Source organism: Sminthopsis crassicaudata, chromosome 1 (genome assembly GCF_048593235.1).
Source record: "Sminthopsis crassicaudata isolate SCR6 chromosome 1, ASM4859323v1, whole genome shotgun sequence".
NCBI lineage: Eukaryota > Metazoa > Chordata > Mammalia > Dasyuromorphia > Dasyuridae > Sminthopsis > Sminthopsis crassicaudata.
Window position 1 is genome coordinate 691,582,372 of NC_133617.1, and position 60,948 is coordinate 691,643,319.

Genomic DNA, 60,948 nt, shown 5'->3' on the forward strand with positions numbered 1-60,948 from the left:
ATGAATATCCACCAACCTTGTTCCTTCATCTTCAACAATAATAGCTTAGACAAATTTCTCTCAATACTGGACACCAAAAATGTCTCCTCTGTTCAAGGTTTTCACTTGCTATCTTAAAGATGTAGGCTATGTTTTCTGGCTCTGAATGTGTCTGCCACTTCTTGGTAAACATGGAGATAGATGCTCATTTTTCATGCTTTGATGAGCAAGGAGCTGGTTCTATGGGAGAGTAATCAAAAGTGAAAATATGCCCCCAATCTCTGGCAAATGCTAACATGAAATTGGTGCCAGTAAGGAAAATCATATTTTATTGATGGCTGGATTAGGATTCAAAGTCAGGTTATAAGATCCTAGCTATAAAGCTTGAAGGAAACCCAGAAATCACCTCCTCCAACCACTTCATTTTATATTTTCTAAAATTGTGGCTGTTTTACAAATGACTTACACAAGTTCATCTAGATCTTAGAAGCAGAGCCAAAGGTTGGACTTTGGTCCTCTAACAACAAATTCAGGATGATTTACATTTGAGAATTAGTCCTGAAAAGTCACTCAAAATCTTTATATCTATAATTAGTTAGTTCTGGTTTTAAGTGTTGGTGGGAATGAAAACATGGCTAAATGGAGCTAAAAGGCAGCTTGCTGCCTTTTTGAAGCTGTGTATAGAACATTGGGTCTGGAATCAGGAAGACCCAAGTTCAAAGTCAACCTCAGACACTTATTGGCTATGTGACCTTGGGCAAATCTTTGATCTGGAGAAGGAAATGATAAACCACTTCAATATCTTTACCAAGAAAATCCCAAATGGAGTCAGAAGAGTTGGACACACATGAACAACAGCAAACTAATGAGCAGAAAAATTCATGGGTTGAATTCCACCTATTTCTTGAATCTACTCTGTGTATGTGTGAGTATTTATGTGTGTGCTGGGGAGAGGATTCTGCAAGGTTTGGAAAATTTCTAGAAAACTGTGATTCCCTTTCCACCTATATGCACACACTGAATTGCATGATAAATATATATCACATGTTAGATGATGACTGTCAAAGGCATTGGCTAAATCTGACATGGATAAATTGGAGATGTCTCCCCGCTCCTCAGAAGACAACTCCCCATACTAATGATTTAATGTATTAAAAGGACAAAGAGCTCACTCTGTATGGTAGCAGGATCCAGAGAGGTCATTACCCACTGGGGATATCTGGAAAGGTTACATGGGGGAAAAGAGGGAGGAAGGACATTCTAGATATAAAGCACAACATGGGTAAAGTCATAGAAGAGAGACAGCCAAATATACTGAGGAGTGCAGGGAACATGGAACAAGAACTAGTAATAGGGTCGTGGAGTTTAGTTAAAATTCATTTTGTTCTGTAATTTCACTTTATCAGAGTCCCAAGAGGCAGGATTTGTCTTGTAGCATATAAGTAATATGAAAGACTCAAAACTAGATTATATCCAACCATTCTAGAGAGCAATTTGGAACTATGCACAAAGGGCTATCAAACTGTGCATACCCTTTGATCCAGCAGTGTCTCTACTGAGTCTGTATCCCAAAGAAACCATAAAAAGGGGGAAAGGACCCAAATGTGCAAAAATGTTTGTGGGAGCCCTTTTTGTAGTGGCTAGAAACTGGAAACTGAGTGGATGCCCATCAGTTGGGTGATGGTATATGAACATTATGGAATATAATTGTTCTATAAGAAATGACCAGCAGCATGATTTCCAGAGGCCTGGAGAGACTTACATGAACTGATGCTGAGTGAAATGAGCAGGACCAGAAGATCATGGTACACATCAACAGTAAGACTATATGATGATCAATTCTGATAGATGTGGCTCTTTTCAACAATGAGATGATTCAACCTAGTTCTAATAATCTTGTGATGAAGAGAACTATCTATACCAGAGAGAGGATTGTGGGAACTTAGTATGGATCACAACATAGCATTTTCACTCTTTTTGTTGTTCCTTCCATTTTATTTTCTTTCTCATTTTTTTCTTTTTTGATCTGAGTTTTCTTGTACAGCAAGATAATTGTATAAATATGTATGCATATCTTTTACTATGTTTAACCATTGGGTTACTTATTATTTGGGGGAAGGGGTTGGGGGGGAAATTGGAACATGAGGTTTGCAAGGGGTAATGTTGAAAAATTATCCTTGTATATGTCTTGACAATAAAACGCTTTAATTTTAAAAATTGGCTCATAGGAACATATATTAAAACTAGAAGGGATAGACATTGAGTCCAACTTCTCATTTTACAAATAAAACTGAGGCACAAAATTTAAGTGACTTGTTCATAGTCTCACAGTTAGTAAATATCTGAGTTAGAATTGGAATTCAAGTCTTCCTAACTTCAGGCTCAGAACACTATTCACAATGCCACCTAGATTTCTGGAACTACAAAGGTCATCTACTTTCATTCTCATTTTATAGATGAGGAAACTGAGGCTGGAAACTCAAACCACTTGAGACTAAATAGCTTGGCTAATAACTTGACCAATTTCACACAGTAGAAATAGAAAAGTTAGAATTTGTGCTCTTTCTATTACCCTATAATGTTCTTCTATTCAGTTTTCCTCAATGTGAAATGTGAAGGAGAGATTATGTAACTGGAAATGTAAACTGGGGCTAGACTGTGTCAGTCAATGGAGTGTGACCTTTACTTAGTAGGCAATAGGGAGTTACTGAAAATCATTAACACAACCCTATATGAAAATAAGAATGATTGTGGTTTTCTGACTTTGTTTTCAGGTGCCTGAGGTTGCCTCTATATTATGGATATATGGCTTTAGTGAAGAAAGACTTGATCAAATAATATGCTAAAAATCCTTTCCATGCAGTGAAAATGAGAGTGGGTGAGCAAAAGGAATAAAAAACAATTACTTCACAGAAGGCTGTTTTGAATACATCTTTTCCCACAATTCCCTTTTTCTATCCTCCCCACATATTGGGTTTTTTCCAAATATCTTTAATTCAAGTGGGAATGGAATGTTCTTGTACCTTGTTCTTGTACTTCAAATAAAGGTGAGTTAGCCCTTTCATTTTCCTTTCTTCTTTTAGCCTTTTTTTGTTTCTGTCTATGGCAGGGTTTATTTATCATATCATAGAAAGAAAGAAAGACACAAAGATAAAAGCCAGGAAGGAGAGTAGCAAAAAAGAAAGAAAATGCCTGGAAACAAAAAGGAGAGGAGCAGGGCCCAGGGAAGAAAGATTATTGCAGTGACCCAGAGCTTGTGGAAAGGACAATTATCTTTTGCAAATGAACATAAGGTTATGAAAAAGGTAAGATAGTGGAAACTTCAAATGATGATGCTAATGATGCTTTACAAACCATTAGGGCTGGAAGATATTTTAAAGCTCATTGGGTCCAACCCCTCATTTTATAAATGGGGAAGCTGGGAGCCTGATAGGGCAAAGGACATGCTGGAGGACACACAGATAGTAAGTAGCAGAGCTAGGAGTCAATGACCTCTAAAGTTTTTTCCTAGCTCTAAATCCAGCCTATTCCAGTCTAACTGATCTTCTTACAGTTCATTACACAATTGGAGTCTATCTAGCCTTAAGCACTGAATGGGTGTTGCCTCAGTCAAACTGAGACCTGTTAAAGACCTTAGCTAAAAAGGGTCAAAGTCTCCCCCTGCCTCTAGGGTTATCTCCAATCATCTTGATCTACATCTGGCCACTAGACCATAATGGTTCTGGAGGAGAAAGTGAGACAGGTGACCTTGCCCAGCCCTATCTCCCTCAAATCCATTTCACTTGCATATCATGGCATCACCTCCCTGATGTCATGGTCATCTTTGACAATGTAGGAGAAACACCATTACCATCATTAGATCTATTTGTCCAGCCCCATTTGCTCTCCTTGCACATCTGCAACCACATCTCTGGTTTCTTTTTAGACTTCTCAAACTGGATATCTCATAGACATCTTAAATTCTACATGTCTAAAGGCTCGTTACGTTTCCCCCAACCTGCTCCTTTCGGATTTCCCTAAAAAGTTTCATACTTTTCTTCCTCCTTTATGTCTTCCTAGAAAGAGAAGCAATTTTATATAGGTTATATATGTGCAGATGTGTAAAATATATTTCCATATTACTCATCTTGTAAAAGAAAAAAGACAGAAAGGGAAAAACACATGGAAAAAAAGAAGTACATTTTGATCTATATTCATAGTCTGTTAGTGTTTCTCTGAATATGGATAGCACTTTCTTTCCATTATGAATCCTTTGGAATTGTCTTGAATCATTGCATTCCTAAGAAAATATAAGTCAATCATAGGTGATCATCACATAATGTTGCTGTTTCTATGTGCAACATTCTCTTGGTTCTGCTCATTTCACTTTACATAAGTTCATATGTTTTTCTATTTTTCTAAAATTCATCTGCTTATCATTTCTTATTAGGATCTGTGTTTTGGTAACCTCTGTTAAGTAATGAGTTCCCTTAGTCAAATGGCATGGAGATAGCATCATAAGCCTAGCACTGGAAAGACCCTGGTTGGACCATCAAGTTGAAGCCAGCCCCCCTGATATGTAGAGAAACTAAGGCCAAACAAGATAAATAATTTGCCCATGGTCACATGGGTAGCAAATGGCAGAGCTGTGATTCTGATTGGTCCTGGCATCTGGCTTCAGACTCTGCTACTCTGAGCATAATACTTTACTTTTTAAAAAAGTTTCTTTCTTTAAAAAAATTTTGTAAAAACAACTTTTTTCTTTGGTTATGCATTTACATATATACATATACATGTACATTTTTTTACATATTTCCTTATGAATCATTTTGGGAGAGGAAAATCAGAACAAAAGGGAAAATCATAAGAGAAAAAATAACAAGAAAAAGAAAAAAATGAACATAGCATGTGTTGATTTACATTCAGTCTCCATAATTCTCTCTCTGTACTTGGATGTCATTTTCAATTCAAAGTTTAGAATTGGAATTGTCTTGCATCATTGAATTGCTGAGAAAAAGCAAGTCTGTCATAGTTGATCATCACACAATCTTGCTTTTTCTGTGTACAGCGTATTCCTGGTTCATTTATTTTGCCCGGCATCAGTTCGTGTAAATCTTTTCAGGCCTTTCTAAAATCATCCTGTTCATCACTTTTTACAGAATAATAATATTCCATTACATTCATATACCATAACTTATTCAACCATTCCCCAACTGATGAGCATCTACTCAATTTCTAATTCCTTTCCATTACAAAAAGTAATGTTGCAAACATTTTCCCATACTTTACCTTCTTGATTTCAAGGCATTCCTAATATTTTTCACATCAGGCAGACAAAGTCACAATTCTACCAGCAGTGTTTGTTTTCTCATGGATTTCATTATCTAGAGGAGGAAACTGAGGTTGTCTCAGACACAAACCACTGTGAGACAATGGGCAACTCTGTAGGTCTATTATAATGTCAATGAAGCTTTCCTTGAGGAAGGATCCAGGAGAGTCACAGATCTGCACTGTGATTAGTTATCATTCCTACTGGAAAGTAGCCTGAAGGCAAAAGAAAAATAGAGTAAATGATAAACTCAAGGGAAATGTATAGAGCATCAGGTTTGGAGTCAGAAAGACCTGAGATCCTTCCTAGCTGGGTGACCTTGGACAACTGACTTAACCAACTTATTTTTTTTTCATTTTCAAAATATATTTTATTTCCTTAAATATTTTCCAATTATATGTAAATTTTTAAGAATAATCATTTCTCAAAATTTTGATTTCTAAATTCTTTCCCTTCATCCTTAAGAAAAAAAACAGTTTGGTATGAATTTTACACATGAAGTCATGCAAAATATATTTCCATATTAGGCATGTTCAAAAGAAAACAGAAATAAAAATCAAAATAAGAAAGAAAGAAAAAAATGCATGCTTCAATCTTCATTCAGAGTTCAGCAATCCTCTATCAGGAGGTAGGTATCATTTTTATGGTGAGTTCTTTGGAATTATCTTGAAACATTTTCTTGATCAGAGTAGTTACATCTTTCACAGTTGAACATCCTTAAATATTGCTATTATTGTATACAATCCAGTTCATGTAAATCTTCTCAAGCTTTTCTGAAACTACCCTGCTTGTCATTTTTTATAGCACAAAAGTGTTCACTTTTTAAAAATTAAAGCTTTTTATTTTCAAAACACATGTATAGATAATTTTCAACATTTACCTCTGCAAAACTTTGTGGTCTGAATTTTTTCCTCTCCCTTCTCCTAACCCTCTTTCCCTAGATGATAATTAATCCAATATATGTTGAGCGTGTGCAATTCTATATATATTTCCACAATTATCCTAGCTCACCAGAGAAATCAGATTAAAAAAAAGGAAAAAAAGAGAAAGAAAACAAGCAAGCAAAGAACACAAAAAAGGTAAAATACTAAGTTGTTATCTACATTTACTCCCCATAGTCCTCTTTCTGGATGCAGATAGCTCTCTCCTTCACAAGACCATTGGAACTGGCCTGAATCACCTCACTGTTGAAAAAAGCCACATCCATCAGAACTGATCATCATATAGTCTTGTTGTTGCTATGTATAAAGATCTCCTGGTTCTGCTCATTTTACTTAGTATCAGCTCATGTAAGTCTCTCCAGGTCTCTCTGAAATCATCCTCGTGATCGTTTCTTACAGAACAATAATATTCCATAACATTCATATATCATAACTTATTCAGCCATTCTCCAGCTGATGGGCATCTACTCAGTTTCCAATTCTTTGCCACTACAAAAAAAGCTGCTATAAACATTTTTGCATATATGGGGTTTTCCCTTTTTTTATGATCTCTTTGGGATACAGGCTCAGTAGAAATACTTCTGGATCAAAGGTGATAGCTCTTTGGGCATAGTCCCACTTAACTTAAACCTCAATTTCCTCATCTGTCAAATGAGCTGGAGAAGGAAATGGCAAATCCCCCTTGTATTTTTGCCAAGAAAATATTCAAAAGATGTCACAAAGAGTTGGATATGACTAAAACAACTGACTCCCCACCAAGTCTGTGATGTTGTGCAATATATCACCTTCATCCTCATTATTTTGGAGACTATTTTCCTATCTCTCCCAGGCTGGAAGCACAGCAGCCACTTGTGGGATAGCTCCCTCTGGCTGACTGGCATGAGAGCTTTGACCTGCTTTACTTCCAATCTAGGCAGATTCACTCCTCCATGGATAACTTCATGGTTCTACACTCCTGGGGGCTTACTATATAGGGACTGAACTTCATAGTGATGCCTCCTTAGCTTTAGCCATATTGCAGCTCAGAACTCCCTATGATCCAGTAACTTAGCTTTCCTAGTAGTAGGGATTATGGGTATGTGCCACCATACCTAATCATTTCAGGTCTCTACCAAACCCTAAAGGTTCCCTTCCCTGTCTCTAGCTTCCTAGGTTGTAGTCTGGTGCTGTATTTGGGATTGCCTGCTAGGTGTCATAGAAACAGAGACAGAAAAGGAAAGAGACGTTTGAAAACAATAAGAGCCTTGGAAATATACATAAGATAAGTAAGGGAAGGTAAAAGTTAAAGTGACAAGTGGGGAGAGGAGACAAGGGAAAGATGACAGGACCAAACTATCCAAACCTGAAAAAATTGAACTGGGTACTAAGAAAATGAGTTTGACTCTTCACTACTATTCAGTATCCACATAAATGTTCATCTTAAGCAACTACTCAAGATAAACTTTATTAATTGGTTGAAATAAGGGAAAAGGTGGATTTATGGACTGGTTGTTTGACTTCATAATAGAGAGATGGATCAATGCAATTTGCCTTATACTACTTGAGTGATCTTATTGCCCATGTGGTGTCGACAAATGATTTCACCTCCAGACTTCAGTCTGCTCATCTGCAAAGTGAGGGAGCTGGATTTAATGGCCCCTGAGGACTCTCCCAGGCCAAGATATAGCCAATCTTGAACCATGCTCCGTATCTAACTGTTGTTTATCCTTCCTTGTCAAAGAGGACTATCACATCAGAGAGATCATACCATGACATTCAAGAGAGGGAGGGCTGTGCAAACTCAAAAGTCTCACTTTACTCTCCAGAACCCTATGAGTCACCAGCCAATCCCCCAAAAGCCAAGGTCTATAGCACAGGTATCTTGCGCAGTCTACCTTCTTGCCAATATGAGATTGATTTATTTTCAATTTCTTGCCCCTACTTTGGAAACGATAACCAAATCAATATTGCTACTGCTATTGGAGAGTGTGTGATTATTCTCTGACTGCCCAGAATCCTTCTGACTGCCTAAACCAATGCTACCTTCCTTGCCATCACTCTCTTACATATGTCCGATCTCTTGTTTAGAATAGATATTTCTTAAAGACAGAAACTATCCTGTGTTTGTATTTATATCCCTAAAGCCTTGCAGAGGGCTTGGAACCCAGTATTTTTGTTTAATTGTCTGTTGTTGAATTGATGCCCCTATAAAGTCTACATTAGCAGAAAGAAGAAAATTCTTCTATTGCATTGTCAGAGAGAGGTAGATCAATTATTTTGTCACATCTGTCAACAATGAGTAAATAAACATTTATAAAGTATCTACTATGTGTTTTGCATTGTGCTAAGTGCTAGGGATACAAAAAAGAAAAAAGAAAAACAGTCTCTATGCTTGTGGAGGGAAGATAACACATAAGAAAAGGATGAGGTTGGAGGAGGAAGGAGAAGGTAGCCAACGTGGAAGTTTAATGAAGAAGTCAGAGAAATCCCAAAGTAGTGCAGCCAGAAAGGAATAGATAGGAATGAGATCTCAGGTGTCTTGGATTTGGGTCCTCCAATATCATCTTTATGGCTACATAGGAAACTGCATCATAGACCTAGGTTTCAAAGTATCAAAAGAACCTAGTTCAATACCATTATTTTATGTAATTGAGACCAAGAGAGGTTAAATCAATTATCTGCCCAAGTAGAACAGCTAGAGTTTGAACACAAGGCTTTCTTCCACTCCATGTATGCCATGAACTTATGACTTTACACCTGGACATTCAATCTTCAAGAAATTAATTCACCTCCAGAAACTCGGTTTTGTAATTTACTGGCCTGACCACTAAATAGTGGCAGATATTTGGCTTTATGGTCCAAACCACAAGGTCAATTCAGTTTAAGCCACTCATCCTGTTAGGAGATGGAAGTCCTTTATTCCACTTTTAAGGTTATTATCTTTCTACTAAAGATGAGAATTTAGTTGTCCGGTTTATGAAGAGACTCTGTGGCCATTAGTACAAAATTTCTCCTCTGCGCTATTGGGTGGAAGATCAAAACCTTGAGCTCTCAGAAAATAATAAAAAGGTTTGCAACAAAGTTGTGTACAGAACTTTAGGTCTCTATCCATTTGCAAAGATTTAAGAGTCACCACAGATGGAAAATGAAATGAGCCTAGATTTAAATAGGATTTAAAATGGAGCAGGTTGGATTGTACTTGGGAGAATGTACAGTGGCTTTCAATCACCCCAGGCTTCACACTGAAGTGAAAAACCTATATTTTTAAATACTAATATTATGCCAGTTATGCAAATCACGAATTATCACATCTCCAAGGAATTTAAATTGTTCCTGACCTAAAGGGCAATGGAGACACAAAGGGTGAATATGGAGGGAGGTGGAGTTAGAGTATATTACTTGCCAATGACAAACTCTATGCAAAAACTGTTATATATCATCCAAAGCAGGATTCCTTAACTTTTTTTTTTTTTAACATTTTTTTGGTTTCATGCTATTTTGTATCATATCTTTTTTTCTTTTTTTCTTTCTTTCTTTCTTTCTTTCTTTCTTTTCTTTTTTTTTCTTTCTTTCTTTTTTTTTTTGCTGAAGCAATAGGAGTTAAGTGACTTGCCCAAGGTCACACAGCTAGGATGTGATAAGTGTCTGAGTTCAGATTTGAACTCAGGTCCTCCTGACTTCAGAGATGATGGTCTCTCCACTGTGCCATCTAGCGTCCCCTGTTTCATGCTATTTTGGACAATCTGAGAAACATCTATGGATATTTCAGAATAAAGTTTTTAAATATATAAAGTAATATACATAGGATTATAAAAAACAAATTAAATTCAAATATAATTATAAAATTAGTAATTTTTTAAAAAAGCAATAACTAGGTTAAGAACCCGTGATCTATATATATATATTGGGGAAAGGAAGTGACTCACGAAGAAAGAAGGATAATGAATAGACAGAGTAATATGCTATACCAGTATTCATATCATCAAGAAGGCTCCAGAACACTACGTTGATCCCTAGCAGAGAATTTATGGGAGAAAATGGACCAGAGTCATGTGAGATGAAAATTCATGAAAACAGCAGCCTGTGCTCCTCACCACTGGAAGAAGGCTTTACACTGATAAGTTTGTGGAAGGAATCAAGCATTGAAGAATAAAAGATAATCACCAAATCCCAAATCTGGAAAGGTCCTCAGGGATGATTGAATCCAATCCATACCTGAGAGGGAGTACTCTCAAAAACAGACCTACCAAGAGATCATCTACCTTTTGGTGATGGAGAACTCACTATATTAGTTATAAAAGGTACTTGACTAACTTAAAGTGATTTATAAATGTGAGTTATAACTATTAATTACCTCTGGAGGCAGTTCAATTTACCTTTGGGAAGGCTTAATCTTTATTAGTAAGAATTCTCCTAATAACAAGTCTTTCTTTCTCTTCCTTCTCCTATTCTTCTTCCTTTCTCTCCTTCAACTCCGTCTTTTATGGCATAGTTTTGAATACCCCTACAGATCTTAGTTGGGAAACTCTGGACGCACTCCAGCTTTTCAATGTCCTTTCTAAAATGTAGGGTACAGAACAAGACCCCCAAACTGGAGATCAGAACAGAGCACATTCTGGTATGAGACAATTTCTGTCTACCAACAAAAAAGCAAATACATGGCATCTCTAAGAAAGTCTTTTTAATGGGAAAAATTAAACATCACCAATGCTGCTCCAGTATTATTTTCTAAGACTGCCAAGTACTCTGAAATCCACTCTTGGAGGTTTTACACTGTGCCCTCTGTTCCTCCCAGGGGCCCGTCTTTTTTGGAGTGTTGACAGTACTTTTGGATTTCATCAGCAATTCTAACGCAATGCAGGATGTGTTTCTTCTCCTTGGCCAGGTCCTCTGTGGACATTTGGCCCAAAAGTTTCTTGACAAATATATCTTGGTCTTTCAAGAAAATATTCTTGTTTCCTTGAGTTGGAGGAGGGATACTTTCCAGGAGACCAGATTCAAAAAGGAAATTAATATGCCGTTCACGTTTCAGGCCAGGGCCTCTTTCTTCAATCCAAGTCAGTGGCCTGCTCAAAGAGAAAGAAATTATGTAATTAGACCTTCCATAAGAAGCATTACACAGTCTACTGGAATTCAACAGATTGAACAAGCATTATGGCCCATTTCCTTCTTCCATGACTGCATTTCCCTCAAACTTCAAGTTGGTTTGACCTTGTTGCTACCTGCCAACCTTCACAAGATTATGGTTACCATTCCTGATAGATATCTTGGTCAACTGGTACATGACTAGATAGTTTAATGCTCAGGATGGAGAACACATTTATTCTTTCTTTATCAAATTCTGGCTCTGCACAATTTTAGCAAAAACTGATATCATTATGAAGACTGAAGAACAAATTTCTACTCTGAGGAATGTCTTTCTTTGTGATTTACAAATGTGAATTATTATTATAAAATAACAAACTAATCCAACAAATATTTATTAATTAGCTACTATGAGCTATATAATCAAAGTATAGTAGATAGAAACTTTGGAGCATGGAGACTCGAAAACTGAAAACTGTAGGAAATAAAATAAGTAATGTAAAATATACTTTAGTTATAGTAATAATGATAATGCTAATAGCTAGCATTTACTTAAGCCTTTAATGTTTGCAAAGCACTTTGCATGTGTTTTCTCATTTGAAGATGATGATATACATAAGAGTAGACAGAGTTGGAAAGAGAAGTCAGTGAAGAGATAACCAAGAAAAGCAACTTGCTTATTGGGGGATGGGTGATGACATGATAGGATTGACCTGAAGAGCTCATGTTGCTTAAATCAAAAAGCAATGTGAGTTACCAAGATGCTAAGACAGAGGTTGATCGCCCTTTCTCACATTATATGGTGACTCCAAGTCTAATAATTGTGGCAAAAGAATGTCAGCCCAGCAGACAAATCTGGCTTTTCACTGAATGAAAAAGAAGTACACACAGAGAAAGAATGAAAAAAAAAAAAGAATGCAAGGAATTCTTTACATAGGAAGTCACACATAAATATAGGGACAAGAGAGAGAAGTAATGAAGCTGAATATCATGTAGTAACATGCTGATCTTACAGTCTTTGCTACTTAATACTTTCAAATCCTATTGCACATATTCTATTCTAATATTTCACAAGTGCTTACCCTCCTTAAATGAACTAATAGACATTTTTCAATATTGTAAATACTTTTAAATAATCTAAGACCATCTTTTAAGTTGAGATATGATTATTTTTCAAAGTATATACTGTATAATTATAACTACTATTGTTTTCTCTGTTAGCATGTGTTGTTCTTGCTATTTGTTCTTCACGCTTTTTTTTCTCTCAATAGTATTTCATTTTTTCCAATTACATGGAAAGATAGTTTTTCAACATTCATTTTTGTAAGATTTTGAGTTCCAAACTTTTTCTCCCTTCTTCCCTTACCTCTCCCCTCCTCAAGACAGCAAGCACTTTGATATTAGTAATACATGTATAATCATTTTAAACATATTTACATATTTGTCATGATGTAAAAGAAAAATTCAATTAAAAGGTAAAAACCACAAGAAAAACAAAAGGTGAAAATGGAATTCTTTAATCTATATTCAATCTCCATAGTCCTTTCTCTGGAGGAAGATGGCATTTTCTAATCCAAATATATTGGAATTGTTTTGGATCACCACATTGCTGAGAAGTGCTAAGTGTATAGTAATTTATCATCACATAATCTTGCTTTTACAATGTACAATGTTTTCCTAGTTCTGCTCACTTTAGCATCAGTTCATATAAGTCTTTCCAGGCTTTTCTGAAAACAGCTTGCTTATCATTTCTCACAGAACAATAATATTCTATCACATTCATATACCACAGTATTCAGTGATTCCCTAATTTAAAATTTGCCCAATTTATGAACATCCATTTAATTTCCAATTCCTTGCCACCACAAAGAACTGCTACAAATATTTTTGCACATGTGGGTCCTTTTCCCTCTTTATTCCTTGGAATATAGACCCAATAGTTTGTCCTTCTTTCTTGAAGATGACCATGAGATCAGGGAGGAGATACCATAACAAGCTAATAAATTGAATTTAAGGGAAGGAGGACTGTTCAAGGTCACCAGCCTTACTTTATCCTCTGGAATCATCTAAGTCCAGTGGACAGATATAGATCAAGATGACCAGAGAAGGCCCTGGATGCAGTAGAAAACTTTTTAAGCTATCAATTCTTATTATTATGTAGATCTTTCTCAGTAATCCAAATTTTAATTGAACTTTGAAAAAAACATGAATTTTTGTTTATAGAATATTAAGAATATATCATAGTTTTTGAATTAACAAATTATATCATATGTGCACTTTCATTAAATATTTATTTAACAAAGAAAAAAATTCTCGTGCTTTCACAAACACAGACGTGATTAGCAAATATCCCTGAATGATAGATAGAAATAACTCAATGAATGAATCTGGCTCATGAGTCAATGGTTCCTTATCTTTTTTTGTGCTTCCCCCCAGTTCTTTTGTGTAGACCATTTGTCATTCTAAACAATCTAATAAAAGTGCCTGGATTCACATGCAGTAAACATCTATAATTTTGCCTTTCCTTAAAAAAATCCCTTATTTTGCAAACATTCTTATTCACAATTTTCCCAACTCAAAGAAGATTCACTTCATTAACAGGCCACCCAAGTACTCACAGGGAAATTGAACCTTCCTCTCAAACACCATCTCTCTGTTTTCCCATCTGAGGATACCAGGATACTTGTAAAATCAATGAAAGACATAGGTCACTATTTTCTTGGCTTTTCCTGTAGGAAATTTCTCAAATTTATTTTTAACCATTTATTTTTAACAAAGCCCTAAAAAGTTAGGTGAAATCCACTCAATTACTCCCAGCAACTGGTCAGTCTGCAAGATGCCAGTAACTAGAGGAGTAAAGGAACCTTTATATGTGTCAGTCACAGCTTTCCTCTTGAACATTAACTGGTGCTACAGGGGGTTTCAAAGATGTCTGCTGTTTCTCAGACCCCTCAGTGAGAGCTATTTTAGGGCTCTCCCTAGGCATTGCTCCACTTCGGTCTGCCATGACAAACTCATCGATAATTCGAGGAAAGAAATGCTGTCCCCTAAGATAGCTCACAGAAGAATCTTAACACAAAGTGACTAGTCACAGGAAGATGCATGCTATCAGCTGCTGCAATAACATTCAGTCTGGAACCCAAGAGAAGTCTCAGCTTTTAGATATAAAATCCACTCTATCATTCCCCTATCTTGAGCAGAAAGGGCTAATCCTTCATATAAATGGTAAGAATAACCTCTCTATATCAGATTGTGTTCTTAATCACACAAAACAGGTCAACTCTACAGATACTGACCAAGTCTGAAACCCTGTAGCAAGTCTCCTTTTTGGACAAGTACTCTATTTCTTTGTTGTTCTTTGATATATCAGTATTCATATGTGGTACCTGTCAAGAGGACAAGGAATTTAGGAGCTAGACAAGTGTTCAGTTATTCCTAAAAGCATTTTCTCATTAGTAAAGTTCTGCCTCGGCCATTCATTCTCTTTTTCTCTTTTCTTCCCTGGTTTCAAAATGAGGAGAGTATCCAATTATTATAATTGTCAGGATTATTTGGTTATATTTGCATGTATCCAATATGCAAACTTAATTCTATTGCTCGGTCTTCATAAGCTAGAGCACACAAATGTGCCAAGATGTGAGTAACTGAGTGGGTTTCAAAAACTTTTTAGGGCTTTCTTCTGATTCTGGCTAAAAATAAATTTGAGGAATTCCCTACATCTGCAGGAAAATCTAGGAGAATAGTGATCTGACTCTTTCATTGATTTTACAAGTATCCTGATATCCTCTAATGGGAATACAAAGAGTTGGTATTTGAGAGGAAGGTTTGATTTTCCTGTGTGATCTTGGGTGGCCTGTTAATGAAGTGAATCTTGTTGAGTTGGGAAAATTGTGAATAAGAATGTTTGCAAATAAGGGATTTTCTTAAAGAAAGGCAAAAAGAGACAGATCATCTTTCATTGACTTAAACTGTCTCCTGATATTCTCAGATGGAAAAAGAAAAGTGAAGAGAAAATAGAAGAAGAAAAAGAAGGAGAAGGAGGAGGAGGAGAAAGAAGAAAGTGAAGGAGAAAGAGGAAGAAGAGGGAGAGGAGGAGAAGAACAACAACAACAAGAATAAGAACAAGAAAAATAAGAATACCAAGAACAAGAAGAACAAGATCAATAACAACAACAAGAAGAAAGACAAACAAGAAGAACAAAAACAAAAACAAGAAATCCATATAAATCGTTCCATAGGGGGGCTTCAAAGACCACCTAAGGATGAGCTAATCAATTGTTTCTCTAGACACACTTCTAGAAAAAGCAACAAAGTGTAGCAAAAAGAGGGCTGGACTTAGCATCAGGATGACCTGAGTTCAAATCCTCTCTCAGATCCTTACCAAGAGGGCATCTAGGTGGCACAATGGAGCGCATGCTGGGCTTGGAATCTGGAAAACTCATCTTCCTAAATTTGGCTTCAGAGACTTACTAGCTATGTGACTGAGCAAATACTCAAACTGTCTCAGTTTCCTCATCTGTAAAATGGAAATAATAAAAGCACCTATCTCTTATAGTGTTGTTAAGATTGAATGAATTAAAGTGTTTTGCAAGCCATAAAGTGCTTATAAATGCTACCTAGCATCATCATCATCATCAGAGATGTAGCTGTAAGTAGAATACCTGGAATACCTAGTGTCCTGAGGTTTCAACTCAGCTTTGTAATTCTGGGAAGTCACTTAATCTCTCTAAGTTCCAGTTTCTTAATCTATAAAATGGGAATAATTATGCTTGCATTACCTCCCTCACATAGGTGCTTTATAAACCTGAGGGTACTATTAACATGGAGTTATTATTGTTATTGTTGTTGTAACATGTATCAGTTTCTCTCCCTTTGTAGTCAGGAAATCAGCAAAGCTGTGATCATCCTTAAAGTTACAGTTGTTTTTAATTTCACCAACAGCAAGAAGAAGTGGGAGGGGCAGATCAAAGAACCAGGAAACTTTGGTGGTCTTTGAAGGCGAGGCTTTTTTAAAATGCACAATCATATTCTAGACCCCAGTTTCTTAAATTGTGCTTCATGAGCCCATGTGGAGTATTGTAACTGAATGTGGGAGGTCGTTAAATTATGATTCATTATCAGTATATGATCGATTTGTATGCCTATTTTATATATTTATATATTCGGGTCGCATAAAAATTTCTCAGGTGCAAAGGGGTCATGAGTGGAAAAATTTTAAGAAGCCCAGTTCTAGACCACAGGTTCTAGAGCTCAGAGATCATCTAGTCAGAGAATGATGTCTAGTCTAACCTATATATTAAAACAAATCATTCCAACAACATATCCAGCTTCTGCTTGAAGATCTTTAGTAATGGAGAACCTCCATCAGTCATTTAACAAGCATTATTAAATACCTCCTATGTGCTTGACTAGACAGCAAGGTAGTACAGTGGTTGGAGCCTGAGTTAGGAAGACCTGAGTTCAGACATTTACTAGCTGTGGGACCCTGGGCAAGTCACTTAACCCTGTTTGCCTCAGTTTCCTCATCTGTAAAATGAATTGAAGAATGAAATGACAAACCAATCCAGTATCTTTGTCAAGAAAATCATAAATAGGAGTCATGAAGGGTACAACAAGACTGAAAAAAGTGACTAAATGACAACAATAAAAAGCACTAGGTACTTTCCTTCAAACTGTATTTGCCTTGTTTTTATTTTTTATTTTTTACCTTTTGTTGTCCTCCCCTATTAGATTGTAAATTCCTGGAAAGTACAACTATCTTTTGCCTTTCTTTCTTTCCCCAGCACTTAGCACAAAGCCTGACAGATAGTAGGTGCTTAATAAATGTTTGTTGATTGAGTAGAGATAAGAAAGGCAAAAAAAAAAAAAAAAAACCCCAAAAACAAAAAACAACAAAAAAAAAAAAAACAGTTTGCTCATGGTCTAATGAAGGAAGATATTATCAAGGGAATTACCATTTACAGAAATGAATATCAACAGAATATCTACATAAGGAAGACAGGGAAAGGTTGGGAGAAAGGAGAGCACAACTAAGGCTGTTCATCCTCTTTGGGAATAGCTTCAAGGGTAGCTGGGGAGTTATTCCAGACATGCTTCCATGTGCCCCTTTTGCAGCTCTCATCATTGATCCGAATTCCATCTTTTGGAGCCAAGTAAGAAAAATCTCATTCATTTCCATGACATAGTACTTCAAATCCTTGAAAAAAGCTTATTAAAGGTAAATGCAAAAGAATAGAGTCTTCCAATCCAGGACAATGAATGCTGAAAGACCAAAAGAGACTCTCTTTGTTCATTCTGAAGCCTCATTTCAGTCATTCAAAATTCACTCATTTCAAATACAGTCTGCCCATGGCTCTATCTTCTGATTGACTGGCTTCTCTCAAAGTCTCCACTCACAGAGAATGTCCAGAGCAGCCAATTATCATCCCACTGCATATTCTTCTCTAGATTTTCTCTCTGGTGCCTCCTTATCTCAGCCCTCTCCATTCTAGCTTTTCACTTCCTTTCTATCCTTAATTCATCTCCCAACTCCTTGATGGAAGACAGATACTCTTTCTTTCAGCTTGTTATTTGTATGCCCAGTGCCCTAGAATACCATCAACACTAAAATAAAAGCTTGTTGACTGATGATAAGCACAATTATATCTATAGAATCTCAAAAAGAATGGTCAAGGCAGAAATGGGCATGCTTGGCTGATTTAAAAAGATGAACAATTGATGGGATCATCCCCAGAAGTGCTTAAAAAGGCAGTTTGGGGATAAAATGAAAACAACCAATGGCCAGTGATTACAAAAATAGGAGTAACTCAACAGCCACAGGTAGGCCGCAAACTAAAACAATATAAATCAATTCCAAAAAGGTCCAGATCAATTCAGGAATGTTGGCCTAGGATTTGGCTTCTTTAAATTCTTGACAACACTTTCTTTGCACATAGTTGGTGCTTAAAGTCTATCAAATTGACTTGGATACTAATAGCCAAATACTTAGTATAAAACAGGATGAAAAAAAAAAGTTATTTTGAGGTTTTTACCCAATTAGCAACCATGCTGTTGAATGAACTTGACCATATGCCAAGTGTAATATGCCAACAGAAGTGTGTGTGTGTGTGTGTGTGTGTGTGTGTGTGTGTGTGTGTGTGTGTGTGAAGGAGACTGTATTTGGAATCAGATTCCTGAATTCAAAGCCAGGATCCATTACTACTTGTGTGGCCTTGGGTAAATGCCCTTCCCAAGCCTCTGTTTTATCTGCAAATTAAAAGTAGCACTATGTTATCTATAAGGTCACTTTCACCTTTCAAAGAAGCAGGCTTATACAGGACTTCACACTTGGGACTTCTCTCACAGCCTGAGAGTGCTCAGATGTAGAATTCTTACTTTAGTCAACAGATTCAGACACTTTAAAAAGAAAATTCCCTCTTGATTTCCAGAAACATTGGCCCTTCAAGGAATTAAAAAATCATACCATTCCAAAAAGTATCAACTTTTAATGTAGGAGGCCTGAGTTTTATTTCTATCCCCAAAACTAATAAGCTGTGCAACTTTAGTCATGCCATTAAACCTCTTTGCACCTCAGTTTCCTCATCTGTTAAATGAAGCAATAGTATATATACAATAACTATGTAAATAGAAAGAACAAATGATGCAAAATTAACTGTAGTACAATAATCAGCAAGCCTGCCTTCAAAGAAAGGAGAAAATATTCCTCCCTTATTGCAGAGGTGGGGGGACTGTGGGAACACATACTGTCAGACTCAGTCAATGAGTTGGATATTTTACTGAATTACATTCCTCTTCTCAAACACATAGATACACACACACACATTATTAATTCATTGTTTCAAGGGATAGTTTGTTAGGTAACAGATAAGAGATATGTTGGGAAATGTTGACATAAAAGAAAATATCTCAGAAGAAAAAATGTCACCAGGATAATGGTCTCTGCCCTATTTTCTTCCAGGATCACTATGAAGCCCCAATGAGAACATGAGTGTGAAAGTGGTAATAAGGATAAAGTTCTATTATCAGTATTTTCTCTCTTCTGGAGAGGTTCAGGGTTTTCTGAAAATAGAGAACAATTAGCCTGAATTCTTATAGGACTTCGACCTGAGATAAACCTTAAAGATCACCTGATTGAACTCTCCCATTCTGCAGATGATGAAACCAGAGAGGTGACATAATTTGCTTATAGTAGCAGTCAGAATCTGAAAGCCATGATGTAGGATTTTGGGCAGCTAAAGGATGCCATAATACACAGAGCTCTGAGACTGGAATCAGGAACTCTCATCTTTCTGAGTTCAAATATAGCCGCAGACACTTGCTGTGTGACCCTAGGCAGGTTACATAATTCCATTTGCCTCAGTTTCCTCATCTGTAAAATGAGCTAGACAAGGAAATGGCAAAAACCCCAGTATATTTGCCAAGAAAACCCAAAGGGTATCAGAAAGAGTTAGATGTGACTAAAATGCTTGTACAACAACTTTTGATTCTAAACTAGTCTTCTCTTCCCACTTTAACATGCTACCTCATAATACTCCCCATTCCTCAGCTCACAAACAGTATGATCTTGAAAAACAAAGAATTAAGGGCTACAAAGAGCTTGAGAAAAACTATATGAGTTTAAGTGCTGCCCTCCCATCCCCTGGCTCACCTCTTGTTCACAGTCTCCAAGTTCACAGTCATTTTCAGATATTTATTTTCCTCCTGTTCTTCCATGGTAGCTGAAATGACTGCAAGCTCTCCAAAGAGACTCACCAGCCAGGACAGACGAGCAATGCTACTAAATGCAAGAAAACCAAACCGTTCTTTCTCAAGAGGACCACCTGTGGGAAGACCCAGAGCATTTATGAACAATACAGAATAGAATAAAAAGAACTACACAGATGTTCCATTGCCAGGCCTCAGGGGTAAAACCAGAAAGAAATATTTAGAGAGCATTGGTATTATCAACTCCTTGGTCACATAATAATTTGCTAGATATTTTAGATCATTAATTCCTCTGATTTTTTGTTTTCTCATATACAAACAGTTATTTATTAGAATTAAAATTTATATACATAGTCCTTGAAGGTTTACAAATCAATTTATATATGTGACCTCATTTGATTATTTGTGAGATAGATACTATTATTATTATCCTTTTATAAATGAGGAAAACTGAGGTACAAAAAAGTCAACTGTCTTGTCTAGAGTCATACAGCTAGTAAAGGACTGATAAAGGGTGTGACCTCAGGTTTTCCTGAATCCAAATCCAGCACTCCATCAACTATGCCTCCTAGCTACTTGAAAAGCCAAAGGAATCATAGCATCCTCTGGGAAGGGAAGGTCTAGAAGGCAGTCTCTAGCATCATGGGTAGCCTCCATATGTATTATTTATGGGAGGACATAAAGATATAGGAATTGGACTATGGTTTGTTCTTGAAGAGGATCCATTTCATCATAAGTGTGATGTCCTCTTTTGTGTGTGATGTCCTTTTTTTGTGATATCAAACTCAAATGGAAATAATAATAATAATGATTAACAAGCATGTAGTATTTATTATTTGCCAAGTACTGTGCTAAGCTCTTTAAAATTATCTCATTTGATCTTCACAGCAACTCTGGGATGTAGAAGCTAGTATAATTCCCATTTTACGGATTTGGAAATTGGGGCAAGGAACAGTTCAGGGACTTGTCTAGGATCACACAATTAGTAAGTATCTGAGGTTGAATTTGAACTCAGGTCTTCCTAATTTCAGCCCTCTCTATTCTATCCATTGCACAACCTAGCTGCCAATGGAAGGTTGTGGTGGGGTTGGGGTAGAGGAGATAATTAGACTGTACATGGGCATCCTTATAGACCACATATTGACTTAGAAAACCACATGCTTATCCATTTTTTATTAATACATCAACATTAAAATCAGATACGAATTATGTTTTAATCTGGTCCAGACAGTGGTTGCTGAATGTTTGACACCAGAGTGACAGAACATTAGTGACAATTATTGCCACCATTACTACCATTTATTAGACAATTAGTATATGCTAAGTGCTGAAGATGTAAGGAAAGTTAAAAAAACAGTCCTTACCCCAAGTTTGTGTGTGTGTGTTTGTCCTTTATTCTCAAAAATGACCATACCACAACGGAGGTGATGTCATGACTAACAAGGGAATTGGATTTGAGGGAGGGAGGTCTGTGCAAGGTCACCAACCTCACTTTCTCCTCCAGAGACATCTAGATCCAAGGGCCAGATATAGATCAGGATGATTGGAGATGGCCCAGAATGCAGTGGGAGACCTTGGTCTTTTTAAATTAAGGTCTCACTTTGACTGAGGCAATGCCCATTCAATTATTAAAACTAGGTAAAGAATGAGGCAGAAAATGGTCTTTTACCTAGTTAAGGAAAAAAAAAATCAATCCGGGAAGCAAAGATTCTCTGCGTTTTTAGCCAAAACAACAAAAACTGCTTTTTACATTCACTCTGAGCCAATCAGAGCCCAAACAATGACCGAGTGAGGCTTGACCTGGAACCTATGGTTGGCCAATCACCGAGAGCCAGAATGACATGAGATTAAGGGATGACTTTTAAGAAAAGAAATTGAACTGGTAAACTCCAAGATACTTTGGGACATTTCAGCAATCAAAATTTACTTTGCTTTGGGCAGAGCACTAATGAGAGGCAATCTGAGAAGGAAAGCACTAGCATTAAAGAGACCCAGTGCAGAGTGCAGAATTTGAGCAGTCTAAAAGAAAGCCAGAGAAGGTAGGAGGCAGAGATGAGAAGGGGAGCATTCCAGGCATGGAGTGGCTAGCCAATGAAAGGCACTTTAGTGGAATATGGGAGGAGCCTCAGAACTAACCCATTTATGATCCACTTGCTTTTCTTTAAACTGATTGATTTTGGTGGAGTTAAAACATGCAGTATCCAATCTGGGTTTCATGTACGATTGCAGTCCTTGGTTTGTGAGCTTATTTGCTTGTGTTTTTCTTAATGGTTATAAGAATTAAGAAGGAAAAAAGAAAGAAACAAACCTGTAAAGTGAAGAGTTCCTTTCAACAACTTCTTCCCAGCCACTTCATTTTTTAAGAAAGCAAATTCTTCTGTCAGGAGCTCAATGTGCTCCTCATGTAGGATTTTTCCTGTCCAAGAAACAAGAAGAATCAAAGTGAAGGAGCCACCGTGTTCAGCATTTTCTCTGGGACAGAGCAGGTGTAATGGAGGATAGCTTAGCGGAAGGTACAATGATGGATAGAGGCACATGATGTAGTGAAGACGGAATCAGGAGAAATTAGTATTTGTGGCAGCTGTCCAAAAAGAGAGGGGAGGTTCTGTCATATGACAGATGGGTAAGCCAGAATGTTCATAGTGACTAGGAAGGATGGGATGCACTGTATTCCTAAAGAAAGGGGGAAATGATACCATACAGGTTTCTATATTGCAAACCAGAAACCTCACATAATCTATGAGTTGTTTCAGGATCAAAGGATTCGAAGGAAGTTCAAACATTCAACCATTTTATTTTATAGAAGTGGAAATGGACAGAATGGTTTAATGTCACAGGCAAGTTTCAAAGTCAGGCCTCAGATTTTAGAACAGTGTATTTTCTGCCATACCCCAGAACTACAATAGTATTGATCATTTATTTCAATAAAATATAATAAAATTATATGTAGTATAAAAATTATATAATAGATATAAATTTATGTGAAATATAAAATATATCCATAATGTACTAGTAAAACAAAATTAGTGTGCAGGGGGTATTACATGGTGATGTAAGGTTTACAAAATGCTTTTCTTGAAATAATTGTATGAGGAATGTAGGAATAGTATTATTTCCATTTTAGAGATGAAGAAACTGAGGCTGAGTGAGGCAATAGGACTGATTCAGCGTTACATAGCTATTTAGTGTTGGAGTCAAGACTCAAAACAAGATCTCCTGACTCTTAATCTGGTCCTTTTTTTTCCAGGAGTTTCCAAGCTTCTGATATTTACCTGCAAAGAACGCAGACACCAGTTTTCAGTGTCTGGACATCAGAATATGCTCAGTAGGAGACTTCAAAGTACCTACTGAACATAGAAGATAGGAATCTTCTTCTAAATCCCAATGCCCTTTTCCTCTCCATAAAGAAGGATCTAAACACTGATCTCTACATATCAGTGTTGAATCCCAGGAGCACAGTAGCAATCAGTCCCCTGAGTAAGCTGTCAGCTTCAGTCCTGGGTAAAAAGGCCACAGCTGCATTTCTTACAGGGAGAATAAAAAGAGCATCTTGGAGCCCTATACCTTATGACCTGCTGTCGCTACTAATTACAGAGCTCAAGACTGACGAGGCTGAGAAAAGCCCTGGCTCATACTAGCTTGAGGCTCTTAGGTTGCTCAGGACTCTCTGGGGACCTGCTAACACAACCAGCAAAGACTGTGAAAGGTCCTCATTCCAATTTGACTTAGTTAATAGGTAAACATGTGAATTTATATGTTTAAGGCAAATAAGGGTCAAAATTCTGGCTCTCAACACTGTAAACTTAGATCTCATTTCTTTGGACTTCAGTTTTCTCGTTTGTAAATAAAGGGGGTTGGCCTTTAAGATAAATTCTAAATGTATGTTATACTGTACTTTCATACATGCACAAATTATTCCCTTCTCTCCAGACCCTAAACTTAATTTCTGATACAATGTGTGGAAAGGTAAGTTGAAGGTATCATACAATAGCCAGGTATTATTCATACCATGTCCTACCATCAGTAGACATTGAGGGACTCAGGCTTTGCCCATATTCAGCTCTAAACCTGGACCATGAGAAATGAATTACCAAATATTAGTCCTGAAACACAGTAAGATCATCAACTACCAAAGATTTAGTTTAGATTAAAATGGGATTTTGAGTGGGAAAGACCCTCATCAGTAACTAAATCCAAGTTCTTCATTTTATAGATGAAGATACTGAGGTACAAAGGAATAAAGTGCTGCCTAATGTCACCAAGTAATAAGTTTCAAAGAGGGGATTTGAATTCAGATCTTTTGACTCAAAATCCAAAGCTCTAAATACTATGCTAGGATGCCAGCACTCCTGAGTGCCCCAGAACCAAATAAAAGTATAATTTAAATATTTAATAAAATAAACAAACTTATAATGAAACAGAGACAATGTTAATTTGTGGTTTTCTAAGTCTAAATACAGCCAGCAGAGATTCTCATGTGGTTAAATGATCCTCATTGCTACTTGACTTTGCTGCCACAACTTTATGCAATGCTGGTTCTTTAATTTGCTTGGTATATTCTATGCACTAAAGCAGAAAAATGTATTAATATGTTTTTTAAAATGTTTTACTGTTTGTGCTTTTTATTTTTATTTTCTTTCTTTTTTAATTTTATTTTTAATTTATTGAATAAAACAAGCTTTTCCATAACATAATGCAATCACTGCACCAATTTTACTAATACATTTTAAAGATTCTCAATGAAAAATTGAAACTAAAAAAAACTGAGAAAACCTCTATTAGCTTCTGGGAATGTGCTACATATGTACACTGGGTAATTTAACATAATTTTTCTCAGTGGGCAATATGAACATTATAGTCATGCAACTACAAAAGCATCATGCTTTATTTTTTTTTAAATGTGCTGCATTGGAAATAAGAGGATCTGCATTTTGAATCAAAGACCAGATTCTGGGTCTTGATTCCAGTGTGCACTAAATCTATTACTATGGATGAATCCCTTTAAGCCTCAGTTTCCTCATCTTAAAATGAGAAAACAATACCTGCAGTACCTATTTTTACAAGGTTATTCCAAGGAACCAAGCAATAAAGCAAAATGAAAAGAAATACATAAATATCCACCATCATTATGGAATTAGAATAATTCCAGAATAGTATATTTCTGGTGAACAGTAATAACATCACTGTAAAACCAAGAGAAGATAGTAAAGTTCAATGCAAAATTTAGAAAGGTATTTCTCCAGACAAAGGAGGGTTCAGTATCCAATATGTCAAGAATAGCTTTCACCTAAATGGTCCAAAGGATATGAATAGGCTATTTTCAGACAAAGAAATCAAAACCACATATAGTCAAATGAAAAAATTCTCCAAATCACTAAATTAGTGATGCAAATTAAAACAAATCTGAAGTATTTCACACTTATCAGATTGGCTAACATGACAAAAAAGGAAAATGATCAGTGTTGGAGGGGATACTAATAAACTGTTGGTGGAGTTGTGAACTCATCCAACCATTCTGGAGAGCAATTGAGAACTATACGCAAAGGGCTATAAAATGGTACATATCCTTTGATCCAACAATACCACTACTAGGTCTTTAAACCCAAAGAGTACATTTTTTTAAAAGGGGTGGGGTAAGAGGACCAACATGTATAAAAATATTTATAGAATTTATGTGGGGTTTTTTTGTTTTGTTTTGTTTTGGTTGGTTGGTTTTTTTTGCGATAGTCAAGAATTGAAAATTGAAGGGATGTCCATCAAGGACATGAGGAATGGTTGATAATCTGTGGTATATGATTGTGATGGAATATTATTATGTTATAGGTGCAAGCAGGATGATTACAGAAAAACCTAGGAAAACTTACATGATTTGAGGCAACGTGAAATGAATAGAACCAAGAGAATGTTATACAGCATTAACAGCAATATTGTTCAATGAAGAACTGTGAATGATTTCTCTCTTTTCAGCAATACAATGATCTAAGACAATCCCAAAAGGTAAGGATGAAGCATATCATTTGCTTCCAGAGAAAGAACTGATATTATTTGAATACAGACTGAAGCATGCTCTTTCTCACTTTCTTTTTCTTTTAGCGGAGTCTTCTTATACAAAATGACTAATATGGAAAAAAATTTTACATGATTTCATATATATATATATAAAACCTTTATTTGTTGACTGTCTCAGAGAAAAGAGAAAGGGAATAGAATAGAATTTGGAACTCAAAACTTTATTTTTAAAACGTGTTTCAACATATAATTGGAGAAATTTTTTTTAAATAGCCATCACCTTTCTCCTCTGCCATCTTCCAGAGTTCCTGGGCTGATGCCAGGGACAAAGTCATCGGATATTCCACCAGGACATGTTTGCCAGCACTGAGAAACTGCCTTTGGAGTAAAAGAGACAAACACGGAAATTAAACTTCAGAAAAGTTTCAAAAATTCCAAATACAGGGAGCAATAGATGGCAAGTGCTTTTTGTGAATTTGTGTGTGTGTGTGTGTGTGTGTGTGTGTGTGTGTGTGTGTGTGTGTGTGTAGGAGGCTAAAGAAAAAAAATAGAAAACAAAAAAAGAAAACCATCCCTCAAACATCTTCTGCTCCCCAACAGTGACAATGTACTCTGAAGGTTCCATTCTGCTGCCAAATTAATTGAACTGAATTCAGTTCAAGGAGCACTTATGAAAGACTTTTTGGAGAGCCAGAGATTAGTAAAAAGGGCAAGGAACTAAGTACCAGCTAGACCTGATTTGAACTCTGTTTCTTGATACTAGCATATAAACAAATGATTTAATGTTTCTAAAAATGTCCTCTCATATATAAGAGGCTAATAATACAGGTATTACTTCCTACCCAGTGAGAGTATCAAATGATATGAAATAGGTAAAGCATTGTATGAGTGTCAGCTGTTAATTATGATAATGATGATATATAAATTACTATGCTAGGTGCTAAGGGAGATGCACAGTTTGGATATGATAGAGTTTCTGCCTTCATATTAGTGCTAACAAAGGGATAAGATATACACAGAACAAAGGAATACAGAATTTAGAACACGAAAGGACATTACAGATACTTTAATCTGGGAAACTGAGGCCTACTGGAATTAGGTGATTTATGCTTAGTATAGAGCCTGGCAAATAGTTACCACTTAGTAAATGTTTATTGATTGATGCACTTCCCTAACAAGTGGCAGAGATAGGATTTGAACCCAGATGGTATAATTGGAATAAGGAAGATTCATCTTCATCAGTTCAAATCTGCCCTCAGACACTTAATAGCTATGCAACTGTGCGCAAGTCTTTTAACCCTGTTTGCCTCTGTTTCCTCATCTTTCAAAGGAGTTGGAGAAAGAAATGGAAATGGAAAACCAGCTCCAATATCTCTAAGAAGATCCCAAGTGGGGTCACCAAGAGTGAGACTGAACAACAACAAAGCCATTACCCCAAAGGCAGAGTTCTTTCAAGTATGAAAAACAGTAATATATGATAAGAGCTTTAGCAAGTACAGAAAAAAGGGTTTACAAGATCTGGGTGGGGAAGGAGGAGTAGAGTAGGATGTTTATGTCTTAGAGGAGCAGGAACTGAAAGACGTGCCATTAGAATTGGTTTTTAGAGGTTGGGGAAGAATTTCAAAAGTTAAAGAAGGGAAGTCAGATCATTTGGGCATTAGTAAGAACTAGGTAGGAAGGCAAGAAAGTGGGAAGCACATTGGGCAATCTGGATGCTGTCTACAGGATTTAGAAGAGAATAATATGAGATAGGCCGGGAGGTTAGAGAGGGCCCTGAATGCCAGGCCATGAACTTTATTAAGGAATTGTGGGAAGTTTTTGACACAGCAGTGACCTAATCACTATTAATCTCTTCTTCTTCCTCTGCCTCATATGCTAAAGGTAACATGGCTCCTGCTTAAATTTCAATTCACCTTTGTAGTGGACTGGCATTCAAAGGAATCAATATTCACAGCTCATTAGACACGAGCATCTATCCAGTTCTCTAGGCAGCTCCCACTAGAGAGAAAACAAGAAAGATACAGGACTGAAGTCTAGAGACACAGATAGAAATAGGGACAGAAAACTAACCTGACATACTCCTCGTGGCTAACGTTCTCACTACAGATGTAGGCGACATCAACTTCTGTGCTGGAAAGAGCATCTTGCAGGGAGATTTGCTTTACCTCATTAATGTTACCAAGTTCTCGCCTAGAAAAGCCACAGGGAAAGAGGGAAGTGAGAATTGAAAAGAAATAGGTCATCCAGTCTCAAAAACACCATCCCCTTTCTACCCACCAAGAAGTCCAAACAACAATACTTAGTAATAGTAGAATTCTCCTGGCTTCCTCCATCACCCCTTCTCTCATTTCCAGGTCATTCCCCACTGGCTCCGTCCCTCTGATGAGAACAAATTCTTCCATGGAGGCAGTTACAGACCGTAGTCCTTTGTAGCTTACTCACTGTAGCACTATCATATTCATTTACCAAAGTGGAAAGAAGGGTAATCCCAGAGCAGACTCCAACTTGGATCCCTTGTGCAGAGCTTTTTGGTTACTGGTAGGAGGTGTTTTGTTCACCAAGTCTGCAAAATTCAATCATTTCTCAGAATCCAACTTACCCAACAGAGCTGAGAATGTTTTACTGTTACTATTCTTACTCCTTTCCATTTGCATAGGGCTTCAAAGTATTTTGATAAAAACCCATCCTTTCATCTTGGCAACTATTCTTTTAGATGGGCATGATAAAGATTATTATCCCCATTTTCTGGATAAAAAAACTAAGGTCCATAGAAGTAAAGTAACTTTCCTCAAAGTCACAAAGTGGAGAACTCAAGGCATCTGTTTCCTAATCATATGCTTTCCAAAATAGAACTTGGATGTCATCTACTCTCACCCTCTCAATTTACAGATGAGGAAACCAAGGCTTATAGAGGTTAAGTGATTTGTCTAATATTACACAGGTAAAAAAAGGTGCAAAGGCAGGATTAGAACCCAGTTCTGCCAGGCTGCTTCCCAAAACATAAAGGTCCCCTCCCACATATTTCAGCAGTTCTGCCTGATCCCACACTATTGTGATGGTACATCAGATGTGTTGTTTTCCCAAAAGGCAATAATGAAATGAAGCTGATTTAGTGACATATCCCAAGCGCTACTGAAAAAGGCTGAGTCCTAGTGGGCATATGGTGTTGAGAGAAGCTCTAGCAGGTAATTTGAACAACAGCAACAAAGAATACAGTAACAACTCGTGGCATTTATATAGCATTCTACAATTTGCACAGCACACTGCGACTGGTATTTAACTTGACCTAAGAACACTCCAGGGAGGCACATACCACAGGTGTTGTGATTACCATTTTACAGGTGACAAAGCTGAGCCTCAGACAAGACAATTAGTTCATAGTCACACAACTAGTAGTTTTAAGAAGCAAGACTCTAAGTGTAGCATGTTCAGTTCCACACCATATTGCTTCATTGCTAAGGTATTTACTAGGGAACTAGAGTATAGGATGTTGGGTATGGTAGAGAATGCCTATAATCCTCCCCTACCAGACAAGCTAATCCAGGAGCTCAGGAGTTCTGAGCTGCAGTGGGCTAAACTAATTGGGTGTCTGCCTAAGTTCCCCAAGAGGAGGGGGTCAGGAGAAGGCACCCATATCAGAAACAGAGGTCATTCCCATGCTGATCATTAGTGGGATCTGATTGATGACTAGTTGCTGTATTTCTAGCCTAGATAAGACTGAGAGCTTTCAAAAAAAAGGTGGTACTACCTACCCATGCACATATACACACAGATGTATGTATTGTGACCAATGGCGCAAAAAGGCATTTGGAACTCTAAAGAGATTCAATTAGTAGGTCTGGGACAAAACTTGGAAATCACTAACCTGGATACAAATCCAATCAGTTTCAGAGGGCTGGGAGGAAGCTGGGGACTCTGCAAATCCCTTATCCGCACAGATCCAGCCCTGCCAACGCCGACCACCACAACACCAAACATTCTTTCTGGCTGCAAAAGAACATGCAGAGTTTGAAAAGAGGGCACGGGCATTCAAGGAGAAGTTGCAAATAAATGAACAAAGGAGGCACAACATCATAAATGTAGATCTAGAAAAAACTTTGAGTCCATCTGGCCCAATCCTGTTATTTTTTTTCTTTTCTTCTGATTATGGGGAAATTAAGTCTCAGAGGAGTAGTGACATTTCACAAAGGTAGGATTTGAACAAGGACCTCTGATTCCTGAGTCAAAGCTCTTTCCATTTTTTGGAACTACCTCTCTGTGATAGGCAGACATCCAGGAAGAAGAATCAAGTGCAAAGTTATTATTGTCACCTGTCCCTTGGAACCTCCAATATAGAAAAAGATAAAGTCACAGTGTAAGCACAAAAAATGAGTTCCTCCTTTTCCTATCTCCCCATTCCCCTGGAAAAAAAAAAGACATCCCACAGTTCTAAGAGGCAACAACCCAGGTCACCCTTCAATAGAAGAATTCCCCAATTAACCTTTGGATAATTCCTTGAAACCATCAAAAACACCAAAGAATTTTACTTCTTGAGATTATGGTCCTAGAAGCATGAGCCTGACTCTTTCATCCTCTTCAATACCCTTCTTTTGAGATGTCACCTGATCCTAAATTGTCCAGGCAACTAGAGTAAAATCTACTCTGTTATAGTTTGGAGAATTTCAGAATACAAGATAACAAATAAAAATGATGATGATGATGATGGTGGTGTGCTGGTGGTCCTAGTGGTCCTGATTCTAGTTTTGGTGGTGGTGGCAGACAATTATAGCATACTTTGGGGTTTTTACTTCATCCGAATCATCTCATAAAGTTCTCTTAGGCTCTCTCATTCTATTCTCTGGATTCAGCCTAATTAATAAGGCTTGACCAGGGCTTACCACTTTAGTCTGATCTTGTCAATTAGAATTTGCTTCATCCCCATCTAGATGGCCTAAATCTCCTGTTTCTTAAAAGTCATAAGATCACAATAATAGAGCTGAGAGGGGGAGGGTGGTCTCAGAAGCCAACATTTCAACTTCTTGTTAAAGATAAGGAAACTGAGACCCAACAAGGTTAAATGACTTGCCCAATGAAACCTAGATAAACAAGAGGCAGTGATTAGATTTGGGCTCAGGTTTTCTTACTTCAAACCCAATCCATGATTGTCATGGATTTTATGACAGATTGAATGCTAGAGAATTCACCTTTCACACCTGCTATTGTCATTGACATATGTTATCAGTGAACAGTAATAGATGCCTTAGTCTCACTGGCTTGGTCTTAACCATTAATTTTCTCTTAATGAGAGCCATTCTCTATCCCAGCAAATGAGTGAAAAGCTGTTAATATATTTAGAAACTATTATCTTTCTATTGAAGACGAAGGTTTAACTGTGCCTGGTCTTATAAGAGAAACCACCTAGTCTCTCTCCTCTGGTGGAATAAAACTGTGTGCCCTAACGAATTGATCAATCAATCATTAAGCCTTTATCAAGTGGTAATTATGCACTAGGTACTTTGCTAAGCTCAGAGGATATGAAGAAAAATAAAGACCATCTTTGTTCTTGAGGAGCATACATCCTAATAGGCTTTCCATGTTAGATCTATATAGGCTAGAATCAAAGTAGGTGGAAGTTAACTTGGAGCGGAAGGCATCAGGAGTTGGAAGCAATAGGAAAGAAATCCTGAAGACAGAACTTCAGCTGAGTGGGCAGAAGCTGGAGGTTCTAAAAGGCAGATGTGAAGGAGAACATGTTGGGTATGACAAAGACATGGATAAAAAGGTAAACTGCCATGTATGAGACTGAACTATAGAGAGAAAAACAAAGAAAATTATAGCAAACCCTTGTACAGAAAAGTAGGTCTCCGTGGGTTCATAGGGGCACTTCCAGATAAATACTGCAAAGGGACAATGAACCTTGGGGTAAATGTTGGAGGCAGGGAGAGAAAATAGTCTGACTTCCCTGAAATAAGTAAAAGTATGTGTTCATGCAAACTGAAAGTATATTTTCAATTCTATCCTCCCTTTTCCCAGCCCCCCAAAAAAACTTTTAAAAATTTCTAGTAATTAAGAGCTAGAAATCACAAAAACTGTGCTAGACCTGATGTTATATCCACAGATTTTGGGCAATGTACAGGAACATATGACAACAATAGCAATAGCAGCTAGCTACTGATTATCAAGTTGCTAAGAGAGCCTGATGAGAACTTTACTTCTGTCACTTGTTAGCTATGTAATATTCAAGATTTTCCAAGAGCTTTACAAGTATCTCATTTTATCCTCATAACCGTTTTGGAAGAGAGGCATTATTACTATCCCCAATTCAGATGGTGCAACTGAGGCAGACACCAAGTAAGTGACAGGGTCACCAAACTAAAAAATGACTGACTCCACATTTGAACTCGGATCTTCCTGATTCAGGCCCAGCACTCCATCCACTGGTCCACCTAGCTACATAATCATATTTTGTTGGCTCCATGATTTCTTTAATGGGGTCATTCTCTCCAAATTACATTTTTGTTTTTGTTTGACTGACTCTTGAGTCTTATTGAGTCATTCATTTCCATTTGTTCAATTCTAATTTTTAGTGTAATATTTTCTTCACTTTTTAAAAATTCTTTTTGTATTTGGCCAATTGAATTGTTTTGTTCATTGCATTTTTTTTCATTTTACAATTTTGTTTTTCAGTGAATTGGTATCTTTTTCATATCTATTTTGTAAGGTATTATATGCTTTTTCCATTTCATCAAATCTATTTTATAGGGAATTATATGCTTTTCCCATCCCTTCTTGCAAAGATCTCATTTCCTTTCCCCATTTTTCTTCTAACTCTTTTTCAAGATCCTTTAGGCCAGAGGTTCTCAAACTACGGCCCACAGGCCCACTGCAGCCCACTGAGGATGTTTATGAGGCCTGCCGGGTTATGGCAAATGGGCTGAAGGGCGGAGATTGTGAGTTTTTGTTTTTACTATAGTCCGGCCCTCCCACAGTCTGAGGGACAGTGAACTGGCCCCCTATTTAAAAAGTTTGAGGACCACTGATTAAGGCAATCTTCCAAGAAAACCCTGGTGAAATAGGGACCAGTTTATATCTCCCTTTGGGGCTTCATCTGAGTTGATTTGCCTTTAGGAACCTTAGGATTTGAGATCCATTCTCTCTCTTCATAAAAGCTATATATGGTGAGAATTCTTTTTGTTTTTTTCCTTTTTTTTTTTTTTTTTTTTTTTTAAGGCTTGAGGTCTTCTCAATGCAAAAGAGTGATAGCTACTTTAGTTTGCCCTGGGGCAGTTCTGCTGATTGACTTCTGGTGGTGGGTAATCAAAATTAGCTTCCCTTCTTTAGGTGCACAGTGGTGTACAATTTGCCTTTTGTAGCAAATCTGCCAAACCACCTGCTTGCAACCAGGACAGAGTAGCCTAAGAAGCTCACAGAAGATTTCTAGGTGCATGGAAGTTGCAGTACTCTATACCCCCCCTCCCCCAGCTCCTTGCCCCTGGCTCCCTGTGCTGCAGTCTGGGTTCAGAAACTCCAAAACCAGTTTAGATGCTTAATCTACTGTTGGTTTGAGAGAAGTTCAGAGGAGATCACAGAAAGTAGTGTCTGCTCTCCACCATCTCCACTCCTCCCATTCCCTCCAATTCACAACTCATCTATGTCTTCTCAAACTGGGATACGCTTGTCCATGCCTTCCATAAAGGAAACATATTCCATATACCTAAAAAGTCATTGTGTTATTCTATACACAGCTGTACAATCAGGATTTTGAATAGTTTGGGTTCTCTTTTTCTAAGCTATTCCAGTGTTCTGCCTTGAGTATAGCAGATATGACTAAATATCATTTTCTATTCATGTAAGGGTTTCTTTATTACAAAGCACTAATCTATTTCATTTGATTGTCAAAACTGTCAGACTGTCAGAGAGAAAGGTCAGACCAACAGTTTCCCACAACCCATTTTAACAAAGGAGAAAACTAACACTTAAATTAAGCAATTTGTCATCATGATCACAAAACTCACAAAAGCCAAAAAATCCAAACAAACAAAAAACCCTGGAATCTCTTGATGATTCCCTGACCACTTAAGGCCAGTGATTTTTATGAAAAAAAGATCTTACAAAAAGGTATCTTGACCTCTAAATGTTTAGCATGTTCTTCTGAATGATTCCATAGACACAAAATATAGTGATTTCTCATTTGAGAAATATATGTGATGTATATAACCTATATCAAATTGCTTGCCATTTCAGGGAGGAGAAAGCAGAGGAAGGGAGGGAAAGAATCTGAAACTCAAAATTTTTTAAATGCATATTAAAATTTTTTACATCTAGTTGAAAAAAAATAAAATATCATTAAAAATAAACTTGGAACAAGGAGAACAATTTATACAATTACAAAACTCAAAATCTCTGATCCATGCAAAGACCAACCAATATCTCAGCTAACTCCTGATGAAACATTCTACCCACATTTTGTAAGAGAGGTGATGGACTTAGGGGAAAGTCCTATTTTTTTAGATGTGGCTGATGCAGAAATTTTGTCTTTCTCAAATTGGCATATTTTTTACAAGGGTTTTCTTAGTATTGGCATTTTTTCCCCCTCAGAGACAGGAAAAAGATCCAAAAAAAAGCAATTTTGGTTCATTCAAATATTGAATTTATTTTTAAATATATTTGTTTGGAACTCAATATTTCCTTTTTCTTTTTAAAAAAGTTAGAACTCTAGCTCCACCCACCTGTGACATGACTTATGCCAAAGAGATCATCTCATCTCTTTATCCTTCTTCCTTTTTCTGGAGGCTTTTCCCTTCCAAATCAGAGATTTTTAAAGCTAAAAGACCCCTCAGATTTTCACATGAGACAACTGAGGCACAGCATGCTCAAACTTTCAGAGGTAAAGATGTTTGGTCTGTGATTCCAGGATCAGTGTGCCTTCTTTCTGCAACACACAGCCTCTAAAATCAATTATAGCCTTTCCTTTTTGATATATTGGGATTTCAAAATAGCCATTTCAGTTCAAATGTTACTATTTTAATTTTTTGTTTTTTGTTTATTTTTTCCCCAAAGGGGAAAAAAAAAAAAAAAAAAAAAAAAAAAAAAGCTGGATTTAAAAAAACAACAAACCTGTCCATTGTTTTTATTTTCAAAACATTGACGGCTCTCCACTGATAAGCAGAAAATGTAAAAATTGGAGTAAGTGTGCCCTCTGCTGGTTATTCTAACAATTTGCATTTCCATATACTCTGAGGGTAAAAAGTGAATGATTTCTTTGTTTCAGGATGGATATCTATTTCTGGAATGTACTCAGCTATGACTGTAGACATGGTCAGAGAAATGGACAAATCTCATGTGCCTTCTATCAGCCAAGTATCTTACTGTATTTCTTCTTTTTTCCTCTTCCATTCAAATCAACTCTTCTCTCTCTGGAACTAAATGCTTATTTTTTCTCACTCCTCTGCTCTAGAGAATAACTATGTATAAGGTTTTCATTCACTTCAGAAATACTGGAAATCCTTTGACACGCTTATTTTTTATTTTGAAATTAAGTCCATGCTCTGAAGTAATTTCTTAAATTTCTCTAGGTCTCATTCTAAATGTCTTTCTACTTAGCATAACTATAAATTATAAAAAAATAAATCATGAAGTCTTCTATGAAAACACAAATGGACTATGGTTATTAGTCTACCAGATTGAGTGCCTCTGGTTTTAAAAAGGCGAATGGCTACAAGACAAAGTCACTTAAACTTAAGCTTCAGTTTCCTCAGATGAACATGAGGAGATAAAACCCCATGGCTTCTGTTGTCCAGTTCTAAATCTATTTTAAGAAATGGTCAGAAGACTTTTGGGAAATGAATTGTGATGAATCACCAAAAACCAGGATGATTTCTTTAAGAACAAACTAATGATATTTGTTTTTGTTTTTTTCCTCTTTTTTTTTTTGATCGTTACCAGACATATCAGGGGATATGTTTTGGCAAAGCACTTGACAACTTATTTCATATAATCTCATTAAAAAAGATTTTAAAATGTCAGATTGTTAATAGCAAAATTCTGTGCATTTGGAAATAGTTGAATAGCCTGACCCAAAGAGCTTGTGTTTTTGCTGTAAACAAGCATCAGTGGCACATTGAAATACACAGATAAAAAGAAAAAAAAAAAAAAGAAAGAAAGAAATACACAGATAAAGCTTGGAGGGCTTACTAACATATCAGATGAGAGAGTTTGTCCTCAAAAAGAACTCAAAAGACTGGACAAATCAGCCAAACTGTTGATGAAATTGAAAAGAGAAATGTGTACAGTCTTATTCTTGCATTCCCAAAATTATCCTTACTGAGGGAAGATGGGGAAGAAGAAAGAGTAATGATTCATCTAAAAAAGATCTTGGTGATGTGAGACCATCTAGTGATAGTTAAAGACAAGAAGTCTAAGGCCGGAAAGTTGAGGACTTTGTCTAATTTGAAATCCAGGTCTCTGAATCCAAACCCATCATTCATTTCCCTGCCCTAAATCATCTTCAATTATTTTATGGGCTGTAATATGGCAGAGAGTTTAGACCTGTTTTGCTTGTTCCCTGAGGTCAGAATTAGGAAAGAGCAGTGGAAAGTAGAAAGAGGTCAATTTTAATTTGGAATAAACAAAAATTTTCTAATATTTATAGCTGTCAAAAAAAAAATCAAAGGGGCTGCTTCCCTGAAGAGAATGTGGAAGAGTTTCAAATAAATGCTGATTCCTTGTCCAGGATATTGTAGAGGGGATTCTGGGTTAAGTAGAAGTTATAATAGATGCCATTAGGGGTCCCATCCAAGTTGGGTATTCTGTGATTCTGTGATCTGACTGCCCACAGCCTTTTCCTAGTACTTCTTACCCTATTCCCTCAATCCCTTCCTGCCTGCCATGAACCGGCAGACAGTCCTATCCTCCCCTTCAATATCCAATGCTTCCAAATTATTGACGTGGATTAAACTGGAAAATGGTCTCTAACTCCTATCTCCGTTCTTTTCCCCGCAATGTTTCCTCCTTAAACACTTGAAAACTACTTCTATCTCATCACTTTTTCTAGTCTCTCCAGTGTCAGTCATGGCCTCCTTATCATAAATATGAAGCCTTTTTATTACGCTTTTTTAGCCTTCTGAGGACAAAATATCAGAACTTCTTTTAGCTGGCCACAAACGGCTATGAATATTGGGTTTCGATAAAACTCAGTTCTTGGTCTCCTACATATATAACTGAGTATACATATGAGATACATAGACATCCTACATATAGACATAAACACATGTAGATAAATTCACAGCTATATAGATATCTTATATTTGTACAAACACAGCTCTGTATAGACATACATGTGTGTGTCTGTGTAGATATGCATGTATGTGCCAGTATATATGTAGAGAACCAAGAACTGAGTCTTATTGAATCCCAATATTAATAACATTTTAGGTATATTTTTCTATATATTTAAGGGCATAACCGTGTATATATATACACACATATATAGACATACACACACACACACACACACATACACATATAAATCCTCCCTCTCAGAAAGCTCATTCATTCTCTTATCTACATTCTCTATCTACTCTTTGATGACAATGATGTCCAAAACTCCATGTCCAGTTCTGTTTCAACAGCAGAGTTCCATCTCTCCACTCCTGGCTGCCAGATATATCCACTTAGGTGTTACTATCTCCTGAAATTCTACAGATCAAAGAATGAATCATTTTCCTTGCCCTAAATCTTGATGTTTCCTTTGACCTATTTATTATTCTTTAAGTCAAATGACTTTTTCCTTCCAAAGGTTGCTTGTAGTCCATCGCTTCAAACTACCTCCATCTATACCAGCCCAGGCTCACTTGACTTCATATTTGGATTTCTTTAACACCATCATAACTGGCCTCCATGATGTCTGGTTCTTATTATTTTACTTTTTCTTTTCAGAAAAATCTTAAACCCATGCCCATACATGTGTGAAGACACACAGACATAGTAGAAGGTAGGAAGTATGTTTTACTATATTTTCTAGTAGGGTCAAGATGGGTCTTTTAAAGTGTTTTCTAGTCCCCTCTCCTCGACATCCCTAATCAGAGTACTCAGCCCAAGAATGAATAAGCTTGTTGAATTAATATGATAAACCTTAATCTCATAGGATTCCCATTACCAAAGACCAAGCCATGAGCAAAATAAATTTGTTTCCCAGAGTGTTAAGACTTTCCATACAAAAATGAGATATACAATTATGTTGCTGAATAATAATGATAAAACAAAGAAAAAGGTGAAAAAAAGATTAGTCTTTTTATTGGTCTGAATTCTGATCTCTATTAGCATTATTTTTGTTTTCATTATTATAGTCATCATATAAACCAATGATGTCCAACTCAAATATAAATAGGAAAGCATATATATGGATTGTTGAAGGCTGCATATTGACTTAGAAGGTCATCTATTAACATTATCTATGTTGTATTGGATTTTTTTTGGGTTTATTTTCTTAACTATTTTCCCATTATATTTGAATCTAGTGAAGGATGTCGAGGGTCAGGGGCAGTTGAGTTTTTGAGGCTTTTGGATTGGCTTTGAATGAATCTTAGCAAACCCACCTCAAAGATGAGCAAACTGAGGCACAAAGAATTTAATTGATTTTTTTCCAAGGTCTCAAATTAACTAGTAGTAGAACTAGATTTTAAATCCATTTGGGCTTAGATTCCAACTTCAGCAATCTTTACCATACCACAGATGCTTGTTTAAAACATGGGAAAAAGAACATTAGGACTAATATGACTGTAAACACTGGGTAATGCCTAATTTACAGTGGGATGCCAAAGAAGAATTCTTAAATGAATGCTCAGAAGGAAAGTGGAGATAAGCCAACTTCTCATTAAAGTCCCAAGTTCAGGTTCCAGGGGAGAGAAGAATACAGAAATCTGTTGAAGGGGTGCTTAGCACACAGATTCTTCCTTCTTTTTGTGACAAAGAATTCCCCCTTCTCCAAAATGGAATTCATCAAGGAGCAAAACTGGGCAGGGGCCAGTGGTCACCTAACTTCTAGATTCTAAATTTCCTGACAACGAGGACAAATACTAATTTGTTTTATTTTCCCACAGTGCCTACCTAGCATTTTATATAAAGTAAAAAAACCATTAACATAAATGGATATTTGAAGCACATCCTGCCCAGGATGTGACCAGCTTGGCTTGATAATCAATTGGTAATCAATTCTACTTCCTATATTATTAGATCACATCTTTTCTTTCCTTTTTTTTTTAAAGCCATCATTTTTATTACTATCATATAAACATTTATAATCTACAAAGTATTTTCCTCAAATAACCTCATGAGGATGGCAATACTTTCTACTGGCTGGTTCTTTTGTGGGAGTTTTGTTTGGTTGTTTAGCAATGAAATAAAAAACATAATGTTCACCACAAGGAGGCGTTTTAGAAGTGTCTGAATCCCACCGATTTCAGGGTAGAAAGGATTGTATTTATATATAAGAACATTTTTAAAAACGAGATTTTATAGTAAATGTTGCAAGGAGAAGTAACATTAGGAAATCCTTTTCACAGCCAGAAGCCAATTAAGTAGACCAGAATCAGATTCTTAGCACCACGTCAGATCTCATTCAATCATTCAATGAAATGACTGCCCTTTCTATAGCAATGACAAGGGACTATGCAGGTAATGACAAGGGAAATGCAGGTAAACAGGACAGCTTTGAAAATCACATGTGGAATTTATTATATATTCCAAAAGAAAAATAAGCTTCCTATAATAGACTTGTGGTTTCAGGTACATCCCTCATTTTTCTGTTCAACTTTTATATGGATTTGTTCTCACTCATTCAGAGAATTTATAGAGAAGGGACTCTAAAGATTATTTAATCCAATATCCTTTATTTTACTAGAGGCAGAAAGGAAAAGTGACTTATGCAATGTCACACAGCTAATAAAGGAAAAACCCAAGATTTGAATCCTAGTACTCCAACTTCCAATTCACAGTCCTTTTCTATTACTCTGCCTTAAAAACTGTCATTTATTCTTTCAGCCAGTAGCTATTTACTGAATAGCTTCTATATGCAAACTATTATGTTAAGTACTGTGGGAGAAAAATATGAGTAAGGTATATATAAACCTTTTCAGTGTAGTATATAGACAGCACAGTAATCACAGGGATATCATTAATAGTATGTAATAATTTGAGTAGTGATAATTATAATAATAATTCCTAGCTCTATAGAGCCAAAGACATTATCTATTCTGACTCCCTTAATTTTACAAAGAAAAAAACAAAAAAACTATGACTCAGACAAGGTGAGTGATTGGCTTAAAATATCATAGCTAAGTAGTGGAAGGTGTTCTTCCATTGTTCTTGGGTTGTCCCGACCCAACTCAGTGTTCTTTTCACTATAATATGTCATGCATAAAATTAACAGAACACAGAATATGAAAGTACAAATAAGAGAACAAAAGAACCCTAAAGGGGTTCTCAGAGAAATTATTTCTGTTTGGGGAGTGAGGGAGGATGTCACATTTGGGCTACACACAGTATAGTAGTATGGAAATAACACTGGATTTGGTGTTAAGACATGTGAATTCAAATCATATGCCATGTGGGACTTCCGGCCAAGATGGCGGCGTGGAGGCAGACAGCTGCTTGAGCTCCTCGTTTTCTCTCAGAACTTACTTCATGACAAGCCTCTGACTTAATGCTTGACCCAGAAAGAAATCCACAAATTATCACCAAGAGAAGACATCCTTGAAAGTCGCCAGAAAAGGTCTGTGTTTGCTTGGGGGAGGGTCAATCAGACTGGGCGCAGACTGAGGGCAGGCAGTCAGAGCAAGACAGGCAGCTCACACAGCTCAGACCTGAGGGGGAGGGGTGTGATCTCTGCCGTTTCTGTGAAAGGGCTTTTGCCCCAGTGTGGATGCTCCGTCTTGGCAGCAAGCCAGGAGCGGTGGAGAGGGTGTAAACACCGGAGGTGAAGATTAAAACCCCAGAAAGCCAGCGTCTCTCAGAGCCCGGCCACCCCCAACCCCCACCTGGACTGACTCAGTGCTTTCTCAGAGCCTCAGAGCGCAGACTCAGTACAGTCATTGCTGTTCTGTTAGTGGCTCTCTGCTGCCCTACCCCCAGTCTGTAGAGGAGGCCCATTAATACCATCCAGCCCCATCCCCCGCAGAACAGACCAATTGTTTCTCTTGTCAGTTTGTTTTCTTTGATTCCTGCTCTGACAAAATGAACAAAAAATTCAAAAGGGCTCTAACCATTGACAGCTTCTGTGTGGAGAGGGAGCAGACTTCAAATGCTGAGGAGACTAGGAACAGACTGTCCCCAGATGTATCCCCTGGGAGGGATATAAGCTGCTCCTCAATACAAAAGAACCTCATACAGGAAATCAAAAAGGCTCGCACAAGAGAGGTGGAAGAGAAATGGGAAAAGGAAAGGGAAGCTTGGCAAGAGAGCCTGGAGAAGTCATCCCATGCATTCAAAGACAGAGTGGATAAAGAAATCAAATCATTGAGAAACAAGATTAGTGAGCTGGAAAAGGTAAACAACTCCAAGGAAAACAGGATTAGTGAGCTGGAAAAGGTAAACAACTCCAAGGAAAACAGGATTAGTGAGCTGGAAAAGGTAAAACAACTCCAAGGAAAACAGGATTAGTGAGCTGGAAAAGGTAAAACAACTCCAAGGAAAACAGGATTAGTGAGCTGGAAAAAGAAATCAGCTCTCTAAAAAATAAAATGGAAAAAATGGAAAAAAATTCCATAGAAGATAAAAACTCAATTGGACAATTACAAAGAGATATAAAAAAAGTGAGTGAAGAAAATACATCATTGAGAATTAGACTGGAACAAGTAGAAATGAATGACCCAAGGAGAAACCAAGAGGTAGTCAAGCAAAACCAGAGAAATGAAACAATTGAAAAGAATGTCAAGTGCCTTACCAGAAAGACAACAGACCTGGAAAACAGATCCAGGAGAGACAAATTGAGAATAATCGGACTCCCTGAAAAATGGGAGGAAAAAAAAAACTTGGACACCATTTTCGAGGAAATTATCAAAGAGAACTGCCCAGACATTCTGGAAACAGAGGGTAAAATAGACATTGAAAAAATTCATCGATCACCTACTGAAAGGGACCCTAAAATCAAAACGCCAAGAAATATAGTGGCCAAGTTCAAGAACCATCAGACAAAGGAAAAGATATTGGAAGCGGCTAGAAAAAAGCAATTCAGATATGGAGGATCCACAATAAGGATAACACAGGATCTAGCAGCATCCACATTAAAAGAACGCAGGGCCTGGAACATGATATTCCGAAAGGCTAAGGAACTTGGTATGCAGCCAAGAATAACTTACCCAGCAAGAATGAGCATCGTTTTCCAGGGAAGAAGATGGACATTTAATGAAATAAATGAATTCCATCTATTTTTGATGAAAAAACCAGACCTACATAAAAGGTTTGATCTTCAAATACAGAACTCAAGAGATTTCTAAAAAGGTAAAAAGAAATCTTGAGAACTATACTTCTGTCAAAAAAATATGTAAAGAACATATGTACAATTTGTCTTAGAAACTAGAGGTGGAAAGGAGATTATATCATAAAAAAGTGTAAAGTGGTGGTACTACATCTCATGAAGAGGCAAAGGTAACCTATTATATCTGAGAGAAAGAAAGGAGGGAGATGAACATAGCGTGTATCAATAGACATATTCGATTTATGGTGAAACTTCTTCCACTTCATTGAAAAGTGAAAGGGAAGGAGTAAGCTAAGGAGAAGGGAATACAGTAATTTCGAGGAAAAGGGGTAAAATAAGGGGAGGATCTTTAAGGTGGGGGAGGGATCCTAAAAAGGGAGGGCTGTGAAAAGCAAGTGGTGTTCACCAGTTTAATACTGGATAGGAGAGTAAAAGGGAAGGAAAGGGGAAAAGCATAAGCAGGGGTTAATAGGATGGCAAGCAATATAAAATTAGTCCTTCTAACCATAAATGTGAATGGGGCAAACTGCCTCATAAAGAGGAAGCAGTTAGCAGACTGGATTAAAAGTCAGAATCCTACTATATGTTGTTTACAGGAAACACACCTGAAACAGGGTGAGACATTCAAACTAAAAGTAAAAGGGTGGAGCAGAATCTATTATGCTTCAGGCAAAACCAAAAAAGCAGGAGTAGCCATCCTCATCTCAGATCAAGCAAAAACAAAAATTGATCTAATTAAAAGAGATAAGGAAGGGCATTATATCCTGCTAAAGGGCAGCATCAATAATGAAGCAGTATCAATATTAAACATATATGCACCAAGTGGTGCAGCATCTAAATTCTTAAAAGAGAAATTAAGAGAGCTGCAAGAGGAAATAGATAGCAAAACTATAATAGTGGGAAATCTCAACCTTGCACTCTCAGAATTAGATAAATCAAACCACAAAATAAATAAGAAAGAAGTCAAAGAGGTAAATAGAATACTAGAAAAGTTTGATATGATAGATCTTTGGCGAAAGCTAAATGGAGACAGAAAGGAATATACTTTCTTCTCAGCAGTTCATGGAACCTATACAAAAATTGATCATATACTAGGGCATAAAAACCTCAAAATCAAATGCAGTAAGGCAGAAAGAGTAAATGCATCCTTTTCAGACCATAATGCAATCAAAATAACATTTAATAAAAAGCCAGGGGAAAATAGACCAAAAAATAATTGGAAACTAAATAATTTTATACTAAAGAATGATTGGGTAAAACAGCAAATCATAGACATAATTAATAACTTCACCCAAGAAAATGACAAAAATGAGACATCATACCAAAATGTGTGGGATACAGCCAAAGCAGTAATAAGGGGAAGTTTTATATCTCTAGAGGCTTACTTGCATAAAATAGAGAAAAAGAGGGCCAACGAATTGGGCTTACAACTAAAATTGCTAGAAAAGGAACAAATTAAAAACCCCCAGACAAACACAAAACTTGAAATTCAACAAATAAAACGTGAGATTAATAAAATTGAAAGTAAAAAAACTATTGAATTAATTAATAAAACTAAGAGTTGGTTTTATGAAAAAACCAACAAAATAGACAAACCCTTAGTAAACCTGATTAAAAAAAGGAAAGAGAAAAAGCAAATTGATAGTCTTGAAAATGAAAAGGGTGAACTCACCACTAATGAAGAGGAAATTAAAACAATAGTTAGGAGCTACTTTGCTCAACTTTATGCCGATAAATTCAATAACTTAAATGAAATGGAAGAATACCTTCAAAAATATAGCTTGCCCAGATTAACAGAGGAAGAAGTAAGTAGTCTAAATAGTCCCATCTCAGAAAAAGAAATAGACCAAGCTGTTAACCAACTTCCTAAGAAAAAGTCCCCAGGACCAGATGGATTTACAGGTGAATTCTACCAAACATTTAAAGAACAACTAACTCCAATGCTATGTAAACTATTTGAAAAAATAGGGATTGAAGGAGTCCTACCAAATTCCTTCTATGACACAGACATGCTACTGATACCTAAACCAGGTAGATCGAAAACTGAGAAAGAAAACTATAGATCAATTTCCTTAATGAATATTGATGCTAAAATCTTAAATAAGATATTAGCAAATAGACTTCAGAAAATCATCCCCAGGATAATACACTATGACCAATTGGGATTTATACCAGGAATGCAGGGCTGGTTTAATATTAGGAAAACTATTAGTATAATTGACCATATTAATAATCAAATTAATAAAAACCATATGATCATCTCAATAGATGCAGAAAAAGCATTTGATAAAATACAACATCCATTCCTACTAAAAACACTTGAGAGTATAGGAATAAATGGACTATTCCTTAAAATAATAAGGAGCATATATTTAAAACCTTCAGTAAACATCATATGTAATGGTGATAAACTAGAACCTTTCCCTGTAAGATCAGGAGTGAAACAAGGTTGCCCACTATCACCATTACTATTCAATATAGTACTAGAAACTCTAGCCTCGGCAATAAGAGCCAAGAAAGAGATTCAAGGAATTAGAGTAGGAAATGAAGAAATCAAATTGTCACTTTTCGCAGATGACATGATGGTATACTTAGAGAACCCCAAAGACTCTGCTATAAAGCTATTAGAAATAATTCAGAATTTTAGCAAAGTCGCAGGATACAAAATAAATCCACATAAATCCTCAGGATTTTTATACATTACCAACACAATCCAACAGCAAGAGATACAAAGAGAAATTCCATTCAAAATAACAGTCGATAGTATAAAATATTTGGGAATATATCTACCAAAGGAGAGTCAGGAATTAATATGAGCAAAATTACAAAACACTTGCCACAAAAATAAAGTCAGATTTAAATAATTGGAAAGACATTCAGTGCTCTTGGATAGGCCGAGTGAATATAATAAAGATGACAATACTCCCCAAACTAATCTATTTATTTAGTGCTATACCAATCAGACTCCCAAGAAACTATTTTAATGACCTAGAAAAAATAACAACAAAATTCATATGGAAGAATAAAAGGTCGAGAATTGCAAGGGAACTAATGAAAAAAAAGTCAGAGGAAGGTGGTCTAAGTGTACCTGATTTAAAGCTATATTATAAAGCAACAGTCACCAAAACCATTTGGTATTGGCTAAGAAATAGACTAGTTGATCAGTGGCATAGGTTAGGTTCACAGGGCAAGATAGTGAATAAAAATAGCAATCTAATCTTTGACAAACCCAAAGATCCCAAATTTGGGGATAAGAATTCATTATTTGACAAAAATTGCTGGGAAAACTGGAAATTAGTATGGCAGAAACTAGGCATGGACCCACGTTTAACACCACATACTAAGATTAGATCAAAATGGGTCCAAGATTTAGGCATAAAGAACGAAATCATAAATAAATTGGAGGAACATGGGATGGTTTACCTCTCAGACTTGTGGAGGAGGAAGGAGTTTGTGTCCAAGGGAGAACTAGAGACCATTATTGATCACAAAATAGAACATTTTGATTACACCAAATTAAAAAGTTTCTGCACACACAAAACTAATGCAAACAAAATTAGAAGGGAAGTAACAAATTGGGAAAAAATTTTTACAGTTAAAAGTTCTGATAAAGGCCTCATCTCCAAAATATACAGAGAATTGACTTTAATTTATAAGAAATCAAGTCATTCTCCAATTGATAAATGGTCAAAGGATATGAACAGACAATTTTCAGATGATGAAATTAAAACTATTTCCACTCATTTGAAAGATTGTTCCAAATCACTATTGATCAGAGAAATGCTAATTAAGACAACTCTGAGATATCATTACACACCTGTCAGATTGGCTAAGATGACAGGAACAAATAACGATGAATGTTGGAGGGGCTGTGGGAAAACTGGGACACTGATGCATTGTTGGTGGAGTTGTGAAAGAATCCAACCATTCTGGAGAGCAATCTGGAATTATGCCCAAAAAGTTTTCAAAATGTGCATACCCTTTGACCCAGCCATACTACTACTGGGCTTATACCCCAAGGAACTACTAAAGAAGGGAAAGGGACCTGTATGTGCCAAAATGTTTGTGGCAGCCCTTTTCATAGTGGCTAGAAGCTGGAAGATGAATGGATGTCCATCAATTGGAGAATGGTTGGGTAAACTATGGTATATGAATGTTATGGAATATTATTGTTCTATAAGAAATGACCAACAGGAGAAATACAGAGAGGCTTGGAGAGACTTACATCAACTGATGCTGAGTGAAACGAGCAGAACCAGAAGATCATTATACATGGCAACAATGATACTGTACGAGGATGTATGCTGATGGAAGTGGATTTCTTCAACATAGAGAAGAGCTAATACAATTCCAATTGATTAATGATGGACAGAACCAGCTACATCCAGAAAAGGAACACTGGGAAATGAATGTAAACTGTTATTTTTACCTTCTGAATCCAATTCTTCCTGTGCAACAAAAAATTCGGTTCTACACACATTTATTGTATCTAGAATATACTGTAATATATTTAACATATATAAGACTGCTTGCCATCTGGGGGAGGGGGTTGGGAGAGGAAGGGAAAAAATCTTAATAGAAGTAAGTGCAAGGGATAATGTTGTAAAAAATTACCCATGCATATGTACTGTCAAAAAAAATGTTATAATTATAAAATAAAATAAAAATTAAAAAAAAAGAAAAAAAGAAAAAAAAAGAAAGAAAAATCATATGCCATGTCTTAAGTCTCCGATAGTATAAATATATTAATTGACTCCTCAAATAAGGGCTACCTTCTAAATATATATGTTATTCCCTCTTTTAACCCATTCTTGATGAGAGTAAGATTCCAGAACTACTGTTCTCCTTTCTCCTAACTTCTTTTATATCAACATTTCCTTTAATGCCTCATTTGCAGGAGATTACTCCTATTTATCTCTCTCTACACAGTTTTATTTTTTTAGAATCACCTCATCATACTCAGTTTATCTCATAATTTTCTTTCAAAATACTAAAATAGGGGCAGCTAAATGGCACAGTGGGTAGGGCACTGGATCTGGAGTTAAGAGGATCAGAGTTCAAATACAGCCTCATAAAGTTAACACTAGCTGTGTGACCATGGGCAAGCCACTTAATCCTAATTGCCTCACAAAAGACATTAGAAGGTATAAACTTTCTTCTAAGTTCAGAAAGAAGAGGGCAAGGAGATTGGGTAGAAAAGAGGAAGGATTCTTGAAGGATTAGTTAGGTTAAGGAACAGGAGGGCAAGGTAGTGAGTAGAAGTAAAGCAGAAAAGTGAGGAGAGATAGGGTAAATAGGTGAGAAGAATAGGGAGGAAGAATAGGAAGGAGGAAAATCATCAGCCTCACTTGCTCCTCCAGAGTCATCTGGGTCCAGTGGCTGAAAATCAGGATGACTTGGAGATGATCCTGCATGCAGTGGGAGCAGAACACTTATAACAACTTTATATATGGGCGGGAAATATTGCAAAAAGGTCCTTTAACAGGGGGGAATGGTTGATCTAAAGGAAAGTATTGTCAATGGTGAAATTTCAGGCATAGGGACTGGATTGATCAGGAATTTTTTGGGGAGGAGTGAGGACAAGGTAATGGAGTATTTTTCCTTCCTATGTTATCAATCTTGGAATCATCATGTACCATCTTCCCCCCCTCTCTCTGCCCCAACATCCAATCCAATCAATTTGCCTTGTCAATTTTCCACACTGAGCCATATTTCTAGCTCAGGCCTTCACCCCTTTCACCTATAACAAAATAGCTTTCCACTTGGTTGCCCATAGCCAACTACTTCCAAGAGACAATTGTTACAATTCCAAAGTGAGCATTTAAGCTTTGGACATAAGCAAATGCAATATATTAAATTTTGATGTATTATTTTGTTGATTGTTGAAACTTAAGAAAGTAATGAAAATTGTAACCATACAAATGAACTTAAAAGTCCCTGGTTGGAACTCTTTTTTCCCCCTAGGAAGGAAGTTAAACATTTACTACCACAGTTCTTATTCTCTTATAAGAGAATACTTTCTCTTTTAATCTTAATAATCTTTTAACTTTATTTTATATTTCTCCTGGATGTTATAAGTCAAATTTTCCCTTAAGCTTGTCACAAAAACTTGAAAGTCTTTGAATTCATTAAATATCTTTTTTTCAGGATAATACTTAAGCAAGGGTAAATTATCCTTGATTGTAACCCTAGCTCTTTTGCTCTACAGAATATAGTTTTGTAAGACCCTATGGTCCTTCAAAGTAACTACTGCTAGGTCTTGTATAATCTTCACTTTGGCTACATGATATTTAAAATGTTTTCTTCTTGTTGTTTCTAATACTTTTTCCTTAATCTAGAAGTTCTGAAACTTAGCAATGATATTACTGTAAGTATTCCTCTTGTGATCTCTTTCAGATCATGATCAGTAGATCTTTTTCTATTTCTATTTTGCCTTCTTGTTGCAGGATTTCCAGGAAATTATGTTTAATAATTTCTTGCAATATATCAAAATTGGTTTTTGTTATTCACAATTTTCAGGTAGTCCAATTATTTTTATATAATTTCTTCTAGATCTGTTCTCCAGATCAGTCATTTTTCTAAGTCCACTTCTTCTATTTGTTTACTCTTTTGATTTTGTTTTATGATTTCTTAGTGTCTTAGAATATTGTTAGCTTCTTCTTACTCAATTTTAGTTTGCAAGGAATAATTTTCTTCCTTAAGTTTTTGGTTTCCCCCCACCCCCTGCCCTGAGGCTGGAGTTAAGTGACTTGCCCAAGGTCACACAGCTAGGAAGTGTTAAGTGTCTCAGACCAGATTTGAACTCAGATCCTCCTAAATTCAGGGCTGGTGCTCTATCCACTGGGCCACCTAGCTGCCCCCATTTCCTCAAATTTTTGATTCTCTATTTCCAGGTGGCTGACATTCCTTTCGTAATTTTCTTGATTTTCTTCGATTGCTCTTAATTTTTTCCTCCATCTCATTGATTTTTAAGATCCTTCCAAAAATGAAGATTTTTTTAAAAATATGTTTCCATATTTCCATACTGAACAATAAGGGCAAGGTGGGAAAGGATAAGGACAAGGTGGCCAAACTTAGGGAGCAAAGTGTCAAAAGCTTTTACAAAATTGATTCCTCTATCTATTTCCTTTTTTGGAAATGGGTGGGGTTTGGATGGAGCCAAGCTTTAAATGCAAATAACTGTAATGAAGTAATAAGGTATAAGTAACTGGCCAGAAGAGAGGTGGAAGGTGGGATGGAAAAGCACATCCATATCTGAAGTTGGTGAGTGAATGGTGCAAGGCAGAAAGAGCTTGAAAAAGAAATTGGTAGGAGTTGCAAAACATACTTCACACTTATTCTTTGCTAAGAACCATTTCTTCCCTTTTCCATGATTCTGAGTACATTCTTGGCCATAGAGTAGGCAAGAAATCAGGGTGGTTGACTAGTTAACCCAGGGATGGAGCCTTGGGACAGAACTTTTGATTTCACTGACACAAGGAATTCCCAGATGATGAAACTCCCTTTACCACACCAGTTGGTACCTTCTCAGAAGTTTGTAATTTCAGAGAGCCGCCTAGGGCCTTTAGAGATTAAATGACTTCATCAGGATTACACAGCCAGTATGTATCAGAGGTAGATCTTAAACTTTAAGACCAACTTTCTTTTTTTTTCTTTCATATTTAATGTTATTTTTCATAATATATCTAAAATATTTTTTATCATTCATTTTTTAAAATTTTGAATTCCAAGTTCTCTACCTTCCTTATCACTGAGAAGGCAAGAAATGTGATATAGCTTATATACAAGCAATCTTGCAAAACCTATTTCTGTATTAGTCTATTGTGAAAGAAAAACAAGAAAAAAGTAAAAAACAAGAAAAATTTAAAAAAACTTTTTAAAAATGCTCCAATATATATTCAAACTCCATCAGTTCTTTCTCTATTCTAAGTCTTTTGGAATTGTCAGACCAGCTTTCCACCCAGTTTCACATGGTACCTCTCAAGATATCATTAAAGTAAGGAAAAGAAGGGTTATTTCTGAAAACAAGGACATGTCGGTAGAGAAGGTTAAGTCATATCAAAAGGCAGAGAGAGCAATAACAGGAAGAAAAGCTCTTAGGTATCATTTTCTCTGGCACCCCTCCCAGCAAGAGAGTACGTTTCCCTTAAGGCCACACTTGCAGGCTTACCTGAGTCATTGTGATTGTGTTGGGCTAGCCGTTGAGAAGAGTCTGAGAAGACACAATAGAAAAATAAAGTCTGTTGCAATGGGAGCAAATACTTCCCCCCCAAGCTCCCAAACAGCTCAGTTTTCCTCCAAAGAGGTAGTTTGGGGTATGGTTGCTGTAGATAAATGAAATTACACAGGCACAGATAAACTCTCAGAAGATAGAAAGCAGAGGCCCCAATTCTGCCTTCTCATATGATAAAATGACACAGACCACAGAGAGGGAGGGGGTATGAAGGAAAGTCTGGCACACAGTAATGCTGGCTGAAATGATCTGAGGTGAAGGTCAAACAGAAAAGGAAGTTTGGACAAAGGAGAAGAAGCGATATTGTATTAAAAACCATCTTTTAAAAATTCTTTAAAAAAAGAAGCAATTCTCCCCCTTGAATTCATTCATGGTTCTTCACTAAGCTGAAAAAAGAAAAGAAGAAATGTAATAAAAAAACAAGATGACAACAAGACTACAAATCAATAAGTGTTTAATTTTAAAAGTCAGGGGCAGTTAGATGGCACAATGAATAGAATATTGGACTTGGATTTAGAAAACCTGAGTTCAAATTCAGCTTCAGATACATATTTGCTATATGAGCCTGGGCAAGTCACTTAACCCTGTTTACCTCAGCTTCTTCATATGTGAAATGAACTAGAAAAGGAAATGGCAAACCATTCCAGCTTCTTTGCCAAGAAAATCCCCAAATGGCGCTGTGAAGAATGGAACATGACTGAAAGGACTGAATGAGAGCAATTTATTAGCTGTGTGACCCTGGGTCATTTAGCCTCTGTTTGCCTCATTTTGCCCAACTGTAAAACATAGATAAGGATAGCATCTACTTTCTAAGGTTCTGGTGAAGATCAGATGAGATATATGGAAAGTGCTTCCCTAATACCTGGCAAATAGGAACTTTCCTTGGTACCATGTCTTGCCTTGTCTTCCACCAGGAGTACAGAATTGAGAATAGAGCATGCATGAAGTCAGAATGATTGACTAAGTTAATCACAGATAAGGGTAAACAATTCAGAAAGACTATTCATCCCAAAAGCTTTAGAAACCCTTAAAAACTTAAGCTTTGGTACTCTTCCAGGAGGTGAAGGGGAAGGCTGGAGAATTAAATTTTAAAACAAAGCTGATTATATAAAATGTCAATTAATGAGACACTTCAAGGTGGTGGTAGTAGATTGGCCCAAGTTCTAGTCATCTATCTCTCTCTCTTATCACTTGTATATCCCTCTCCAACACAGGACAAAATGTGAGCAAAGAACTCCATTGTGAAAAATGCTCAGAGATTAGCTGAGCAAGTGAACTCTAGGGTCCAGTAATAGTTGAATTTATAATATAGAACTAATAGATTATGTGTGTCTAAGTTTAGAGAAAAACAGAAAAGGTTAGGAATCAGAGAGCTAGATTTGAGAGGCCCCTCTTCTGCCTTTTCCCAACTGGGGAAGCCTGATCAACTATTTTCACTTCTCTAAAACCAAGATTCCTCCTTGTAAAATGAGGAAGCAGTACTAGGTAATCTCAAAGCCCTCTTCTGGGTTAAAGAGTTTGGTTCAACTGATTCTTAGGAACTCCTCTAACAGAGTTGTGGAAAGAGACAAAGACAATCATATCAAAGACAAAATTTATGTCTCCATTCTTTGGCCAGCCAGATCCCATAATTACTTTCTTTCTGAAGTCTTCCCCTTACCTTATTTAATGTCCATATCTCAGGTAAAATGAAAGGTACGGAACCCCAGACAGATGAGAAACTTGTATTTCAAGATCTTAAATAAACAAATCTTTATTTGTGGTTGTAAAATTAACCCTTGGTGCTCATTGAGGCGAGCAATTCAAAATTATAATTATATATACTATATATAGTACCTAAAAGTCTGACAGAGGGAAGAAGGGTTAGATTTTGGGAGGTTGCAGAGCAAGTAGAAGCTCTGGGTTAAGGTTTGATATAGAGAATTTCTTTCTTACAGCTCAGGATGCTCTAAAGTTTATAGCTCTCTAAAACTGAAAAGGGTTTCATTGGGCAGTGGTATATTCCCTTTTAAAGTTCTTCAGGCAAAAGCTGAATGACCATCTCTCTGCAGTGAGATTCCTACTGGGATATGCGTTAGATAAAAAGACCTTTTGAGGTCTATCACTGACAGCTCCTGGATCTAGGATCAGCAATTTAGGTAAGAGTAGGGGAGGAAAGCCATTGTCCCCTTTTATTGCCACCTCTGCCTCCTAGGACTCTCTCAAGCCTGTCTGCCCATGGGCTAATGGCAGATTGGATCAGCATCCTCTCTTCTGATTCTACCTTTTCCACCATGTCAATTTCCGTAGTCCATCTCTCAAAAGGAACCAAGTATATGAAAACCTGGCATGCCATTTCAAACAGGTGGCCAATCCCTGGTCTTCTGAATGCTAAAAAAGCTAGATATAAGTAAAAGAAAAGTCCTTCAGTTATCTGGCTATTTTCAACTATCTGATCATGGTGAAGACAAACTTCTAGATAAGAGACTTAAAATCTGAGCTTTTTGTTCAGATGTTCTGGTATCATATTTGGACTTTGTTTTTTAATTAATTGCTTTATTTTTTTCTGGTTATAAATATATATTAATTCCTTTATTTCATATGAAGCTTCTTATTTTCAAAATACATGCATAGATATTTTTCAATATTCAACCTTGCAAAACTTTGTGCTTATTAATCTTTTTAATACATTTCTTTATAAATCATGTTGGGAGAAAAAATCAGAACAAAAGAAAAAAAAAAACTACAAGAGAAAAAAACCAGGAAAAAAGTGAACATAGCATGTGTTGATTTACATTCAACTTCTATAATTCTCTTTCTGGATGCAGATGGCCATTTGGACTTTGTTAAGAGAAACAGCACAAAGGTCATTTCAGCTTAAAAATGGACAGTGAATAACTAGCTTTTTATAAATCCTAAGTCAGCATCAGAAATTTTGTCCAAGCATTTTGCCCATATTGCTTATGGTTGCAATAACTCAGATAAAAAAGTTAAAGGAAAAAACAAACATTGACTATTCTGCAGGGTTATGCTCAGGTCTCATACTTTTCCCTTTGGATCTGTTATTATTCAGTGATGTAAGACTCTTGGACTGTACTATCTGAACTGGTTTGCTACTTCCTTCTCCAAGGGATTGTGGCAAATAGAGGTTAATGACTGACTCAGAATGACAAAGCAAGAAAGTGTCTGAGACCAAGTTTAAACCTAGTCTTTCAGGCCAAGTGCTCTATCCACCAAGTCACCTAACTGCCTCTTGATATTATGAAATTTTCTTTGAGAGGAAAAAGTTAAAAGATTCATAGTTATTAGAGGAAAAACCCTGAATTTGGAGTCAGAAAACATGGATTTGAAACCTCAGCTCTGCTACTTAACAAACTGTAAAATGCTGATTTAACCTCTCTAGGTCTTAGTTTCTCTAATTGTAAAATGAGTGCATGGGAAGATGACCACTAAAGTCTTTCTAGTTGTCAAATAGAAAAACCTGTAATCTTTATTGTTAATAGTATGAACAGTGGAACAGCTGGAGGACTTAGGTATAAAGCCTAGCTCTGCCACTTACTGTAGTGACTGACATATGGCACTTTAGACAAATCTTAAGTTTCCTTCTGGACAAAAAGTAAAAGGGTAGACCAAGATGACCTCTTAGATACCATCCAGTCCTAACTTCTACAATCCTAATAATTGTAAAAAGTTAAAACCTTGTCAATACTCTGCTTTTTAAAAAATAAAGAAACTATGGTCTGAAGAGCTTGCCATTTGATCAATAATAATTAACATTTATATCATGCTTACTCGTGTGCTTGACTAAGTATTTACAATTATTATCTCATTTGATCCTCACAACAACACCAGGTAGTAGTTGCTATCATTATCCCCATTTTACAAATGAGGAAACTGAGGCAAACAATGGTTAAGTAATTTGCCCAGGCCTACATAATTAGTAAATGTCTCAGACCACATTTTGAATTCAAGGCTTCTTGACTACCAGCCCCACATTTTGAGCCACCAAAGTCACAGCTAGCTTGGAATAGTCAAAAAAAGCTGGGTATCTCATCAATAATTAAATTGTTCTGAGGCCATTTACTCTGTCCTGTGAATAAGAAGAGGGAACTCTGATACTCTGTCCCTGTGAATAAGAGGAGGAATGCCCAGAATGCTGAGGTTGTAATTTGCTTGGAAACTTGTATCTGCTTTTGTTTCTCCATGGCACCAATAAGGGTTCTTGTGAGAAGAATGCTTTATAAAACTGAAAGCATCATAGAAATGCAAAGTTACACTATCACCAAATAAGAGCTGGTGTTGACCTTGAGAGTCATCTCATCTAACTGTCTCATTTTACAGGTAAAAAAACTGAGACCTAGAAAAAGAAAGTAGCTTATCCAAGGTCAAACAAGTAATTAACATAAAGAAGCAAAATGTTGACAGGCTTAAATAGTCATCTCGGTAGTTTTCAGTCCAATCAGGGTAAGGGAAACTTCTTCAGCATTTCTTCTCCACAGGAAATACATCTAAAGTCAACAGCCTAGGCCATCAGTGTCTAGTTATGAGAAAGAAAAATAGAAAACCACTTTCCTGGAAAGGTGAAGTGTCCCTAAACAAGCTTGAAAAGCTGACAATAAAACGCTTTTGTACAAGATCCACTCAAAGAGAGCTTGAGGGACTTGGGGAAGAGATGCCCTCAGAAATGAGGTATTAAAAATAGAAAGGGATGCAAAGTCTAAGTGAAGAAGACAAGAGGAACAAAATCTACATTAAATGTGTCAGTATCCTAAAGCCAGCAGAGGCTGCAGAAAAATGGAGGAAACTCCGGCTGAAATGGAGAGTTTTTAAAGCATAAGAGAATGACTCCTTACCTTCTTCTCTGCCCAGAGATACAAAGGAGATCAATTCTGCCCAGAACAGAGCTTTTCAGTAAGAAACAAACAAAAAAGATTGATGGGTGCAGTGTGTGAGATCAGATCTTCCCTGTTGCCTTAAGCAAGCAGCCCTGATGTATTTATTTCTCATTCTCTTTTTCTATACCCACCAAAAAAGAGCAAAATCATAAGAAAGTATTGGTGTGGAACTTTATGGTAGAACAGTCATTCATTTAATTAGAAAAAAAGATTTGTTTATTTAATTTTGAATTGACAGATACATTTCTTTTAAAACTTTTTTTTTTTTTGCTAAGGTAATTGGGGTTAAGTGACTTGCCCAGGGTCACACAACTAGGAAATAAAACATTTTTTTTTATTTTTATTTTCCAATTCCAAATTCTCTCCTTCCCTTTACCCCATTTTCTGCACTCTGAGAAAGCAAGAAATATGAGTCATTTTACATCTGCAGATAAGCATCAAGAGGAGTTTGGGGGAAAATACAAATTCAGTTTTGGATATGTTGGATTTCATATGTCTGTGATATAACTAGTTTAAGATGTCTAGTGGGTAGTGGGAGATGTGAGACTGGAGGGCAGTAGAAAGGTGAGCTAGAGAAATCAATTTGAGAATTAGCAGCATAGAGATAATAACTAACTCCATAGAAGTTAATGGGATTACCAGAGGAAACAGTATAAAAAAAGAAGAGAACCCATGTACAGAGATTTGGTGTCTCTCGAGCTTGAAGAGTTTACTGGAAAGGATAGTGACATGGTCATACCTGCATTTTTAGAAAATAACTTTAGGAACTTTGGGGAGACAATATTGGAGAGGGGAGAATCTTGTTGCAAGAAAACCAATTATAATTACACAGGCAAATGTTAGAGATGAGGGTCAGAACCAGAGGGATAGCCATATTAGTGGGCAGAAGGGGGGGAATACAACTTATTGCAGAGATAAAATTGGTAAGATTTGGTAACTCATTGTGAATGAGAGAGTGAGAAAGAATGATGAGTAAGATTAGTGAAAATTGAAAAACTGTGACATGAAGGAGGATGGCTCCATTGACAGAAAGAGGGAAGTTCAAAAGCATGTGGAATTTAGGAAGACAAAATATGTTTTGGACATATTGAGTTTCAGATGCCTCTGGGAGATCCATTTGAAATAGCTGATAAGCTGTATGATCAAGTGACTGGAGGGAGACAATGGCTAATTATGTAGATCAGGGAAGTCACTGATGAAAATTAAACCCATGAGATCTGAGGATTATACTTAAACATAGAACAGAAATTGACCCGGGTTAAAGCCTTAGGGCACATTCACAGTTAGAGAGTATATTATGGAATATGAACCAACAAAAGAAATGGAGAAAGGATCAGGGAGATAAAAAGATAACTAGAAGTGAAAAGTGTTGGGAAACTCCATGGAGGAAAGTATAAAAGACAAGGTGATAAACAAAGTCAAATGCTAGAGAGAGGAAAAGAAGAATGAGGATTTTGAAAAGACAGATTTGTCCATTAAGAAATCATAGGTATGTGGATAAGAGATGTATTTTTAATCAAACAAGAGATAAGGCGATTACAAAAAACAAAATATATAACTTTGATTACCTAAAACTGACAAGTTTCTGTACAAACAAAACTAATGTACCTAGTATAAGAAGTGAAGTGGCTGAATGTGGAAAAAAAAATCTTTGTATCAAATATCTCTAATAAGGGTTTGGTATTCAAGATAAATAAACATATAAATAGATGTAATATGTGTTAATATCATGTTTTCATGTACATATAAAACCAATAGCCATTCTCCAATACATAACTGGTCAAAGGATATGAACAAAACCGTTCTTAAGAGAATTGTAAAGCATTAACACGTACATGAAAAAATGCTCCATATTACTAATAAGAGAAATGCAAATCAAAGCAGCCCTGAGATTTCCAGAGAAGAAATGGAAACAGGTTGGCTTCCATCCTCATCATTCAAGTGAAACTCCTTTATGTGTATAAAGCATTTGATCCTGTTACTCTTTCTTCTTCTGGATACTCTCTCCTCTTGAGATTTTTGTGACAGTGATTTCCCGTAGTTCTTTACTTATCTGTCTGATCCTTGTTCTCATTCTCTTTTGTTGAATCTGCATCTATTTCCTACTTATTATGGGCTTCTTTCTCTTTTCTCTTTATACTATCTCATTTGAATTCAGGAATCTGACACTTACTAGCTATATAACTGTAAGCAAGTCATTTAACCCTTATTGCCTCAGTTCATCTGTCAAATGAACTAGAGAAGAAAATGGCAAATCACTCTAATATCTTCTTGACAAGAAAATCCCAAATGGGATGGTGAAGAGACTCAACAACAACAATATTCTGATACTTCACAAAGGCTAGAAAAGTACTGTCAGATACTCTTTAATGAAAAATTGTCCCTGGAGCAATGCAGAGATTGTACAAGGATTTTTCCTTGAATTATCAAGCTAGCACATCGGGACATAGAATACATTATCAGTGTCGCTATATTAGAACTAAGAAGGAGGATTTGGAGATCATAGTTCCAATTGAAAGGGACTTCAAAGGCCACTTACTTCACAACCCCTTCTAGTCTATACATCGGGACATAGAATACATTATCAATGTCGATATAACACAACTAGGAAGGAGGCTTTTGAGATAGGTGCAATTGAAAAGACTTCAAAAGCTACATCCTTCAACCAACCCCCTCATTTTACAGGCGGGGAAACGGAAGCCCAGGGGGATAAGGTGATTTGACCAGAGTCACACAGGTAGTAAGCCTCAGAGGTAGGTTTTAAGCTCAGATCCCCTGACTTAACACCGGTATATTAGTTCCATTATCTAGTCCTGCTACTTCACTTTTACAAATGAAGAAACCGAGAGCTATCGCGCTGAGGAGGGATGAATAGCCAGGGATTCTGGCTCCAAGGCCGGTGTTCTTTCCACCACCACAAGCTGCAGAAGCCGAATCCAAAAAAGGTTGGGAGTATCCGAGTTTGGGAGGCCTAAGACTCTCGGTAGAGACCTGGAGAGCGTGTGTGGAAATGCGGCCGCTCTTGACCCCAGGGTCTACTCTCAGCATCCCCGGATGCTCCTCCCCAAACGTAAACGGCTCTCACCTTTCTCGGGAGCAGAGATCTAGATCCAAGTTCAGCAAGTCACACACAGAGTACGACTTCTCCAAAGCATCTAGCTGCTTGCAACCTATCACGAGTTGCCTCGGCATCCGTCCCACAGCTAGCCAATGAGAATGCTGCTCCCGGAAACTCCTCGGTCCCTGAATGGACGTGGCCAGGGAAATCCCGGGCTTGCCACTCATAGGTAGGCTCGGGCTGGAAGTGGGCTGGCTTTCTGTTCACGTTCGCCAGGGACGCAATAATTTTTTGTCATTTTGCGCAGCTAAGGCGACTTCTTGAAACAGTCCCCATTGGGTGGGAAGAAGCTGCTCATTAAAACAACCCCAATCCCAGTCCTCGTTAATAGGAAGGCCAAGACTTAATTAGTATTAATTAATTAATTCCGTCTGGCCCCGGAAATGACAGCTTCTTCGTCCCCTAAGAAAAGGGTCCTCAGAAAAGAAATAGAGCATTGAAACAAATTAAAATACTAATAAAATATGCAGTGATCAAACTTGAAATGGGGAATTGAATAAATGAAAAAGCACTAACCAAACGCTATTTATCGGACATTCTGTAAGATTCTGGGGAGCCAAAGGGAGGAAAAGTTATGCCTTTATGCAGATGACATCCCAATAAGGAAGGGCAGCACGATATAGAGAGTGAGCGACCTATGCCTTTAGTCAGAGAAATGATGCAATATAGATGCTGTCAAGTGGGTCTAGATTTAAAGTACTATTCTTTACTTAAGATTCTTTGTTATAAAGAAGACTTTTCTGGGGTGGTGAGAATGGTGTTTTGGTTTGTTTTTAAGCAACAACATAACATGTATTTTGAGAGAGAGAAAGAGGAGAGGAGAGGAGAGGGGAAGGGAGGGTGGGGAGGGGAGAAAAAGAGAAAGAGAGAAAGAAAAGAGAAAAAGAAAGAGAAGAGAGAAAGAGAAAGAAAGGAAGGAGAGAGAAAGAAAAAGAAAAAAGAAAGAACAAGAAAGAAAGAAAAAGATTCAGACTCCATGGAGGATATAAATAAGTTACAATAATTACTTATATGGAAGAAGTGGCATAAAGGGATAACATAATACATGATCTGAAGAGGAGTTGCACTGTTCATATAGTAAATGAAACAAATAACAGATGGACAAATCATAAAGCAAATAATTCCTTCCCAGACATTCCAAAACAACGAAAAGATCAGAAGTCTGGCATTCGGTTTGTTGGCTCAAACTTAGATGGAAACTTTTTATGTGGATACTCCCAAAAAGCTGAGGATAGGTTGAGATCTCTGCCTTTGCCAGGAATATCTAAATTGGGATCAGCACATAGATCCATTGAAGCAATCATTGCTCACATTTCAGAAGTACTTTTAAATGAGCACTTTGCTTACTACTACATCCCAAAACAAAGTGTATAAGGATTATTCCCATTTTATATTTGTGCAAACAGACTCAAAGAGATCATATGAAGGCAGCTAAATGGCACAGTGGATAGAGCACTGATCAGGAGAACTTGAGTTCAAATGTGACCTTCCATTCTTATTAGCTGTGTGATCCTGGGCAAGTCACTTAACCCAGACTGCCTCCAAAATAAAACAAAGAGATCACATCTAGTCAGGATCACAGAACTAGCAGTATAAAATGGCATTAGATTTGGAATTACAGGATTTAGAGAAGGAAGACAAAGATCTCTTCTGTAGTCCAACTCCCTCATTCTACTCACTTAAAGAAACAAGTTCACAAGAATTAAATGAGTCACTTTGTAATATTCTTCTCTAAAATATAATCTTCTCTTGTTGGGGTTTCCTTGGGGTCTCTGGAGGCAGCCTTAGTTTCAGTTCAGTAATCACAAGTGCAGCCAGGGATTAAAGTCCAAATCCTTTATTGTCTCCTTCAAAGTCTTGTCTCTTTTCCTGGGGCTTAGTTAGCTTTCTTAGAGGTCTATCTCTCTCCTTGATTCCAAGAGCTCCTGCCACTAATCCTTTGCCTCTGTCGGCTTCTGCCTCTAGCTTCCTCCAAATGTCTCCAAATCCAAAGGTTTATGCTTCAACCTAAGCCAGCACAAAGGTGGAAGATGGAATGAATCTGTTTCAGCCTCAGAAAGTTTCTAGTGCACTTATCCTTTCTGGCCCTGACAGCTCCTCCTTATATGTTTCACACTGAGCATACACAAATCATTATATCACTAGGAAATCATTATTTAGTAGGATTAAACCAATGCTAAACTAGATTTAACCACTATCTCCTCAATTCCACTTACTTAGCACCTTGTAAGAATCCTAATATCACTCAACATCATCTGAGTAGGAC

At 36.8% G+C, this 60,948-nt stretch overlaps 1 protein-coding gene across 4 annotated transcripts; it reads right to left on the reverse strand.

Moving 5' to 3' along the window:
* Positions 1–10,873: 10,873 nt before the first annotated feature.
* Positions 10,874–58,781, reverse strand: BLVRA (biliverdin reductase A). Of its 4 annotated transcripts, XM_074283625.1 has the most exons (9): positions 58,650–58,775; positions 50,628–50,669; positions 46,683–46,855; positions 29,870–29,991; positions 28,075–28,194; positions 26,285–26,382; positions 22,304–22,411; positions 19,940–20,111; positions 10,874–11,273 (listed from the first exon to the last, which is right to left on the reverse strand). In XM_074283625.1, exons 3-9 carry the CDS (start codon positions 46,785–46,787, stop codon positions 10,976–10,978), a joined length of 1,023 nt encoding a protein of 340 aa, XP_074139726.1. In that variant the 5' UTR covers positions 46,788–46,855; positions 50,628–50,669; positions 58,650–58,775; the 3' UTR covers positions 10,874–10,975. The 4 variants fall into 4 exon arrangements, with proteins under 4 accessions (XP_074139726.1, XP_074139727.1, XP_074139729.1 ...); XM_074283626.1 differs by lacking the exon at positions 46,683–46,855; XM_074283628.1 differs by lacking the exons at positions 46,683–46,855; positions 50,628–50,669 and having other exon boundaries at positions 58,650–58,781.
* Between the last annotated feature and the right edge of the window lie 2,167 nt (positions 58,782–60,948).

What these genes read in the sequence shown, in the direction of transcription:
- BLVRA (XM_074283625.1), bottom strand. Translation starts at nt 46,787, where the DNA reads ATGTTGAAGAAATCCACTTCCATCAGCATACATCCTCGTACAGTATCA. An exon ending in TTCACTCAGCATCAGTTGAT is followed by an intron (nt 29,992 to 46,682) that starts GTAAGTCTCTCC and finishes GTTCTTTTGCAG; the next exon opens with CCAGAAAGAATGTTTGGTGT. An exon ending in TTGGAGACTGTGAACAAGAG is followed by an intron (nt 11,274 to 19,939) that starts GTGAGCCAGGGG and finishes CTCTTTGAGCAG; the next exon opens with GCCACTGACTTGGATTGAAG.